The sequence below is a fragment of the Propithecus coquereli genome, unplaced genomic scaffold (assembly GCF_000956105.1).
Source record: "Propithecus coquereli isolate 6110/MARCELLA unplaced genomic scaffold, Pcoq_1.0 Scaffold2, whole genome shotgun sequence".
NCBI lineage: Eukaryota > Metazoa > Chordata > Mammalia > Primates > Indriidae > Propithecus > Propithecus coquereli.
In genome coordinates this window covers 5558513-5630120 of record NW_012144966.1, presented here as the reverse complement: position 1 = coordinate 5630120, position 71608 = coordinate 5558513, and the positions used below count along the sequence as shown (strand labels likewise).

The 71608-nt window shown below is 39.9% G+C and overlaps 3 protein-coding genes across 3 annotated transcripts; 2 read left to right on the top strand and 1 right to left on the bottom strand.

Moving 5' to 3' along the window:
• Positions 1–4017: 4017 nt before the first annotated feature.
• On the top strand, positions 4018–6603 carry ERICH5 (glutamate-rich 5). The gene is made up of 2 exons (XM_012643531.1): positions 4018–4969; positions 6491–6603. The coding sequence occupies exons 1-2, from the start codon at positions 4018–4020 to the stop codon at positions 6601–6603; spliced, it is 1065 nt and encodes a 354-aa protein (XP_012498985.1).
• A 9252-nt stretch (positions 6604–15855) lies between these two features.
• HRSP12 (heat-responsive protein 12) lies at positions 15856–28202 on the bottom strand. Its single transcript, XM_012643589.1, has 6 exons — positions 28046–28202; positions 20761–20866; positions 18978–19032; positions 18662–18730; positions 17444–17499; positions 15856–16436 (listed from the first exon to the last, which is right to left on the bottom strand). The coding sequence occupies exons 1-6, from the start codon at positions 28108–28110 to the stop codon at positions 16374–16376; spliced, it is 414 nt and encodes a 137-aa protein (XP_012499043.1). The 5' UTR covers positions 28111–28202; the 3' UTR covers positions 15856–16373.
• Positions 28203–28332: 130 nt separating this feature from the next.
• Positions 28333–62519, top strand: POP1 (processing of precursor 1, ribonuclease P/MRP subunit (S. cerevisiae)). Its single transcript, XM_012643566.1, has 16 exons — positions 28333–28395; positions 33142–33276; positions 35899–36066; positions 36312–36487; positions 37692–37940; positions 41038–41125; positions 41937–42124; positions 42937–43193; positions 43302–43395; positions 46397–46508; positions 47076–47195; positions 50385–50500; positions 52740–52931; positions 54067–54221; positions 58883–59242; positions 60316–62519. The coding sequence occupies exons 2-16, from the start codon at positions 33144–33146 to the stop codon at positions 60968–60970; spliced, it is 3063 nt and encodes a 1020-aa protein (XP_012499020.1). The 5' UTR covers positions 28333–28395; positions 33142–33143; the 3' UTR covers positions 60971–62519.
• The last annotated feature ends 9089 nt before the right edge of the window (positions 62520–71608 follow it).

Genomic DNA, 71608 nt, shown 5'->3' with positions numbered 1-71608 from the left:
AAAAAATACCCCTTTCTCAAGATACAAAACAAATGTGTTAATAAGATAGATAGCTCAACTCCAGCCTGTCACAAATATTTCCAGCCAAGATCCATATGTCCACCTGCCTCCTGGACTTTGCCACCAGGATGCACAATCTACAGCCATCTCCAACATGCCCCAACCCAAACAATTCATGTCTCTCTCTATCCCAAATCCGTTCATCCCATATTTTCTCCCTGTAGCATCCAAGCTATCAACCAGTGTTACCTGAGACCCTCCCTCTCCCTCTGCTCGTCCCCTGAATCGTCATTCTGTCCAGCCACTTTTACTTCGCAGAAGTCACTGGTTACATTGACTTCTGTGTGCCCACCTCTAATTTATTGTCCAGAGGGAGGTTTTAAAAATCTAAATCTGGTTGAATCACTCCCTTGCTGACAATCCTTTTTTTCCATTTTCTTTTATTTATTTTTATATGTAAAAATAATCAGTTTTTAGAGGTATAATTGGCATATAATAAACTGCACATATTTGTAATGTGCATGTTTTTAGTAAATTATGGTATATGTGTGCCCCCGCGGAAGCATCAGCACAATGAAGGTGGTGAAACATCTCGATTACCACCGAAGATTTCTTATGCTCCTTTGAAATCCCCCCCTCCTGTCCCACTCTGATTCCAGTCCCCAGACAACCACTGTTCTATTTTCTGTCACTTATATAAGTTAACATTTTCTAGAGTTTATATAAATGGAATCATATGGTATGTGATCTTTTGTCTTTCACTCAGCATAACTATTTTGAAAATCATCCATGTTGTTGCATTTATCAATTGTTCATTTCTTCTTTTATTGCTGAGTAGTATTTTATGGCATGGATGTACCACATTTCCTTAGTCATTCACCTATGGATAGAAATTTGGGTTATTTCCAGGTTTGGGCTATTGCAAATAGAGCTGCTGTGAACGTTTGTGTTCAAGTGTTTGTATGGACATATGCTTTCTTTTCTTTTGGGAAAATACCTAGGAGTGAAATGGCTGAGCTATATGGTGCACGTATATTTATTTAACTTTTTAAGAAAGCCCTGGCAGGGCACGGTGGCTCACACCTGTAATCCTAGTACTTTGGTAGGCAGAGGTGGGAGGATAGCTTGAGGCCAGGAATTCATGACCAGCCTGGGCAATGGTGAAACCCCGTCTCTACAAAAAATTTTTAAAAAGTTAGCTGGGTGTGGTGGTATGCACCTGTAGTCCCAGCTACTTGGGAGGCTGAGGCAAGAGGATTGCTTGAGCGCAGGAGTTTGAGGTTGCAGTGAGCTATGATAATGCCACTGCACTCTACCTGGGGTGGCAGAGTGAGATCCTGTATTAAAAAAGAAAGAAAGAAAGAAAAAAAAAGCAAAAAAAAAAAAAAAGCCCTGCTCACAATTCTTGCTCTTTATGCCTTCAGGATAACTTCTAACCCCTTTAGCGCCACCTACAGGAACCTCCGCCATGTGGCTCCTGTACCAGCCTGCAGCCACACTGTCCTTCCAAGTTTGGCTCCAGGCTCCCCGGTGCATTCTCCTTCTGGAACTCACAGAAATGATCCCGTAACACTCAACTCATGTGTGACCTCTTGCATTTGTCACAGAATTTATTGTATGGCATTGTTTTTGTTAGTTTACTGCTTCTGATGGCTTTGCATGACTCTGCAATACCAGAGAGCAGAGCCTGTGGTTTTCACCTTTATATGTAAACTGCTTTTATATACATCTTATGTATTCATCTGAAAATTTTTACTTTTTCCATTATAAATAATCATTAAAGCATTCTTGGATGTATTGATGACGGTGGCAGATTGAAGATGTGGATCTCATTTTGTGCCTTCCTGAAATGCACTAAAATGACAGTAAAGAGATTTTTAAAAACAGTTGAAATCCATAAGGATGGGAAGAATATCAGAAAAGACAATAATAGAACAATATGGGAATTCAGAAAGCACATAGACATGTGATAACTCACATAGCATACCAAGGAATCTCCACTGGATGTTAACAGGAGAGAAAACTGAGAACTACTCAGATACCACAAGATTCTTTTTTTTTTTTTTTAACTTTTTTTTTAAACAGTTGTGGCTCTGAGGCCACAGGATCCTTAAAAAGCTCAGGGGTTGGTGGCACCAGGTATCTCAGTAAGTCTTTCATTTTCTTCATAAAAATGAAATGGACAGGTATTTGTTATGAATAAATGTGTTAAAAGAGAATCAGCAGTGAGTTCAGTGAATGATAACATACACACTAAGGAAAGGAAAAACCATGACAGTTATTAACTTGGAGAAAAAGAAAAAATTGTTTACACAAAGTAATGGCTTAGTACATGGCTCAGTTCCTCATAGCAGACATGGTCATTCTGTGTACATATAACTGAATATTGATATGATCCAAATTGCATTTTAAATACTTAATATACAATTGCTGAATGGAAAGGAAATGTCAATGTGTAAAGGGAGAGAGTGGTAGGTGGTGGAGGTGGGTAGAAAAGGAGCTAAGGCTTTATCTTCCATCAGAGGCAACTGAAATACACCAAACAGAAAAATCCTGAAGTACAATTCATTTAGCAGTATAGAAAAAATATCCCTCCAAAAGAGCTAAAAGAATTGAAATATTTATCCCTAGAGAGGGGGAAATGGGAGAGGATACCCAAGTGTTACCTGTCTTTAACTTCTGTTAGATAAGTAGTAACTCTTTAAACTACATGCATATATAACTGGGGTAGATGGTAACTTAGGGAAAAGAGAAAAACAATCTTTGGGAAAAAAAGATACAAGAGGGAAAATATCACCTAGAGACTATTTTAAGATTTGGTTTATTTTCTTCTAGTCTTTTCCTGCCTCTATTTGTAATTTGTTTTTCTTCTCTTTCTCCCCCCCTCCCACCCTTTCTTTCAACATTGCTGCAATCATACTGTATATAAAATTGATAGCTATCTTATTGCACAGCAGACTTTGGGATAATAAACACTTTATATGCATTATTTCATTTGATCAACCCAACCATGAGTGATTTTTTTAACTTATTATATCATAATTATTTTCTTATTTTAGCATTTGGTCTTCATAATCATCTTTTTTCATGGTACAACTATATTCCATCCAGTGGAATATTTATCTGTTCCCCAACTTGACTCTTAAATTGTTTTCCAGGTTTTGCTATTATAAAGAATACTGAGATAACATATTTTCCCCCCAAAGCATTTCCCTGAGGTTTATGCTTTTAGAGTAAATTTCCAGAAGAAATGGGTCAAAGAGTATACATGTGTTGCCAAGATGCTTCTCTTAAACTGTCCAGAGCACTTTCGTATCCACTGTTTAATATAACAGGGTGTCTCATGCAACTCTGAGATAGGTGAGAGAGAGAGAGGTTCACTGCTGTTTTAGAGACAAGATCACTGGGGGCTAAGTTTCCAAGGTCACACAGTCGGAGGAAGAACCGGAAATAACATGGATGTTTCCCGACTCTCTCTTGATTTCTTTTCTCACTGTGTCCCTGACGTGAAACTCAGGATGAACTGTCCCTACCACTTCCCTTCCCAGATTTCTTAGCCTTCACCTGCTAGGGCTTCTCCACCATGGGGCTTTTCTCTTTACTGGGGGCCATTCTGCAGTAGGAGGAAAGAAGGACCTCTCTAGCAGCCCAAGGAACACAAATCGTGAAACCTTCCACTAAGTCTGAAGAGGAGAAACGTTGAGATAGGGAAGAGAACATGAGAAACAAAGTGGAATATGCTAAATTATTAATAGAATATGGGACAGGAACCATGAGAAGTTGCACAAGAAGACAGGAGAAAACTGTGGTTTTGGAGGACTCCAGAAATAGGATGAGGTGTCTGAACCACAGACAGTAAAGGGATTTGGCTTGGAGAGTGTTAGGGTCATGGTATGGCCTTTCTGTACTCAGATGTACCTGGGACTATCTTGAACTGTTAAATCTACTTCTTGATATCAGCTCACTTTCTTAAGATAAAACTAAACAATAATTTGTGTTTTCTCTTTTCTTTTTCAAATGTATGATCAAAAATTATCTTCAAATGAACATTTTTCAACCCCAGAAAAAAGTGAGTCCTGCTTTGCCCAACCAAAGCCATGTATGCTGGGAAGAGAATCTACTTTGTATGACAATGGACAAAGGGAAAGCCTTCCTCCATTAGAAAAACTCAAGGTTTCAGCAGTATCTACAGCTAATGGTGTTAAATCCATCTGTGAACAGCCCCTGGCAGAAGATGTAGCCCCTGGAAAGGATGCCGCAAAACACTCAGAATGCACGGAGAAGACTCAGCCTATAGAGGGACCAGGTGGCAAAGATGATACCACCCCGGGAGCAGAAGAAGAGAAGAAAGATGTGAAAGCAGTGACAGAAGCTCAGCCTTTAAAAGAAAATGCTGAGGCTGAACCTTTAGGAACACAAGCTGAGGGTCAGCCTTTGAGGACAGGAGGAGAGAGGGACTCCCCTGGCGTGGTGGAAGGTGCTGAGAATCCACCAACTGCCAGAGAGATGATGCTTCTAGGAACAGCTGAGAACATTCTGCCTCTGGAAACAGCTACAGAGCTGCGACCTCAAGAAGCGATGGAAAAGGATGAGCAGGTCCAACTTCTGGAAACAATACCCAGAGAGAATGAATCTCCAGAAATCTTGGAAGGCAGTCAGCCTGTGGAAATAGCTGAAGAGCAGCAACTTCAGGGAACACTGGGAACACAGGAGCAGTCTCAGCTTCTAGAAACAATTCCCAAAGACCATGTAACACCAGAAGTCTTGGACAGGAGTCAGCTTGTGGCAACACCTGTAATGAATGATCCACTCCGTAAAACTCCTGAAGGTCCAGGAAACTTGGAGCAGATTCGACTTGAAGGAATAGTTGGAAGCTTGGAGCATCCAGCAGAAGCTGCAGAGACAGGGGCTGGTGTGGAAATTCCGGTCAGAAAAATTCATACTAATGAAGAGGACCAACACATCGAAGGTAAAAGTTATGCTGTCAGACATTCAGGATGTTCAGATGTGCTCCATAGGAGACCAGCTCTGGGGGAGGGATGACTGACACAGTCGCTGACGTCTCTTTAAGCTGGTAAAGGTCATTTGACCTAACCAAAAAGGCTTCCATTCCTGAGAAACAGGCGTTCCATCAATGCTCAGTTCAGCTTGCCAGTAAAACTTTTCTAAAGTGCGAACTCTTAACATACAGTCTGATGGTTAAATAGTGTTAAACACTGAAGGCAACATGTTTAAAATTTCTGAATTTTTCCAAGTTCACTGTTCATCAGCCCTCATGTATGGTATGAGGATCCAAAGTAAAGGTGAATAGATAGTTAGTGGAGGAATTGACCTTCAAATAAAAGAATATGCAAATAATGGATCTTAGAATGAGAATGTTATTCCCGTTTTTGCCAATCTTAGCTTTAGAAAATGACTGTCAGTCTTCTCCTGTTCTTCTGTAGTCTTTTGATCTTTATGAGAAGACTTGAGAAAAATGTATTTTGTCTTGGCATATGGGTTTTAAAATTTTAGATGTGTTCTACCAGCATAAAACAAATTATACTCTTCTTTATTGGTGTTATAATAAAAAAATAAATATTTTCTTCTGGGGCATGATTTACATTTTGGTAAATTTTAGCTTCATAGTACAGTATAATTAAGTGAGACATTACTTATAATCACCCACCTGTTCTTTAATTTTTTCATTGATTAACTCAGCATTCTTTGTGTGCCTACCCAAACTCGAGGTGCTGAGAAGCAGACTAAGAGACAGTCCCTGTCCTCCAGGGGCTCACAGTCTAGTGGGGGAGGCAGAATGCAAACGCGTCCCCACAATCTGTTCGGGCAGATGCTTTAATAAAGGTGTGCAGAAGTGCTCTGGGAACAACATGGGAGAGGCAAGTGAAAGCAGATATGTTTTAGACCAGGGTGGGCAAACTCAAAAGCCTTTAGGATCAAGATGCTGCAAGTGAGTGAAGTGAGGGGAGCCCCGGGGACCCTGGTGAACAAGGTTCAGCAGCTCCAGCTACAGGAACGGGGGCCAGTGTTGCCAAAACCGACTTCTCAGGGAAGCAGATTTGTACATACAATGTCCAGACTTGTAAATGTTGGCAGTCTTTAAATGTTTAACAATTGTTTTCTTTAAACACTATAATGGTCAAACAAGAAAGGTTTGGGGCCATCTCTGGACCACCTTTTGATTTAGATACAAATGAAACTTTCTATTGTAATATGTTCTGCTGCCATTTCTTGTGTAATTTCACATCCTGATTTTATAGGGAAAATTTATTTTCTAAGAGTATGCCAAGACTCGGGCTGCTAAGTGACTTGACATTAGCCATTCAGAGACCCTGAGAGCATCAAGGTGATGGCCTTTCTGGATACCGTCAGAGAAACTTACTGCTCAGACCTAAACATCAAGAACTGCCCTGCCAGAAACAAACTGTGGGGTAATTTATTGTTAATGATAAATGAGTGTCTCTTAATACCTCCTTTGGTTATTTTCCAGGTGAGACAGGGGAAAAGATGGAAACAGAGATGGAGAATGAGAAAGTGAGTGAAGGGGCTGAAACGAAAGAAGAAGAAACAGGAGAAGCTGTGGACCTTTCAGCAGCCACATAGATAGGCCTGGTGAGAGAAGGGTGAATGGGCACAGTGTGTTGTAACAGAGAAGACAAAAATGTAGTGAAGCTTGTGGTTATGGATCTTACCTTTCTACATCGATACGTTTTACACAAGGACTGTGGTTTTTGGTAGACTGCTGGAACCAAGAGAATGTTGTTTTTATGTTCTTGATTACATTGTTCCATAAAACTGCTAAGCCATAAATAATTTTCTTAGCTACTTAGAATAGTTATACTTTTAAAACCACAATAGCCAGAGCCAATAAAAATTAGGGTATATGATCATTTAAGAGTGTGAGGGTGATTTTCTTCATTGTGGCAATGGGTCCATTCAATATAGAAAATGAGACCCTGAAAAGAAAGTATAAACCTTTAGGTACAGATGGCTGGAGAAAGGAGTTAGTAAATTTTAGAAAATTAATGATAATAAAGTCACACAGTTATAATTATAAGGAAATAAGAATGAACAACAACAAATCAACAGGACAAACTCTACCTGCTATTTCTGTGCTGTCACAGAATTTAGAGCTGATAGGGACCTTAGAGAGTATGTCATTTAATTACCTTCTCACCTTTAAGGCTGTCTAATACCACAGATCCTTATTTATCACGGTGTATGAAATATGTTAAGAAAAGGAATTGAAACTCTGGTGCTATTGCACAATTAGGCATTTTTCACAATGAAAGGCTATACCTTTTCCATGTGCCATTTTGATTCAGCTGTTGATTTTTACACTTAGGTGAGATTTTTTCAATTGGTGTTATCCTTTTGAATAACATTAAAGGTATTTCAAATTAATTAACTTTTAAATGTATTTCAGAGGCAATAAACAACAAGAATTAAAATGAGATTTGTTGCCTAGGTGGAGTCTATCCCCTGGGCCTTATTCTTTTTTAGATGGCTGTGACTTAATATTAGCCTTTAGATGTGGAAAGGAGCTAAGAAACCAAGATTTTAAAAGCATTTATAATATTTCAGTGTTACAATGAGGCACCATACAGTTTTTAGGAATTCTTCCAAAGTTGGCAAGGGATTTGGTAAATGATTGTATGTGAATAATAATAATAATAATAATAATAACAATAATAACTAACTTGCCCAGCACTGAGTACCTTTTGTTTGTGAATATTAGAATAGAATTCTGGAAACATTTGGTTTCTTTATCTTACTTGTAAATATGTATTTCTAAGGTAACTGCTCAGATGAATTAACTAGCTGCTACATTAAAGTGATACTAAGATGATCTATAATTAATGATAAGAATATAGGATACAGGGAAGAATATATCATCTTTATTCTGATTTTAATAATAGTTTATGCTTCTGACTTTAAAGTGTTAAGATAGATAACAAGAACAGTTCCTTGAGTAGATGATATCATCCTTTCTGCAAAGTAAAGATGCTGGATTGAGAGCGAGCACTGTGTTTTATGTATCTTTGAATTCAGGTGTTTAGCTCCTTTAACAGAACATGATAGATACTTGATAAATATTGTTGAATCATTAAATGAATAATAAATGCCAAGGGTTCCCATTTATATTTAACTCATTAAAAAATAATAGGTTTAAATCCTAGCACTCTGGAAGGCTGAGGTGGGCGGATTGTTTGAGCTCAGGAGTTCGAAATCAGCCTGAGCAAGAGCGAGACCCCGTCTCTACTAAAAATAGAAAGAAATTAACTGGACAACTAAAAATATATAGAAAAAATTAGCCGGGCATGGTGGCACATGCCTGTAGTCCCAGCTACTCGGGAGGCTGAGGCAGAAGGATTGCTTGAGCCCAGGAGTTTGAGGTTGCTGTGAGCTAGGATGATGCCACGGCACTCTAGCCCGGGCAACAGAGTGAGACTCCGTGTCAAAAAAAAAAAAAAAAATACATTTAAAATATGAATTTGTGTAATGCCACACCAGTCCTACCCGGGACATTGAAGAAAATCCATTTTAAAGTCAAGACTGTTCAAGCTCAATGAAAAGCTGTATGTTTGGTGTATTTCCAAAAACAGCAATATTTTTAGGTCAGAAAATTCTATAAATCAGGAACTGACATAACTTATCTTTCAAGCTACATTTTTTTATCCATAGGTTTTTTTCCTGCCCAGAAGACATTTTTATACAGATGTCTAGTAAGTAGAAAATGTTAGGGCTTAGTGTAAAATATGGATGTTCACCTTAATAAGTAGAATTGTCCTTTGTATCAAGCACTGAAATATAATGGAAGGAATAATTTAATCAAGAGGCATAAAGGTCCATTCTCTGTTGGGTGGATTGTCTTTTTAAAAAATCTCCAACATATGTAAAAGAGATCTATTCAGAAGTCATTCTTGAAAGAACTCTTTCTCAAAAAGCATTATATAGTTCCAACTAAAAGTGTTCCGTATTGTTTATTTTTTATTTTTAGAGATAGGGTTCCACTCGGTCACCAGGGTTAAATTCCTAGGCTCAAGGGATCCTCCTGCCTTAGCCTCCCAAGTAGCTGGGACTACAGGCATGCAGCACACCTGGCTAATTTTTCTATTTTTGTAGAGACCTAGTTGCACTATGTTGTTGCTCAGGCGGTTCTCAAACTCCTGGGGGCCTCAAGTGATCCTCTTGTCTCAGCTTCCCAAAGTGTTAGGATTATAGGTGTGGCCACCACACCCAGCCAGAAACTTTGTTTTTTATTCTTTTAGATAATATTGAGTGTTTAAATTAAAAACCTATAAAGAAAATTAAAATATTCCATAATATTTGAATATTCCAAATTTAAATATTCCACCTAAATAATCTGTTAATTAAAAAAAAAAGTAATAAATACCTGCAGTAAAAGTCAAATACAGAAGGGTATAAAATAGGCAGTGAAGTTTTCCCTCTCATATCCTGTAGTCCCTTCCATGAACAAATAATAAAGTTTCTAATGTATACTTCCAGAAAAAAGGTATATGTATATGCCTGGCTATATATATATGCTAAAATATAAGTGTATATTTACATATCTACATTTTAAAACACAAATGACAACTAGTTACATAGCCCTTGTACTGTGAAAAGTTCATGTGAAACCACTAATTTATCATTTCCTATGTTAGAATTTTTTTATTTTGCCTAAAACTGATACTTTTGTAAAATTTCAAAATATTAAGTGGGTACTAATGGTTTTTGTTACATGGATACATTGTATAATACTGAAGTCAGGGCTTTTAGAGTGCCCTTTACCAGAATAGTACTCATTGTACCCAATAGGTAAGTTTTTATCCCTTACCCCACTATCACCCTCCCCAGACTGACAGTCTTAACAGAGCAAAATGTATTCTGATACTAAGTCCCCAGACCTGAAAGAAGCTGTTCAGTTTTGCCCCCAGATATAAATGCACAGGCTTGAGCTGTCATAATGAATTAATAGAAAAACAGCCGTCAGGGCTGGATTTTTTTATCCCTGGGGTGCTATGCAGCCACTTTGTAGCCAGTTTATGTCCTGTTAATTATGATAATTTTATTATTTTCTGTACCTAACTGGGAGGGAAATGGTGAACCAGTTTCCCAACTAGCATCCCCAGTAGAGAGTGAACATTTGCATTTACCAGCAGGGGGTGCCAGTTGCAAATCTAAGTTATACCCGACCACACTCCACAACTCTTGGCCAGAAGTGCCAATCCTGTGGGGGAACCACAGGATAGAAATGAGTGGTCATCCTGTTGCCTTACTGCTTTTTTCATTTAGACTTTGGAGTAAGAGCTCTTATGTTTTGAGCAGTCAAAACACCTACATCACTCTTAACAAATGCTTTATTCCAAACTTGGCCTTGAATTAAAAATTGCTTTTAAAGGAAAATGTTTTTTCCACATTTAACTAATCAAAGAATATTGGATGGTCATGGTCAAATAACCCTAGTTATTTCCTTTTTTTGGCAAATATAATGGCTTGTTAAAGATTACAGGTATCCCATTTTCATAAAGATAGTTTGGTGATCCAATTCTGAATTCTGAACAAAGGCCAACAATGTGGACATTATAAAGCCATTCATTTGCCCACACACATTTGTAAGGTAAAAAGAGAATTATCCTCTCTTCTCTCCTCTCTCTCCTCACACCAGATAGCAAGGCATGGCTGTGTTTGAAACGTTGAAAGTGTTTGCTTACAAGATGTCCTTTAGTCTAAAACTGTCAGCTTCTCACCTCCTCAGAGTTTATAAAGTTGTGAGTGTTTCGTTGTAATCTCAAGGCTTTAATTGCCAAAGGAGAATCAGTGTAATCTCACAGAGCAGCTGACAGGTGTGGGATTTCTCTTTCCAGTTCCTGTTATTATAAACAAAAGTTGGGAACTCCCTGGCATTACTAATCCATACACAGTCAAATTGGAGGCCTTTTGCTTTACTTTAATACCACTCAGCAAATGTATTGGCAAGTATTTGAGACCTTAAAAGCTAACAACCATCTCATTATCCTGTGCCTAATGAAAGAAGTCAGACATCAGAGCCAGGCTTTAATAACTTGCAAAGGGGGAAGAAAGGCCAATCCACACTTTATTAAATTACCCTTTTAGTTTAATAATGTGCCACTGACATTAATAAACATGCCACTCCCATCCACTACTAGAGACAGATCTGCAGACCTCACCAGTTTCCAGAAAGAGTTCTGAGAAACCAGTTAGGGATACTAATTTTGTTTTGAGATCTGCCTCATTTTTTTTCTTGTAGAATATAGATATTTCTCAAATTTCTTCTTAATAAAAGTAACTGCAGCAAAAGGTCATTCATACTATCATATAAATTTATGAAAAAAACACGTTGTATTGAATTGATTTATAAGGCCCTGATTTCAAATACTTAAAAAAAAAAATATTCAGTGACATGAGGCATTCGTTGGCAGCTGTACTGGTGTAGAGTGGCTTTGGGTTGGGGAGGGACTTTGGGCCCCAGCATCTCATGAGGAAGTCCTGAGTCCCAAAGGTGACTTTTACAACCATCACCACACCCCTAGGAGCTCAGTGGGAGAAAAAAACTGATAGCTGATTTCAACTGGTAGTTATTTAGTGGATCAGTATGGATCAAGTTTTCTGGGTATCAGTTTGTAAAAAACTTTTTTTTTGGTGAAGTAACACTTTCTGTCTAGGTACTTAAATGTAACACACAATGATTAGGCAATAATTGCACAGAAGGATTCCTTTGTTATTAACTACTTTTTTCTTAGTATAAAATACATAAATCTTCATTGTAGAAACTTCAGAAAATACAAACTTTAAAAGATGAAATCTAAATACTACCCATAATTCCATGTCAGGAATGATCACTGTTAACATGCTGATGTATATGAGGGATTATTTTTTTAGTTAGAAAACTTGTTGCAATAACAAGTTAGCCAAAGCACAACTATCAAGTAGAACTTAAGTCTATTGAGTGAATGAGCACAGCACTTCTGCATTTTCCTTACTGGAATCCATTGGAGATAATAGGTTATAAAGAATGTTCCAGTAATACTTGCCATATTAGTAAATATCGATTAGTGCTGTAGAGAAAGCAACTGTGCCTAAGTATATTAGCACTTAGCTGATGATGATTTCTGATTTCTGATAGATAATTCACTGAAATGGAGTATTTTATTTGGGATTATTTTGAATTCTTTCCAATTGCTGACCAAATGGTAGAAGTGAGAATGATTGTAAGCTCATTTGAGGGCAGGGAAGGTAGCTCGTATTTCTCCATTTTCGCCATAGGGCCTGTATAAGTTTGTCATTCTGTAAATATTTGATGAAAAATACTCTTTATCCCTATGTGATCATGGTAGTTTCCTTATAACTAAATATAATTGGCTATTGGGGAAATTATGGCCAAAATTTTTATAAAATGGTTTTGTATTGCTAGTTCAACATTTATAATTTTGGTTGAATAAATATGCTATTAGAACCAATAAAGTGTTGGAAAGCCTCTCTTGGTGTAGTTTTTTTTATCTGAATTGTTTTATAGAAAGATGAAATTTCTTTTGATTATGTCCTGAAAAATAGCAGATGTTAAATTACATACTTTGTCAAGGTAAGGAATATGTCACAGCAAGGAAATATGGTGACTTTTTAGATATTTCATACTTCAAAGAGATTGCTATATCTTTAAGTATGTTTGAAAGGCCAACATGCAATGTGTTTTTTTCACACTTAACAAAATCTAGTGATTCTCCTTCAGTATGGAAAGAAGACTCTAAGTTCAGACCCAGTCACAAACAAATGTGTTAACTTGGGTACCAGCATCTTATTAATATTTCTAGCTCTTTCACTCTAGAGTTTTATTTATTTATTTATTTATTTTTTGAGACAGGGTCTCACTCTGTCACCTGGGCTAGAATGTAGTGGCATCATCATAGCTCACTGCAACCTCAAACTCCTGGGCTCAAGCGATTCTCCTGCCTCAGCCTCCCAAGTAGCTAGGACTACTGGCATGCACCACAAGTTAGAATTTTCCTACTTTTTGGCTAATTTTCCTATTTTTTGTAGGGATGGGGTCTTGTTCTTGCTCAGGCTGGTTTTTAACTCCTGGCCTCAAGTGATCATCCTGCCTTGGCCTCTCAAAGTGCTAAGATTATAGGCGTGAGCCACCACTCCCAGCCTAGGGTTTGATTTTGAAGTCATGATCTATATATACTATACCCCTTAGGCCCAACATGGCCAGAGTATCCAATTTCTTGGCTTTCGTTTAGGAATTGGCCCTTAACCTGAGCTGGACCAATCAGAGGCTTCCCTGAGATTCTCCTGCCAGAGATATCAGGAAATAATATCTTTTTTGCTGGGGTTAGTACATTGGTAGCCTGTATGTCTGGGCATGTAGTATCTTATCGCAAGAGACAGATGGAGCGGTGAGGTTTCTGGACCACGTGTGCCTATAGTCAGCCTGTACCTTGGACTTCTGTATGACCTGAGCCTATGAATTCCTTTTATCCCACTTAATACTAGTTTGAGTTTTGGTTTCTGTCATTTACCATTAATTAAGACGCTTAATATTAAAAATAGAAAGAGGTGTCTTATAAATGAGCTGGACGCCAGGTGCCATGGCTCACACCTATAATCCCAGTGAATTTGGAGGCTGAGGCAGGAGGATCACTTCAGGCCAGGAGTCTGAGACTAGCCTGAGCAACAAAGTGAGATCACTCTACCAAAAAAAAAAAAAAAATAGCCTTAGCCTGGCATCATGGCATGCACCTGTAGTCCCAGCTACTGAGGAGGCTCAGGCAAGAGGATGGCTTGAGTCCGGGAGTTTGAGGCTGCAGTGAGCTATGATCACACCACTGCATTCCAGCCTGGAACACAGCAAGACCCCATCTCTAAAAAAACAATAAAAAAAAAAGAGCTGGAGGAAATAATAAATATAAGAGCAGAAATTAATGATAAAGATATAATAGAAAGAATGAACAAAGTCAAAAAGCGGTTCTTCGAAAAGATTAATAAAATTGATAAACTTCTGGGACTGATAAAGAAAAAGAAGCCCAAATAAACCATATTAGAGATGAAAAGGGGGTACTTCAATACTGATACAGCAGAGATTAAAAAGATGCATACAAATGTGAAAACTTAGATGAAATATGCAAATTCTACAGTACTGTACATAACCAAAACTGACTGAAAACTAGAAAATCTCAATGTTTCTGTTACCATGAAATGATCAGTTTAAAATTTTCCCCCAAAGAAAATACCCAGCCTAGTTTTATAGGCTATGTTTTATATGTCTATCAAACATTCAAGGATGATATTTACAACCATAAACCCCTTTAAAAAAGCCAATTTCAGGCCGGGCGCGGTGGCTCATGTCTGTAATCCCAGCACTCTGGGAGGCCGTGGCGGGCGGATCGTTTGAGCTCAGGAGTTCAAGGCCAGCCTGAACAAGAGCGAGACCCTGTCTCTACTAAAAATAAAGAAAAAAAATTAGCCGGGCATGGTGGCGCATGCCTGTAGTCCCAGCTACCTGGGAGGCTGAGGCAGGAGGACTGCTTGAGCCCAGGAGTTTGAGGTTGCTGTGAGCTAGGATGACGCCACGGCACTCTAGCCCAGGCAAGAGAGGAGACTCTGTCTCAAAAAAAAAAAAAAAAAAAGTCAATTTCACAAATGTATACATAAATGTAAATATCTTAAACAAAATATCAATTTCAATATATAAATCATATACATTATAAAAACATCTGTGTATGTATATATAAATACACATATAGTTGACTTGTACAACATGGGTTTGAACTACATGGGTCCACTTTGATGAGGATTTTTTTCAATCAAGTGTGGATAAAAAATGCAGTGTTTGTGGGATGTGAAACCCATGTATATGAAGGTCTGACTTTTTGTATACGTGGGTTCCACAGGCCACTGTGGGACTTGAGTATGCCTGGATTTAGGTATGGGGCGGGGGGTTCTGGAACCAATCCCCTGCATATACCAAGGGATGCCTGTATGGGCCAGAATGAATTTACTCTAGGAATGCAAAGTTGGTTCTGCATTATAAAGTTAATTAGCTGTGTTTTACCATATTAGCAAATTAAATGAGAAAAATCATATGCTCTCATACAGAAAAATATTCAATAAATTTCAATAACCATTTTTAACTCCAATATCACTTCAGTGAGGCCTTCTCTTTTCACTGAGCTTAAAAGTTTAATCCCCCCAAATATTCTCCAACTCCCCTTGCTTTGCTTTTCCCTATGGCTCTTAATAATCTAATGTGTAATTTTTTTGTGGTATGTGTAATTTTTTTGTGGTATGTGTATGTGTGAAGAATGTTATGGAAGCCTTGCTATGACAATTTTGAAAACAACAAATTGTTTGGAGGAATGGTTAAATCACTTAAGGTATATATATCCACACAAAAGAATACTCTGCAGCAGTTTTAAAAAAGAGGTAGATCTGTATGTATTTATATGGAAAGATCTTCAACATAATGTATGCAGAAAAGTTCCATTGATGTAAACACACAAAACCAAACCAGGTAATCTAGTACGTAATAAAAAGAAAGCTACTTGTCAGTTACACACAAAACTCTGTAGTGGTGTATTCTCTTTGGGGAGGTAAGCGGAATGGAGAATGCGCGAAGGGAACTTTTTTAAATCTACGTAATTCTGTGTTGGAATGCATTCTACAAAAAAGGAGGTTTTCATGCAGTAGTTGTCTAAAAATGTTAAAAGACTTGTAAAAATGTACAAAGTCAGAAGTAAGCTTTGAGAAATGAAATAGTCAGAGATTTAACTTTACACCCTCTCTCCTTTATTAGGTAATATGTTTTAACGTATAAATTAAACGGTTAAAAAAATAACAAAATCACGCCAAGGAAAATATGCATGTTTATTTCCATTACAAAAACATTAATCTATATAAAATTTTGGTCCACTTCCTTCTCCTAGACCTCTATCATTCATATTTAAATACTTTAATTTTACTCAACTAAAAGAATCACAGATCTGACATGAGAATATTTCACATCATTAGTTTGATTAGTGTGCTTTTGATTATTTCTCAGAAATAATAACTCATCTTTCCTACCTGTTATTTCCCTTTACTTTTATTTATTTAAGTAACTATGTAATGAGTATCTCTTTCCTACATTCAGTCATATGGGTATATATAAGTGTAATTTACACACCAGCAAGTGGATACATTATCTAATCTTCATGTTCAACTACCCCTATTATATGATATTTCCATGATAACATCAGATTTTAGTCAAGCTTATGCTTTCATCAATTATAAAAATTAAGAGGTTAATTAAGATATTATATCAACTATAAAAATTAAGATGTTAAAAATTCCAGACTAAACACTAGGCCCACTTATAGTAATGGTCCTGTAAAAGGTCCCCGGACAGCTATTGCTTCAATTTCAATTCTGCCTCCCTGTGAGGAAAATAATGAAACAATGTTTCAATCATTTTGTACAAAGTAAGAGTTCCACAGTACTCACTAAAAACATATGCAACCAACAACAATACAGTATTTTTAACATTAAACTTCAAAGAAGAACAGGAGAAGGAAATATTCACTAAGAACGTACAATAGGCCAGGTTACCACACCACGCAATTTTATCTACTATATTAGCTCATATGGTTCTCACAGCAGCCCTGTTTACGTATTTACATAGATGTCTTCCCCTCAATTCATAAAATATGTTGAAGTTTAGAAAGGTAAATTATTAATAACTCAACCCAACTCACAAAGCTATTAATAGATAGCAGAGGTTCAAACCCTTATCTTGTGATTCTACATTCAGAGCTCTTTCTACTATACCCAATACCTTAATAAGTTTGATAATGATCATTCCAGGTAACAACTAATTAAAACAATAAAAATGCCTCTCTTAGGAGATAAAATTTTCTTTAGTAGAAAATTATAAGTGGAAGTCATTAAGAGCTGCTTTTTTTATAGGCAGCAATATTATGCTGCTATTAGTAAAAGGCACAGCTTCTAGTTAGAACATCAAAATCAGAATGGTGAGAAACATGTGCACCACCGGTATAGAGGTTACTTTTCTAGTGGACGGTCTAGATTTTTTTTTATATAATAGCCAAGTGAAATTTTTACTGCAGAACTCACAAACAAACCCGGCTAAAATTTATAGTCCCCTAAGTAACATTACTACAATATAGCTGCTATTTTACTTCTTCTCATGATTTAAGTACTCTGATTCTGTTCGGGTCACGTTAATGTGTTATTTTGTAAAGTTTCTTAATTTTTTTTCCATGCATGTAATACGGGATGTTTCCACTTAGACTTTAAGTTCCTGGAAAACAGGGAGTACCTCTTTTCTTTTTCAGCTTCCTTTCATAGTGCTTAGGTTGTTATTTTCAGAAAACAATGTGGAAATTTAAAATTGTGTACATTAGTTATTTTAAAGTGTACTTACTTTGGGCAAAGCAGTAACCTGGTAAGCAGCTCTTGCAGGAAAATTACTCTTGAAATCTGAATTTAAAAGAATTTCATTTTAGTTTTTAGCAATTGTATTATTATTCAACACTGTATAATCAAGAATCTGACAAGTGCCTCATAGACTAATCAGTTCTTAAATATAAGCAACATTTAAAAAAAGCTCACATTTGGATTTGTTTGATAAAATATTTTACCATATAATTCCTATATGTTCTAAATGTGTTAGTTTTCTGAAAAAAAAATGAAATATGTATTTTGATACTTTGATTTTGTTTGATGTGAATGAGGTTTTGTTTTTAAAGTGATATTTACAAACTAGTTATCTAAACAGAATTGCCCATCTCCAAAAATTTTGGCAAGTACTTTCTCTGCCAACTTTGGTCTTCTCTAGTCATTTCTTCAGGAGAGAATAAGTAATGATGGTTTTTCCATGTTACACCTTTGTTTCATCCCACTAGGTGGGAGGGATACCCATTTTCCCCAATATGACAACAACGTTAATAATAGCTAATGTTTACTCAGTGCTTACAACATGCTAACATCTGTTCTAAGTGCTTTACATGTGTATTGACTCATTTATTCATTTCAACCACCCTATAAGGTAGCAGTATATCATTTCCATTTTGCATATGAAGAAACCGAGGCAGAGAAATGTTAAGTAACTAACTAGCTAACAATTCTCAGAGAGCCAGAATAAAGATGGTGGCTGGACCACATAGTAATAGGAAATACAATCTATGTGTATAAAAAATGGGCTTAAAAAGCCTGAGAAGGGTGCAACAAAATTAAGGTTTAGGAAAATGGATATATAGGATCTATATATACTACATATCCAATGGATATATAGTATATTGTTTTAGGGAATGCAATAGAAATGTCTTTAATCTTTTTCATGGGGGTATACTGTATACTTCCAATTAGACTACTAATTCTTTTAGGATAGGATCTATGACCTTTTTTTCCCTTTTGAGATGGGGTCTCATTCTGTTGCCCAGGCTGGAGTGCAATGGCACAATCATAGCTCACGGCACCCTTGAACTCCTGGGCTCAAGCGATCCTCCCACCTCAGCCTCCTGAGTAGCTGGGACTACAGGCTATGACCATTTCTTAGCATTTCCTATTACTCTTAATTCATAGTGAAAATTCATTTAAGATATTAATTTCTCTTTAATAGAAATAAAGCCAAATTACTTACACTGTTTGTAGACGTCATTGACAGTATCGAAGTCATTTATGTCAGCCAGCAAAACAGTTGTTTTTACCACTAGAAGATATATACACTATCATTAGATTTAGCTCTTTGATCCAAAACATTAGTAAGCAAAACAGTGTATGATTCTGTGACTATCTTGATTAAAATAAGACTGAAGTGAACAGTGTTGTTTCCCAGACCATTAAAACAACTTTAAAAAGCAACAAAGATACGGCATGACGTATTACTGCATGCCATGTTTTTCAAACACACCAAAGAAATATCAAACAGAAATGTGAAGTAATATCAAGTTGCTCACCATTAGTGAAGTCACAGCCTGCAGCTTTCAGAATTTCACCTATATTTTTAAGAGCCTGCGAACCAAGCCAAGAAAGGGCTAAGACACTGATGTTATATTTAAAGTTTCAATTAAATTCAATTAATCATCTTTTACTAATACCCCCTTAAATAGCTTATGTTGCAGAAAAATTTTCCCTCCTCCACTTCTATACAAGTGAATTATTTCTTGGCTTTCCTTTAACAAAATGAGTCTTTCTAAAATACAATGAAAAGGTTGTCTCCTTTTGTGAGTAAAAAATTGGGTTGAAGTCCCTTCTTCAGTGCTAAAATGTGTCAAGTTTTCAGTAAATGTCCGTTAGGCTGAAACAAATAATTTCTGGGGTTGCTTACTCTGTTATCGCTTCAAGGATAAGTATGAGTTAGTAAGCATTAAAACACATTTTCTTTTAGAGCAGTATTTGATTTTAAAGTTTTCTTTTTCCTTTTTGTCAAAAAACAATATTAGTAAATTATGTAAATGACACTCCGGCCTCTGAAAAAACTTTTTACCCTATCCATTTTTTTCCAATTCATTCTTCCTCCCCATGTTACTGGTTACAATGCAACATTTAATTTTATTTTTATGTTTTTTAATAACAGTCTTCTAAATAGGTAATACATGGATATGGAAAAAAAAAATTCAAAAGCCACAAGAAAAGCTATACAGTGAAAAGATGTCTCCTACCCTTACTCTCTTTCCCTAGTTTCCCTCCTCAGAGGTAACCACTGTTTCTGGTTTCTTGTATACCCTTCTAGAGACACCAGCATAAATCTACTTTTTTTTTTTTTTTTTAAGAGATGGGGTCTTGCTCTGTCACCCAGGCTGGAATGCCATAGTGCGATCATAGCTCACTGTAACCTTGAACTCCTGGGCTCAAACAATCCTCCCACCTCAGCCTCCCTAATAGCTGGACCCCATCTCTAAAAAAAAAAAAACAGCTGGGCATGGTGGCTTGCGCTGTAGTTCCAGCTACTAGGTAGGCTGAGGTGGGAGGACTGCTTGAGCTTTTGTTGCCCAGGCTGGTCTTGAACTCCTGGCCTCAAGTGATCCTCCTGCCTTGGCCTCCCAAAGTGCTAGGATTATAGGTATGAGTCACCATGCCCAGCCAATAAAGATACATATTCTTAAATACACAGATATGCACACATGGGAGCGTACTGTGCATGCTGTTCTGCCTCTTGGTTTTATTTTATCATGTAACAATTTATCTCGGAGCTCTTTCCATATCAATTTAGTTGTATGGATCTAGCATGATTTATTCAACCAGTTCCTTATGGTTAGACATTTATAGATTGTTTTCTATCTTTGGGTATTACAAACAACTCGGTGAATGTGTTAAATTACAGTTTTAATTCTATTGGATTAGAATTATATTTCCCATTCTTATTTTTAACAACTTTTGCTTTTTAACTTCGTGGTGGTGTTTGTTTTTGTTGTTGTTTTTTAGGGGGCAGGACAGGTCAGTGGCCCTGAAAAGAAAAAAATTTCCCAATCCATGTAGAAGTGGTAACATGTTATCTGATGTTAACAATTCAGGTTTAAAGTCACTTTAGTGATAAGGAAGTGGAATCTTTTTAGTTGTTAAATGATTCATCAAATTTTCAACTCTTAAATCAAAAAACTGTCTTAAATCAAGAAGTAAATAGTTCAAAAAGCATTTATCTTTTAATTTCTATAAAATAAATCAGGCAAGTAGATTATTAATACTCTTCAACATTAAAAAGTAATAGAAAAGGAACTTCAAATGTGGCAAATGACTTACTTGTTTAGCTTCTTTTTCTACTCCTCCTGGCACAAGCTGTCCACTTGATGGGTCCAGGCCTATCTGTCCTGAAATGTAAACGGTCCTGTCGACCAATACAGCTTGACTGCAATAAACAGAAAGCCAGTGTATATATAAGTATAAAATATAAAATCCAATGCTAAGAGTTGTTCGATAGGACACAAAAAGCACAAACTGTAAAATTTTTTAAAAAGATAATTTGGACTTTATTAAAATGAAAAACTTGTTTATCAAAAAATATAAAGAACTCTTATAACTCAATAATACAAAGACAAACGACCCAATAAAAACTAGGCAAATGATTTACGCAGATATTTCACAAAAGAAAATATACAAAGATGGGCTGGGCACAGTGGCTCACTCCTGTAATCCTAGCACTTTGGGAGGCTGAGGCAGGAGAATTGCTTGAGGCCAGGAGTTCGAACCCAGCCTCAGCAACATAGCAAGATCCCCTCTCTATAAAATATAGAAAAATAACTGGGCATGGTGGTGCGCTCCCATAGTCCCAGCTACTGGGAAGACTGAGGCAGGAGGATTGCTTGAGCCCAGGCATTTGAGGTTGCAGTGAGCTATGATGACGCCACTGTACCCGATCCTGGGCAATAGAGTGAGACCCTGTCTCAAAAAAACCCAAACAAAAAACAAAGAGTTAAGGAGTACATGAAAGTTGTTCAACATTATTGGTCATTAGAGAAATGCAAAGCAAAACCACAAAATACCATTACACATAATCAGATATCATTGATAATAATACGCATTGGTGATGATGTAGAGCAACTGGAATGGTCATACATTTTTGGTAGGAATGCAAAATAGTACAAATGCTTTCTAAATAAAGATTATTTTATTTTTTTATTTTACTATTTTATTTATTTTAATTTAATTCAATTTAATTTTATTTTTTGAGATAGAGTCTTGCTCTGTCGCCTGGCCTACAGTGCCACGGCATCAGGCTAGCTTACACCAACCTCTGGGCTCAAGTGATCCTCCTGCCTCAGTCTCCCAAGTAACTGGGACTACAGTTGTGCACCACCACACCTGGCTAATTTTTCTATTTTTAGTAGAGATGGGGGTCTCACTCTTGCTCAGGCTGGTCTCGAACTCCTGACCTCAAGCGATCCTCCCACCTTGGCCTCCCAGAGTGCTAGGATTACAGGCGGGAGCCATTGCGCCCATCCAAAGAGGCACTTTTGAGGCTAGACTTCATTTCTGCGAAGTGCTTACTTTTGTAATTGACTTGTTCTGAATTAGGATAAAATCACAGGAAAAAGAATATGCTACATAGATACATGAAAAAATTCAAACAATTAAACTTCTTACAGGAAATGTATTACTTTTGGGATAAAGACAGCCTGTTTTTTAAGACGTTGAAGACAGAAACCCTAATATAATTTTAATTTAAAAGTGAAATTTGTTTTATCATTTGCATGCTTATTTAGAAATTTAAGATATTTTCATTTTAATCAGAATAGTTGCCTATTCTTCTGTATTCCAACATGGTCCAAACTTTCCTCTTTTATTTCACGGATGATGAAATAAAATTTCATGATGTTTTCTCTGTTCTTCTTGACCACATCTTTTCTTTATGATTTACCTTCTTTGAATAGCAGAGCATTAACATGGTTCAAAAATCCAGAAAATATACAAAGAATCATAATGAAAGGGCTCCCTTCCATCCTTGTTCCGCATTTGCTCAGTTCCCAGCTAAGAACCACTGTTCTTTATGTATTCTTCTGAAGTTTCTTCCTATACATATGAATAAATATATATATATATTTGCTCCCTCCTACACAAAATATGGTATATTAAACACTCTTATACACTTTGCTTTTTTCACCCAACAGTATATCATGAAGACCTTTCTGTAACTCTATGTAGAATGCTTCCTCATTCTTTTTAACTGCTACATAACATTTCACTACATGAACATACTTTTATTTAACCAGTCACCATTGCTTCCAATATTTTGTTATCATAAATAAAATTACACTAAAAACCATTACACACACATATTTTCCCTAAGTAACTAAGGCTTTTTCCCCCCTGGATCCCAGGGGTCCTCTGGTTGAGCCTTTCTTATTACCATGCACAGGATTCTGCCTCGTATTTTAACTAGTCCTATTATTATCCTGTCTTCCAGGGTATCTTTGATTCTAAACTCTTGAGGGTGGGGGTAGTGTCTTACCATGTCTCTGTAGCTATGTAGAGCCTAGGTGATTCCCTGTACACAGCAGGCACACTGTAACTACTTGTTGATGTTTTGCTCTTTAACCACTTAGTAGCATAAACAATTTTGGTTGTCAATGAATATCTTTTTAGCAGGACCTGGCTTACAAGGTGGGCTGTGGAGAGCTGAAGGTATGTTTCAACTCGGTAACAGGATTCAGAAAGTCTAGGAATTCTTCTCAACTATCTGGCTTTCACACTGGCCCACAAACAGGTAACTATGGAGCTTGTTAATCTGTAATCTTTTCTCAGGTTAAATAGTACCATAGCTATTAACTGTCCTGTGTAGAATTAGGCTGCCTGCCCTAGGCCCTTTACAAAGTACGTTCAACTCTCCCCATATTCAAAACATAATTTAAGCCCATATGCATTGTCATTTATCAAAAACTTTAACATAGTAAAAGATACACTTGTATTTTCAGAATATTAAAAGTAAGGGGAACTCTTGAGACCATCTGAGCTATGTGAGTTATCTCTTACAGATTTAAAGAAGTTTGTTCACAAAAATAATTGGATAGTTGACACTTTCTGAGCACAAGCACCCTATAGACAACTCATTAGGCTCCAGAAAATTTAGGTTTGTTGTTCTACTTCCAGGTCAAAAAGTAATCACAATTTCAAAAGTATTCAAATTATTCGCATATCATAACCTATGCCACATGGGCTATTGCTTCAAAATTTATGACTATTTGGATGGTGTGCCAGCGAAATAGAAAGCAATGCAAACCAATGTGATGTTGAAATCTTTCAAGGTTCTGTCCTGAAGTGTTCCCGAAATGTGCTGAGCTAACTGGCTAATTAGTGACAATACCCCATTCATTCCAATGCCAGGGACTGAAAGTTCAACACACTTGAATTCTTCCTGGAGAGGACCCAAATTTTCAAAAAATGTACTCACTATAAACACCATGCACAAAACCTCTTGTGCAATGAACTTTATCAGGATATAACCAGTTAGTTGTTATACTTTTTTCTTAAACATAAAATACTGAACATAATAAGCACCATTTCTAGTCACCTAGTACACAAGAGGAACAATGTCCTAGAAAATCTCCATACTATAAAGCTGGTTGATGGCTTTTCTCTTGTCATACTGGCACATTCATGATGATTCTCCTTTGTTTTGCTTGCAGCTTTATAGACAGGTGACACCCACCTCGTGCTTTCTTTTTTGAACAAAGTACACAGTATCAGTAAATAGGTCAAGAAGCTGTATGCTCTTTAGCAGGCTCCAGGACAAAGAGTCTCTTATAATCACTTTGATTTTTGTTAAGCGTCACTTTTGTTCTGAAGTGTTTTTCTAAATGCTACTACAGCATGATTGAGGAGAGGCATCAGAGTAGGAGGAGAAAGATTACTGATTTTTACTTATATTGTAATCCCTGTAACTATTCTGTCTTCTCCTCCAAATTTCTATCAGAATTCTCTTCTTAAAATAGATCTGATCATGTTCCTTCCTTCTCAAAAACATTTGATGGCTTCTCATTATATACAAAATAAAGTTCATACTCTTCAATTTAATATTGGAAATCATCACAACCTGGACCCTGCTAAAATCTAATTTTTATTGGTCTGTTTTACTTAATTTTCACAATAATCTTATGAAGAAGTATTATTGTTGTGCTCATTTAGAAGATAAAGAAACAAACTAAGAAAGGTTAAGTCACTCCGCAAGGTCATACAATTAAAAAGAGGCAAAACCAAAATTCAAATCCAGTCTAACTCTTAATCAGTATTTCCCAAAGGGGTCTGTCATACACAGTGATCACAGTAAGAAATAATTCCCTTTCAATTCTACAGGACAGAAAACTAAATGATTAAGATTGAGCTATGGAACCGATTGCCTAAATTCAAATTCTTTCATACCACTTCTCAGTGGTGTGACCTTGGCCAAACTATTTAATCTTGCATACAGTTTCTTCATCTGAAAAATGGAAACTATAATAGTAACCGTGTACGTAAAGCACTTTGAACAGTGCCTAGTGCTGAGTAAGCATCAATAAGTGTTAGTAATTAGGAATTTAACCCTTCTGTTTACATTAAGAAGAAAAAATTATCATTTTTAGAAAACAAGTTTAAAGAAACATCACTTTTAATAAAGAGAGAACAGGCCTCAGGTTTTGAGCCAACTGCAATATCTAGCTAGAATTTAATAATACTTTTATTTAAGAGTTTATTTCTCACTGTTACTTTCTATTGGATTGTTTTCTATTTAGCATACTATTGTAAAGTTTCCTTTTTAAACTAACTTGTTAAATAAAGTGAGCCATCTCAAAGAAATATGTTAAGTAAATTATAATACAGGTAGTACAGATTTGGCAAAAAAAAAAAAAAAAAAAAAAAAAAAAAAAGAAAAAGAAACAAAAAGAAAAGTGGCACTTGAATTACTAAAACTACCCCAAAAATCTTTATGGTATGCATTCTTCCACCTCTATGCCCTCACTCAAGCCCTTCCCTCTATCTGGAATACCCTTCATTCAATGACTTCCTGTTGAAATCCTTAACAGATTAATTTAAAAATCAAACTTTATACAACACCACTGTAAATGGCAAATGCAACATTCAAAACCCAAGGACTACCCCTCACAAGGAGCTTTACTAATACTCTTTTTCTTTCTCTACCCCAAATTAGAATTGATTTCTCTTTTTCTCCTTCACCCTCTCCCCAACTTGCCACCTTATGCCCACTGCATTTTATTTCCAAGCCTACTATAGTAATCATTTAATACTATTCTGCCACGTCTAAGTGCTATTTCTCATTGCAGTGTAGTATAGAGTAGGGAGCTTGGGCTTGAGTTCGAACCAAGCTGTCACTTATGGACTATCTGACCTTGGACAAGTTGACCCGGAGCTTCAGTTTTCTTTCTGTAAAACAGGGATGGGACTTAAGAGTAGAAGAAGGTGGTTGTCTTGGAGCTTGGCATATAGCATGCACAAAATGAAGATGTTTCGTTTTCTTTCCCCCATGTATGTGAAGAATATCCTTCACACTGGGTTGTTTTTCATATGTTTTTGCATTTCCGAATTACTTGGCATATAGTAGCCATTCAATACATGTCTGTCATGGTTCAAATGTTTCAGCTGTAGAAATTTTCCCATTTTGGATTTTTTAATAGTGAGTAGACACTATAAATTGTATTTTAAAAAGGAAAAATCGAAAAGGGGTTACAGGATATACTTTAGTGAAGAATTAAAAATAAATAACAATTCTAATTCAAGCAACGGAGGAAAAAAAACACAACAAAAATTATATTAGGAAAAAAAATCTCCAAGAATGAAAAGGATAAGATCCAACAGTTGTGGGCTTTTTTTTGTTTTGTTTTTTGAGACAGGGTCTCACTTTGTCACCCACCAGACTGGAATGTGCAGTGGGGCCAACACAGCTCATTGCAACCTCAAATGGCTGGGCTTAAGTGATCCTTTGGCTTTGGCCTCCCAAAGTGCTGGGATTACAGGTGTGAGCCACCACACCTGGCAGGATCCAACAGTTTTAAAGCTGAGACATTTTAAGAAAATGAAGTTTAAAGAAAGGAATTAACCTTTCTATTTAAAAGCACTTCTGAAAAGTGGAAACAAATACACACAGGGTAGACTCCCTGACAAGTATACAGATATTTAATATTTAGCTAGAATATGTTGGGCAATCTTAGAAAATAAGCTTTGCAGTGATTTGTATTTGATTTTATTTATCAGTGGGAAATAAGAATGCACAATGAATTTATAAACATCACAATGACATTTCTATAAGTGTTGTAAAAACCAGTGGCTTGGGTAGATGTGCAGGGATTTGCTAAGCATATCTGTGAAAGGAACTCAGCTTTCCCCAGAAGAGACAAACATCTGGAATGTTAATCTGCTAAGTGAAAGAAGCCAGGCACAGAGGAGAGCATACTTTATGATTCCATTTACAGGAAATGTCTACCACAAGCAAATCCATAGATATGGAAAGTAGATCAGTAGTCGTCAGGGGCTGGGGGAAGAGAATGGTGAGTGGATGCTAACGGGTATGGGATTTCTTTTTGGGGTGATGAAAATGTTCTAAGATTAGAAAGTGGTATAGCTGCACAATTTTGTGAGTATGGTAAAAACTGAATTGTACCTTGTGAACTAAAATAAAATCTTAAGGCTCCTCGTCCACCTGCTGACTGAATGGACCCCCTCCTGACCAACGGGATGTCCTAAAACTAAATTGTCTGCCACTGAGGAGGGAGGTCAGACATGCCTCATCATGCCCCCCTCCCTTTCTGGAGACATCCTTTGTAACTCAGTAACAGGCCTAAGGCCGTGCAAGACAAACCTGCAGGTCCTCAATTGACACAACAAATATATGTCGGGTGGCTGATCTCAACAGACCTCCTTATCTTAAAATATTCCAAGCCTTTAGACAAAGCTTCATATCTTTAACCAATTACAAGTAAAGGAATCTTTAAACCCACCTATAACCTGTAAGCCCCCCCAACCCCCGCTTCAAGATGGCCCATTTTTTTGGGCCAAACCAATGTATGCCTTTCGGGTATTGATTTATGACTTTACCTGTAACCCATGTCTCCCCGAAATGTATAAAACCGAACTTTAACCCAACCACAGCGAGTCCACATGCTCAAGGCTTCTTGGATGTGGCTCCGCGCCATGGTCCTCAATTTTCGCTCAGAATAAATCTCTTTAAAATTATTTTACAGAGTTTGGCTTCTTCTCCCTCGACAACATGTTAAAGGGGTGAATTTTATGGTATGTGAATTATATCTCAAGGAAGCTATTACAAAACCGCCCCAAAGAAAAAGCGGTCTTTCTCTTCTAACCAGAGAAAGAGTCCTGGCAGGCAGGGCTCGGCAGCGAGGGGCAGAGTTCCCTGGAGCGCAGGCTCCCGGTTCCACTGGGGTTCCCAACTCACTATGGTCTCCGGGTGCGCTGCCCCCTTTCCTGCTCAGTTTCTTCATGTGTTCCACGGTGCTGCTCAGGACGGCTTTGACCCGGAGGGGCCCCAACCCCGAACCCCCGACGCCACACGCCCCAGGTCTGTCAGTGTTCCCCTCGTTACCTGTAGGGGCCAATGGGCCCCGCGACTTTCGCGGTGCTGATCACGCTTCTGATCAAGGACGACATGGCCAATCCTTCACTCTTGCGGCCCCTCGGAGAGAACAAGCCCCGACTGCAGCCGGACTCGAGTCTCAGCTGACTGACCAACGTCACTAGCGAAGGAGCCCGCGGGCCCGTTTCGCACGGCATTCTGGGAGCTGTAGTCTCGGCGCCACTCCAGGCCACGTGGAGGAAGCGGCCGGGCTGGCGCATGCGCTGTCCAGTTCGCTCGCTGTCCTTGTCGCCTTGGTGGGGACTGTCGTCGCCGAGGCTTGTCATTCTGACCCAGGGAACCCTCAGAGCATCTGGCAGGTAGGTCATGAGAGGCTGGTGCCTTCCAGGGCCCGCGAGTTTGGGGGAGTGTGTGTGTCGGCCCCCGCCCGGCGGCCGCGCCCTCGGCCGTCTCACTTCGCATCTTTCCCTCAGACTCGGCGGACCTTCCCTGGCTGCCTGTGTCCGGGGCCCCTCTTGCCCGTGCCACATCTCCTTCGGCCCCTGCCTACTACGACTGTCATTTTCCTTCTTTGCCCCTCCGGGCGGAGGCCGTCCCGGGAATGGGCTTGCACCCGCTCTTCTGCCATGCTGAAGGAGTAAGATGGGTCATTCAGGGACCACGCTGAGATCTGGGCGTTGTCCACCTTCCCTCTCTTCCTATGTTTCCTTCTCTTGAGTGGTCCTCGGGCTTTACAGTGTCTCTTTCTATCTGAACAGAACTCTAGTGCCTGGGGATCTGATTTCAAAAAGATAGTGATCTACCTAATGGCCCAGATACCCTGTGAAAATCTGCTATGTCAGAAAGGCTGGTACTTGGCTAAATGTCTCTTATCCTGTTAATATATGCATCGTAGGCACGATTCACGTCTTCATTTATGCGTTCGTGCATTCATTCACAAATAGATATCGAGCCCCTATTTTTTGCAGGGCACTCTGCTTAGGTGGTGAGAATGCAGTAGTGAAGAAAGATATGATCTCTGCCCTTCCTGCTTCCAAAGCATAATATAAGAAAATCTGCTTTATTCCCTCTCATTTTGCCTTACATACTGCTAAGGTTTTTGGCCTTCCTACTTTCCGCTCAAGAACCTTCAGATCTTTTTCATCGGTTTGGGGCTTCAGCTTGGAATAAAAGACCTTTCAGTCTGGCCTTCCCTTGTCTATTTTTTTTCATTCTCCTCTACTTTCTCTTCCCACTTTAGTAGTCCAGAGTCCCATACAATAAATTGCTGAATACTCTTCTTCCCTATCTATCCAAATTCCAGCTAACTGAAATCCTGTTTTCTGATGGACTTTTCCTGCCGATTCACGCTTTTTCTTTCCCTTCTCCGGTTTCCTATTGTACTATACTACAGAATCTAATATTTTATTATAGGTACTTTTATTCTCTAATTACTGCGTGTTTTAAGAATAGTGAATAGAGTCCTGGTTTGAATCCCAGCACATTCACAAGCTTAGTGACCTTTGGCAGATTATATAACCTGTCTTGCTTTGATTTCTTTATTCATAAAGTGAGGATCATACTAGTACCTCCCTGATAAGAGTTGTGAGAATTAAATGAATAAGGCATGCAAAATAGTGCCTGACATATAAAGTTCTCAATTAATGTTAGCTACCTAAGATGACTAAATTCTTTTTTTTTTTTTTTTTTTGAGACAGAGTCTCACTGTGTTGCCCGGGCTAGAGTGCCGTGGCGTCATCCTAGCTCACAGCAACCTCAAACTCCTGGGCTCAAGCGATCCTCCTGCCTCAGCCTCCCGAGTAGCTGGGACTACAGGCGTGTGCCACCATGCCCGGCTAATTTTTTCTATATATTTTTAGTTGTCCAATTAACTTCTTTCTAATTTTAGTAGAGACAGGGTCTCACTCTTGCTCAGGCTGGTTTCGAACTCCTGAGCTCAAACAATCCGCCCGCCTCGGCCTCCCAGAGAGCTAGGACTACAGGCGTGAGCCACCGCGCCTGGCCAAGATGACTAAATTCTTTAAGGAAAAAGACCGTATCTTTACACTATTTTGGTATTACATACAGCCTGAAACTATTAGGCACGTAGTAGGTACCCCAAAATTTGTTAGTTCTTTCCATAGGGAGCTTTCTTGGAGCATTACAAATAATTCAACCTGTGTAAAATATTTCTTGTGAAACAAGATATCTTTATTTTTAAGACAGATTTTATATCAAATCTGAATCACCAAGTTTTTAGATCTGGAAGAAAACTGAAATCATCTAGTTAATTCCTAGGTTCTCAGACTGGAGTCCACTATACCAAGGGGTATGTCTGGTCAACCAGAGGATGCTAAGCTGTGTGAGAAAACATGATATTCATTTTATTTGAAGATTGGGGGAAACATTTTTATAAAGCCTGGCACATCTTTAGTGCCTATTAAAGTTTTGACCAAAGGAATGAATATGAAAACAAACACAAACTGTGAATATTAGGAATGGATGTAAAATTGACTCGAATGGTAAAGAAAGAGTTAAGATTCCTTCTAAAAGCTGTTTTGAGCTGAATCCTCGTACTTCAATAAGGATGCATTCTCTTCTGCTGTTAGAACTGTTTGAGGAGCACTGCTAGTTCCGAAGCAAAGCTCAGAGATATTCCCAAGCTTACCCTAATCCTCCAGCACCAGCCTGCTCTTGGCCCATTCTCATCCTGAATAGAGCTAGGGTTCCCATGGTGGTGCTGTGTCATGCTGGGTAAGTGCTGACAAGCAGGTAACAGTAGATGGACTAAACTGTTTTGTAAAATGTTTGAATTCAGACTGATCTGAATCATGTGCTTTACTAGCCAACCGTTCTACAGTTTCCTTCCTATATGTTGTTTAATTTGAAAAATGTTTTTGGGTGTAGATATAGTTATCTTTCATTTAGGTGAAAGCAGAGTGGAGTGAGACAGTGAAATGACATAAATCCATGTTTACTTCATTTATTATTTAAGAATAATATAATAGTTGCCATGAACTGAGCATTTAGTTTGTGTAAAGCCCCATGCTAAGTGAGTTGCGTATATGTGTTTTATAAAGCCAAAACCTTATACAGTATGTGTACGTGTGTGTGTGCGTGTATACATATATATATATATGTATATAAAATGTTTATTTAATTCTCATGGCAACCTCGTAGAGGAAGAGACTGAAGCTCAAAGAGGGAAAGTAATTTTCCTAAGATTATGTAACTAAAAATGTAAGGAAGGAATTTTAATCCAGGTCTTTCTAACTCCAGAGTGAAGGCGTTTAAACACTACAACACACGGGCTCTTAATTTTATATGAGGTCTTGCATTGAAAAAGAAGCTAAGTGAATGAGTGGTTGTTAATTTAGTGGCTCTCAGTGGGAGTGGGTAAATCCTGATGTGGCATTTTGGAAGTTTGTGTAGGTGCTGTGGTTGGCATAGTGATTGGGGTAACACTGCTGGCATTTGTTGGGCAGGGTCCAGGGATGTTAGATAACCTACCATGTGCAAGAAGGTCCCACAGTAGCCCAGTACTTAACTGTTTTACATAAAAGTATTGGTTGTGGGGTGGGCACAGTGGCTCATGCCTGTATCCCAGCACCTTGGGAGGCTGAGGGGGGAGGATCACTTGAGGCCAGGAGTTCAAGACCAGCCTGAGCAATATAGTGAGACTCCCTCTCTACAAAAAATTTAAAAAAATTACCCAGATGTAGTGGCACGTGCCTAATAGTCCTAGCTACTTGGGAGACTGAGGTGGGAGGATTGCTTGAGCACAGGAGTTTGAGGCTGCAGTAAGCTATGATCATGCCACTGCATTCTAGCTTGGGCAACAGAGCGTGTGACCTTATCTCTTAAAAAAAAAGTGTTGGTTGCAGTTTTAATATACACTGAATTTTCCAGGAATGCAATAAATCAAAGCAAGTTTGTACTTTTTTTAGGGGGCATGTACTTTATCAAGGAGTGTTCACCAGTTTGGAAAATTATGTCACTAGTAGTATTGTTATCTTTTCTTTGAGGCACTAGTACAACACACCTGTATTGTTTTGCCTTTTTAGCTATTGCATTCATGGTTATTCTATGTATAGGTAGAAGTAAAGACTAGTATTAAAATTGAAATGCTTTGAGGACAGCTTGGTAAATACCTGTTACTCTGAGCTTCCCTACCCCATGTATCTCCATGTAGGACCCTCAGACTTCCCTATAGTCAGCAATGAAAGAGTTAATGACTGTTGCACAGGGCAGGGGTGGGAGGCCTTCTAGGACCCTTCTTCAGCTTTATGGATTGTGCCAATGCATGTGTTGGTGCCAGTGTCGATGTGATTATCTCCTGGGTTCAAAATCTCTATTTCGTGTCATCTAGTGTAGTTGTGGTGAAATGGTTACATACAGAAATACATATTATTTTATTAAAATAACTTTTTAGTTCTCTTTTATGTTACAAATAGGACATATATTGTAGGGTATGTACTGGTAAAAGTTATATGTCTAGTAGGTTATGATATTAATTTCATTTCAAAATAGAAAACAGGAGTTTCAAACTGAATCAATCAAAAAAGGGAGTATTGCATTTGAGTGTTGGTAACTACTGAGTAAATCAACCAGGCTCCACTAGGATTTTGTTCTTTGTCATTCTTCAAATGGAAATCATTGCCTTGCTATTATAAATTAAAGGTACAGATCATTGAACTCTGCCTATGTAAAAACAAAAGCAAGATATAACTGCCCTCATCTTAGGAGTAGAAATGAAAACATCATTAATTTATGCTCAGTTTTTTTTAGAGGTTATCCTTTTGAATAGGGTGTTCTATATTTCATTAATCGAGATGGCTCTTATTTCACCTAAGAATCAAGATAAAATGTAAATTTTATTTCATTTTTTTTAATTAAAATTTTTTTTACCTCCTGTCTTATCTCATTTTTCATTCTTCAACAGACTTTATGTAGTGTCAACATTTGAATTGATTTAATTATTTGCCAGTGCAAACTAGAGTATGCTAATAGTGTCTCTTCCATAATAAGTTTATTTTGAGTCACATGAATACTTATTCATTAAATTTATTTTTATTTTTGAATGAAATTTTCCATTCTCTGTGTTAAATTTATGACTTCCTTTCCAGAAATGTCTAATGCAAAAGAAAGAAAACATGCTAAAAAAATGAGAAACCAGCCCACCAACGTGACTTTATCCTCTGGCTTTGTGGCGGATAGAGGCGGAAAGCACCATAATGGGGGTGGGAAACCTCAGAAACAAGGTAAGATGTTCACGATGCTCTCTCCACTCCCATTTGGATTAAATTGCATTTGTCAACTTCTTTTGACAGTCGTTATCTAGTAGTAAATGAGCTGACTTAAAAACAGATACAGTAGACACTCATTATTCTTGAATTTCCTATTCACAAATTTGCCCACTTACTAAAGTTTATTTGTAACCCCAAAATCAGTACCCATGGAGATTCGGCCGTTATTTGTGAACATGCACAGAGCAAGAAGAATTCGAGTTGCCCTGTGTAGACGTTCCTAGCTGAGGTTGCCTTCCTGTTCTAGCCCTCCCACGGAGGTGGCCAGAGGGCCGAGGCAGTGGAGGAGCAGTACAGTGCAGTGCAGGAAGCTCCAGCCCTCCTGGGGTTTGAATCTCAACTGTAGGGTGGTCTTGGTCTCATGCAGGTCCTCAACACTTCTGAACTTCATTTTCTCTTTTGTAAAATAAAGGAAATAGAATCTACCAGGATGAGTTGTTTTAGGATTAAAGATCATAATCTGTGTGATATATGTATCTCCTAGGAGGAGTGGGTTCAGTGTTCACTAATTCATTGCTCACTATGATTTTATATAACATAACTACTACGAATAATGAAAATTGACTATAGATATTTTAGAGCCAATATATTTTATTTCTACCTTAACATCAATTATTATTAAATTACACTTCTGCATTTCCTAAGAGAAATACAGTATAGTCATCATATCACATTTAACTTGTGGGCTGATTTTAGCAGTTTATGAGGTGATGAGAGGTGACAGTTGTTCACTGGGGCAGCAGTAGAAAACTCCAGTTTGGGCAGACTGCAAAAGCAGGTGGCCAAGAACTTTTTTGGAATGCTTTAAAAACTGTGTGCATTGAGTCTGATTAAGTACATTTAGGGTCAAATTTAAAAGCTCTAGATTTAGATCCAACAATTGATGCCTATACCATGTGATAACCTTTCACATATGTTATCTCTTTTAAGCCTCACAATGACAAACTTTGTAACATGTTCCAAGGTTATAGTGGCTTAATAATTAGCACCACAATGGAAATTAGCAGGAACACTATAGAATTCTCTGCTGATTTCTTCCTTTGTTCACAGTCAGATATTTGATGTTGTCTTAAAGTCAGAATGGTTTGAATGCCCAGACACTTGTATAGAGACTGCTTTTACTTCCTTTAGTTTAGCATAGTGGCTCTCGACTTGAATATGTCAGAGAATTAGACTGAATTGGAATTAGAATTAGACTGAATATACAAAATCATGTGGATTGTAGTATTTAAGGGAGTGTCATTTGGGCTGCTATAACAAAATACAGGTTGGGCATCCATCCCTAATCCAAAAATCCAAAATCTGAAACTTTTTGAGTGTCAACCTGATGCTGTTTAAGTGGAAAATTCCACACTTGACTTCATGTGATAGGTCACAGTCAAAACAAAGGTGCACAACACATAGTTTATTCAGCATTGCCAAGGGAAAAAAGGCTCTCCCAGGCCCTTTAAGCTGTGATATATCTTGTAAGCATGCCCACGAAGGGTGATAAAATGGCATGTGTGCAGGCTGGAGGCCTCAACGGTGAGTATTTTTTACTAAGTACTTATCTGTGAATAAGTGTAAGAAAATGATTGCTGATCGGTAGCATATAAATTCAGAGTCAGGAATGTTGGCGATGCCAAACAACCACAGATTGTCCACATAGGTGACTGAGATAGTGATATCTTTGCTTTCTAGTGGTTCAATGTACACAAACTTTGTTTTCATGCACAAAATTATTTAAAAAATTGTATAAAATTACCTTCAGGCTATGCGTATATGGTATATACGAAACACAGTTGAATTTCTTGTTTAGATTTGGGTCCCATCTCTAAGATATGTCGTTGGGTATATGCAAATATTCCAAAATTCAGAAAAAATCTAGAATCTGACACACTTCTGGTCCCAAGCATTTCGGATACGGTGTACTCAACCTGTACCATAAACTGGGTAGCTTATAAATAACAGAAATTTATTTCTCACAGTTCTGGAGTCTGAAAAGTCCGAGATCAAGGAGCCAGCAGGTTTGGTGTCTCATGAGGGCCTGCCTTCTGGTTCATAGACAGCACCCTGCTGTGCCTTCACATGGTGGAAGGAGCAAGGGTCTCTCTGGGGCCTCTTTCATAAGGACACTAATCCCATTCATGAGGGCTCTGTCTTCATGACTTAATCATCTCCCAAAGGCCCACCTCCTAATACCATCACCTCCGGGGGTTAAGATTTAAATACAGGAATTGGGGTGCCAGGGGCACAAACATTCAGACCATAGCAGGGAGCTTAGATTTAAAATTCATGTTACAATATTTATATTGAGAAAATTTCCCCTGTATCTGTTATAGTCAAGGTTTTTTATGTCTTGCTGAAATGATTACTTAGCATGCTACCTACTAGCTTTATGACCTTGAGCAAGTTAATTTACCTCCCTATCCGAGATCCCTCTTTAAAAAGAGATCATGATAGTTACCTTATACGGTGGTTGTAGTACTAAAAACGTGATCAATGTTGCCATCCAACAAATGTTTGTTTTCCACTATAATTTTTATCTCTGATAAGAGTGACATATTTCTTTTTGTTTTCCTTTTGAAAATATACTAGAGCCTCATTCTGGAACTTCGCGACAGCGGCAAACCAAAATCACTGCCCATTCACTGCCTGAACCTCATGTGAATGAGCAGTCTTCCTCCAGAGTCACGTTTAAAAAAAAAGGAGGATGGAAAACAGGTCCCGAGGGCACTTCTCAGGAGATTCCCAAGTATATAACTGGTAGGTATTGGTAAAGAAGTGAAGTTGGATTGTATTGTGAGCCCTTTGTTTCTAGTACAGCCAGATATGCCAACAAATTGCTCTTTTTTTTTTTTTATATCAGTATTCATCTAAAAGGGGGTTAGGGTGGTGGATGAATTGTAAGCTCATGTACTTCATGTCTGTCTGCCTTTTGAATCCACCAGAAAAACGAATCTTGTTGATTTAAGACTTATTTTTAATGACATTGTCATTTCCTTCAACAGCTTCTACTTTTGCTCAAGCACGAGCTGCAGAAATCAGTGCTATGTTAAAAGCTGTAACCCAGAAGTCTTCTAATTCACTGGTTTTCCAGACTCTGCCACGGCACATGCGACGGAGAGCCATGAGCCACAATGTCAAACGCCTTCCTAGACGGTTACAAGAGATCGCCCAGAAAGAGGTAGTAGTTTCATGTAGTGTAAATGTTTAGGTTAATATTTGCTAGAAGAAATTAAGGGATATTGACCTAATAGAATTTATTAAAATGAAATCAGAAAACAACATACTTATTGTGGCATGCTTTTTTTTTTTGCTTTAATATTTTTGTTTTAATCATTATCCAACCCTCCATAGCCCCCAGCCAAATCAGCAGACAGTTGGATATTACAGCTGCTTTGAAAAATAGCATTTGGAACCCCTGACTTTTAAGGGTATTGAATAGTTGATATTCTCCTCCCACATTTAAAAAAAATTCTGACCCTCTTACCAGATAAATAGTTTTGGATCTGTGTTTTGGGGGTGTGGCCTGCTTGGATAAACATCAATGCTTACCATTTGGCTTTTGACTTTTTCAAAATTGAAAACTTGGACTTGGTTTTAATTTTAGTACAAGTCTAACTGTGTTTTGGCTTCACCAAAATTCTGGACTTGAACATTCTAGGGTTGTTTAAGCCACCTGTGTCTTTACTAATCCATCCAAAATCTACTGAGCAGCCTTCTGTGTACCGGTAATGCTGGTGGTCGGGTTAGAGTTCAGCAAGGTAAAGTCTTTATCTTTAAGGACCTCACAGACTAACAGAGAGCAATTTTCTTCGCAAAAGTTTAGCTTGATTATGGAAGAGATTAAGAGTGAAAACTAGCCAGGAATTTAATACTTTCTAGATTTAATGTAAGATCTGTTTCCCAGTGACAGCATTTAGTGTTTATACCCTACCTGAAATAAAAGTGTAGGTTTTCCCCACTTTTGTGTTTTTGGTGTTAAGTTTTTTGTTTAATTACAATCTTACAGGTTAAAACATCAACAAGAAACTAGTATTTGATTTATCTTCTCTTGCTCTCTAATATTAATAGCCACATTAAGCTTGTGTTACTGTGTTGGGCATTTTATAAGTATTTTAATCTTCATAGTCTACGAAACTTGTCCATTTGGTGAGTGATAGAACTGTGCTTCCTTCCTAGGTTTGTCTATCTCTAAAACTTCAACTCTTTCCATTGTCTCCCTTCTCTACTTACATTGGAGCAACCACCAAGTTGAATAATTAAGCAAACTAATAGGATTGATAAAGTTCTCCTCTAAATTTTAAAGTTATTTGTTTGCATTCCTAAGTTAACTTTGTTTTGTGATTCTTACAAACTGGGATCTGCCTCTCTTCTTGAAACTTTAGGCGGAGAAAGCCGTACATCAAAAAAAAGAACATTCAAAAAATAAATGCCATAAAGCTAGAAGATGTCACATAAACCGGATGCTAGAATTTAACCGTAGACAAAAGAAGAACAAATGGTTAGAAACTCACATCTGGCATGCAAAGCGGTTTCACATGGTCAAGAAGTGGGGCTACTGCCTTGGGGAGAGGCCGACAGTGAAGAGCCACAGAGCCTGCTATCGAGCCATGACGAACCGTTGCCTCCTTCAGGTGAGCTTTTCCAGTGGGCTTTCTTTTTATTTTTGTTTAGACCCTTTTTGGTATGGACTTTGAGAATAGTTCCTGGTATGCCAAAGACCTGTTTATGAGGTTATTCATTCTAGAAATGATTCTTAGGCACGAGGCCCTTTGCTAGATGCTGGAGATGAAGCAGCCTAAAGTTCATGAGGGAGACTGACATGAATCAAATAATTAGCCAAATATAACTGTAAGGGAAAGCATACAGTATGACGAGCCTTTCTAACAGAGGAATTGGAAGGCTCCCTCTGGAAGTGATGTTTGAGCTGAGCTCTCAGGGATAAAATGGGAGAGTAGGGGAGGCAGAAGGAAGCCAGAGGAGAGTGAAGAACTGAAATAAATTGTGTGTGACACCTATGAAGAAAATGAGAGCAAGGCTAACATCAGGGTGAGGTTAGGCTGGAGAAATAAGTAGGAAGCAGATCATGTGGGTCTTGTTGGTAATGTTCAAGATTTCTTTGGTTTAATCTGGTAGTCATTTATCATCAATAGATATTTGAGAACCTACTGTGTACCCTGAGCAGTGTTCAAAATGCTGGTCTGGGTGGTTAGGATTCAGTGGGATGTGAGAAGAATGTTTTAAATTTTAAATTCTTTGAGAGGATGGTTTGTTTTAAAGCACCTTAATAGTATTTATCTGATTGCCACCTCTCCCCAGTAGCCAATTCAGTTGCTTTCTCTTTCTTCCAGTGCATTTTTAGGAATTTGCTCTTTGAAGCAATGGCAGGATGGCCTTGGCCAAGTTTTGAAAGCCATTGGTATTGGTGTCCTCTGTTACCCCTTGAGAGCAATATAGCAGAATAATCAACACAAGAACCTTTTTTAAAAAATTGTGATAAAATATACATAATATAAAATTTACCATTTAAGTATTTTTAAGTGTACGGTTCTGTGGTATTAGGTACATTCATGTTGTGCAACCATCACCACCATCCATCTCCAGAACTTTTTCATCTTCTCAAACTGAAACTATAAACATTTCATGCCCCAGTCCTTCCTCTCCCCAGCCCTAGCAACCACCATCCTACTTTCTGTCTTTTAACTTGACTCCTTTAGGTACCTCATATGCATGGACCCATGCAGTATTTGTTCTTTTGTGGCTGGCTTATTTCATTTAGTATAATGTCTTCAAAGTTCATCCATGTTGTAGCATGTGTCAGAATTTCCAAATAATACTTCATTGTAGGTATATACCACATCTTATTTATCCATACATCTGTTGATGGACACTTGGGTTACCCCTACCTTTTGGCTGTTGCGAATAATGTTGCTGTGAACATGGGTATACAAATATCATTAGAGTCTCTGATTTTAGTTCTTTTGAATATATGTTCAGAAGTAGAATTGCTGGATTATATGGTAATTCTGTGTTTAATTTTTTGAAATACCACCTTACCATTTTCTGTAGCAGCTGCACCATTTTACATTCCCATCAGCAGTCTGCAAGGGTTTTAATTTCTCTACGTGCTTGTCAATACTTGTTATTTTCTGATTTTTTTTTATAATAGCCATTCTAATGCATGTGAAGTGAATATAAGAACCTTTTAAGAGCCTTTGATTTGAGAACTCAGCAGACATCATAGATTATAGTTAAATTCCTCATTTACATTGAGGAAGCTGTATTCTAGGGAGAAAAAGTGACTTGCCCAGGGTCACACAGTTTTTTGGTGACCTAGATAGCACTGGGGCAGCTGATTCCCTGGCCTTTTCCCACTATACTCTCCCAATGAATGACTTCTCATTTTGGGCAGAATTTTTGCTGAAGTTATCAGATATTTTCTTAACATCTGATCAGCCCTAAGTAATAAAAATAATAGCTAAATGCTTTACATGTGTTTACTCATTTAATCTTTACAACAACAGTACGAGGTAGGTAGTTACTGTTATTTCCATTTTACAGATGAGGAAACTGAGGTACAGAAGGGTTAGGTAGTTTACCTATGACCGTACAGCCAGTGACTGGTGAAGTTGACATTTGAGCCTAGGTTGTCTGACTCCAGAGTTCCATGCTCTTAATGATTATTCTTTGCTGTCACCTGGTTGTACGAATTCAGGTGAGGTTCATCTGGCCACTGACAGCTGACCGTGAGTCACTGTTGATGGGAAGATTTCTGTGTGTGAGTGATCACACTGATTAATGTGAGTTGTCAGAATCATAGCTATAACTTGCCTTTTAGTTCTAGTTGCTGCACTGAAATAGCTTAAAGGTACTATGGCAGAGGGGTTGGTTTGGGGAGTCAGTCAGCCTGATTTGAATGCTGGCTTCTCCACTTAGTGACTATGTGGCTATGTTCAAATAACAATCTCTGTGTCCCAGTGTCCTCATCTGTCAAATAAGATAACCATACTTGGTACATCAGGTTATTGGGAGGACTAAATGACGATCCATGTAAGGGAATTAACCCAGTGTCTGGCACTTAACTAAATTTGTAAGTTACTCCTCTTATTTTTCCTTGTACATTGCTTAGTCGTAGTTGCACATCATGGTCAAGACTGAGCATGGGAGGAATATGGGATAAATTAATTGCAACATTGTATCTCTAGGCTCAGTGTTAAGTAATCTTGGGGTCCTGAATTAGCTAACCAGAGTGAGCAACTTTAGCATAATTTTGCAGAATTTATTACTGGCTTCCTTATTCTACTCTGGTTTCTTACCTTGTATAGATTTTGGAGATGAATGGTCCTTTACTTAGAAGCAGCAGTTATGTACCCAGTGTAGAACTTGCCTACTAGAATATGGGATAAAACACAGATTTTCTTTGTAAAAAGTAGGACACTGTAACTTACATTTTAAATGGAGATTCGTTTTGATTTTGATTCAGATTGGTTTAAGAATATTCGCTAATGAAATAGGAATGGACAGGTTTAGACTCCCCCCCACCCCATTGTTTTTTTAGATTTTAATGTATGAAAACAACGTTAGCAATTTTTTCTTCATCTTAGACCTCTACAGGTTTTTTGATATGGCTTTTGTCTTCTTAACAGCTTTCTTAAGAAGCTTCTTAACAGCTTCTTAACAGCTTAACATGTCAATTCCTAAGTATTTAATTGTATCTCCCCCTTTGTGCAGGATTTATCCTACTACTGTTGTTTGGAGTTGAAGGGCAAAGAGGAAGAAATACTAAAGGCACTCTCTCCAATGTGTAGCATAGACACAGGTAAACTTGTTTCAAAGCTGAGTCCTATTTTAGTCTTTGTAGATTTATTCATTTCATGAGCAAGTGTCTACTGTAAGCATTTTGGAATTTAAACATATGTAAAAATGTGTGGGATACTTCCTGTTCCCAATGAATATATTAATTTAAGAAAAGCTGGGGCAAGTTTTAAATTTGTAACATTGCTAAGTGTAAAGTGAGAGAGCAGTTTTTTTTTTTTTTTTTTTTTTGAGACAGAGTCTCGCTTTGTTGCCCAGCCTAGAGTGAGTGCTGTGGCGTCAGCCTAGCTCACAGCAACCTCAAACTCCTGGGCTCCAGCATTCCTTCTGCCTCAGCCTCCCGAGTAGCTGGGACTACAGACATGTGCCATCATGCCCGGCTAATTTTTTCTATATATGTATATTTTTAGTTGTCCAGATCATTTCTTCCTATTTTTAGTAGAGACGGGGTCTCGCTCTTGCTCAGGCTGGTCTCGAACTCCTGACCTTGAGCAATCCACCCGTCTTGGCCTCCCAGAGTGCTAGGATTACAGGCGTGAGCCACCTCGCCTGGCCGAGAGAGCAGTTTTTCTGATGGAGTAAACTTAGGCAGAAAGAACTTGAAACTCTCATTAAATCATTCATTTAATAAATATTTATTGAGAACTTATTGTGTGCCAGGTTTTGATCTAAGCAACGCTCAAAACCAAAACTTCACCTGGATTATTTATTAATAATTTGATATTTATTGATACTAAATAACAGTATGGCTGTCAGGAAATAGGATTGCAGTCTCAACACTTGGAATCGTGGAATTTTGCTTTTGTTTATGTCAGGATTGACGTTTGCAGCAGTTCACTGCTTATCTGGAAAGCGCCAAGGAAGCCTGGTGCTTTACCAGGCAAATAAATATCCCAGAGAAATGCTTGGGCCTGTTACATTTATCTGGAAGCCTAAGAGGACCTCTAGTGATACTTCTGAGGGCAGACAGTTGTGGATCTGGCTGCATCCAACTCTTAAACAGGTACAATCCTTCATGTTATTTTTCCATCATTCTATTACTACATTCTTAATTACCATTGGTCATCAATACTTTAGAAATTTAAATAGTATGAAAGTTTGCCTGATAGTTAGATATTTGGATGGGAAGGGAATTGTGTAAATATTGAATGAAGCAAATTAAAAATTTTTTTAATTTTAATTTTTCATTTTAAAACATTTAATTAATAAAATTTGAATATATCAGAGATATACAATGTGATGATATGATATACATAAACATTGTGTAATGGTTACCACAGTCAAATTAATTAACACGTCCATCACCACCCATGCTGTACATAAGATCCCCAGAACTTGTTCATCTTCTAGAATGAAGCAAATCTTGACCTCTCATTTTTTAGTAAGTCATAAGCAGAAGTGGAGATGAAAACCAACCTTAAGCTAATGATTTGAAGTGTTGAATTTGGACTAGTGCTTTCATTATTCCCGAATTGGTTCTCTCATAACTAGGTGCTTGGTAGAGCCTTTTTAATAATAAGAAACTGTTTTGAATAATTCCGATTATTTTTCACACTGTATTTAGCTTAGCTTCCCTTCTTTAGCATACTCAGTGCTTTCTTTTTTTACATTTGGCCAGATTATGTTGTTTCAAGTACCATGCACTACTTAGAAAAACCAAAAAAGGCTTTTGATGATGATAAATTTAATTTGTGAAGGAATAACAAATGTGAATTTTTAAAGGGATAAAAAAATAATATAAACTAAACCAACTAAATTTGTAAGAATATGTTTAAATTTCAAAATTTAAAAGTAAATGTTTAAATATATCCTTAGGATATCTTAGAGGAAATAAAAGCAGCGTGTCATTGTGTGGAACCCATCAAATTAGCCGTGTGCATCCCTGATCCACTCCTGACACCATCCCAAGAAAAAAGCCAGACTGAACTGCTTGATGAGAAAATCGGCAAGAAAAGAAAAAGGAAAGATGATGGAGAAAATTCTAAACCAATTAAAAAAATTGTCGGTGATGGAACTAGAGATCCATGTCAACCATATTCTTGGATCTCTCCAACCACAGGCATTATAATCAGGTACGGGTTGAATTTGCTGAACATTTTCAGTGAAGATTCATTTTTGCCAGTGGCATAGACATTGTATGTGATGGCAGTTTCCATTTTAAGACTTTTTCTCTTTTTTAGTGATTTGACGATGGAGATGAACAGATTCCGGCTGATTGGTCCACTTTCCCACTCCATCCTAACTGAGGCGCTGAAAACTGCTTCTGTCCACATGGTAAGAGTAAACATGACTGTAATGTTTTATTCTAGTCTTCTTTTTCTTGGCAAATTTGTGAAACCTAATATGTAATTTGGTAACGTTTTGGGCTATGGCTTTTGTTTTTATTTTAAGAGCTGGGATCTTGCTCTGTCTGTCGCCCAGGCTGGAATGCGATGGTACGTTCATAGCTCACTCCTCGGCTTAAGTGATCCTCCTGCCTCAGCCCCCCAAGTAGCTGGGACTGCAGGTGTAGGCACCCACACCTGGCTAGTTTTTTTATTTTTTGTAGAGACAAGGTCTCGCTATGTTGCCCAGGCTAATTTTGAGCTTCTGGCCTCAAGCTATCCTCCTGCCTTGGCCGCGTGAGCCCCTACACCCATCCTGGGCTATGGCTTTTAAATGCTTATTTCCCTACTTATGCTTATTATCAAAGATTTTATGTGCTACTTCTCCTAGAAGAACACATCTGAGTGGATACGATAAATAAATTGACTGTGCTTATTTAAATACAGACTGCTCTTGTAGCCGTGAGTCTTGTAGAAGGGTCTTAACTTCTGTTTCATAGGTGGGGAGTCCCTAAAATTTCTGAAATTGTGTGCCAGTATTTGTGTGTTTGTACTTGTGGGTTGCATGTTTTCTGAGGCTAGTTTTATGATTCCTAGAAAGGATAAGAGCATTATGTGTAGCTCAGCACTTCCAACAGAACTTTCTATGAGGATGCTGTTCCTTTGTCCTATCCTGTATGATAGCCACTAGCCACATGTAGCAATTGAGCATTTGAAATATGGCTACAGTGACAAACAAATTATACCTTTATTTAATTTTAATTGGCTAAAAATTCAATTTGAATAGCTTGTTGTGGCTAGTGGCTACTATGTTGGACAGCTTAGGCCTAGAGCGCAGAGACTAGATTAGGAATCGACACTCTGGATTCAGAGCCTGTTTGTTTTCCTGTCTTAATATAATTAACTTTTCAGTTCCTATGCCTCTCACAGATTTGATGTGGTCAAATATGAAGATAGAGCTGAACAAATTTTGAGCTTTTAGAAGAAAGATGTTTTAAAAAGCTACTTCTCTTCATCTTTTTGTTTTAGAGACAGGCTCTCACTCTGTTGCCTGCGCTAGAGTGCAGTGATATCATCATAGTTCACTGCAACCTCAAACTCCTAGGCTCAGGCGATCCTCCTGCCTCAGCCTTCCAAGTAGCTGGGACTATAGGCACGTGCCACCACGTCTGGCTAATTTTTTTATTTTTTGTAGGGATGGGGTCTCACTATGTTGCTCAGGCTGCTCTCCATCATTGTCTCCACTCTAGTCTCAGCCACTGTTGTCTCTTGCCTGGAACACTGGAGCAGCTTCTTAACTTTCTTCCATCATTCCCCCCTTTTCAGACTATTCTCCATGCAGGAGGCAGAGTGATCTTTTAATAATTTATTCATATCTTGTTGCTTTCTGATGAAAGGTTTTTGAATAGCTTCTCATTGTATTTAAGATAAAAGTCATAGCCTTCACTGTGAACTGTGTAACCTGTCCTTTCTTGCTTCTGAGGCCTCATCTCTCCACACCTTCCACACTGTAGCCATGCTGGTCTTTCAGGTTCTAGAATGTGTCAGTTCTTGTCTCCCTTAGAGCCTTTGCACCTGTTTTTTTCCCACCTTCTGAACATTCTGCCTCCACCACTCTTTGGTTGAACCTTCCTCATTCTTCAAGTTTCAATCTGTATTGTTTCCCTCTAGAATCGTTTCCTGATCCCCCAAATTAAATTATATCCCTCCTATTGTTTTCAGAGCATCTTGCACATTTCCTTTTATATGTATAGATTTGCTTGCATATTTATGTAATGTCCATGTCTCGGACTGTGAACTTCATGAAAGCAAAGACAGGGTTGGTCCTATTCTTTCTCTGTCCCCAGTGCTTAGCACAGTGCCTGGCATAGAGAAGGTGCTCCAAGGTAGCTAATAAGTTGTGGAGCAAAGATTTGAACCTAGGTAGTTTAATTCCAAAGCCTGTACGCTAAACCACTAAATTTTGCGTCCTGAGTTTCTGTGAGTAAACAGCACGTATGTTACAAGTTGCTTCTTTAGAATCTGAAGGTGCACATCCTACTTCAGTGAACTTCAGTATGAATCATGGCTGTAGGTTCCCTTATTGGCATGCACATGATACTTGAAATGCTTTTTGAAACCTTGCTCAAGGCAAGGCGTGGTGGCTTAATGCCTGTTATCCTAGCACTCTGGGAGGCTGAGGCGGGAGGATTGCTTCAGCTCAGGAGTTCAAGACCAGCCTGAGCAAGAGCGAGACCCTGTCTCTACTAAAAATAGAAAAATTAGCTATTGCGTGCCTATAGTCCCAGCTACTCAGGAGGCTGAGGCAAGAGGATTGCTTGAGCCTAGGAGTTTGAGGTTGCAGTGAGCTACTCTGACGGCACTGCACTCTATCCAGGGTGACAGAGTGAGACTCTGTGTCGGAAAAAAAAGAAAGAAAAAGAAACTTTGCTCAATTTCTGGTTCTCTCAAAAAATATAAGTGTTTTTATATCTTATTAGACATTTTCAGGAATACTATAGTAGTAATATATCCTTCATCTGAAGATTTCTTCTAAAGATACTGGTTTGATTTTTCTTTGGTGAAGAATGGGGGAATGTTTTATTGCTTAAATTGGAGATGATGAAGTTGGTGGTAGTGGGAGAGGAATAGGCCTCTCTTGTTGGTTCTGTGCTCAGGAGAGACTGAGTGTGAAGTATCTTAGGTAGGTAGTCCCTCTGAAAATCATGGATGACTTTCCTGGTGTGGGAAATCTTGAGAGAAGTGTAATACAGTATCCTTGTCTCTAATTGGAAGAATAATTAGTCTGGCATTAATTAGTATGTTAAGTATAGTGGCAGCTTCCCTGGTTCCCCTATAACACGTTCATTCCCACACACAGAAAAAAAAGGTGGGGGCTGTATCACAATCATAATGAAATTATTAATTCTGATTAATTATTTGTCTAATGAATAGGAATTGTTATTTTTCAGGAGGGAGGGGACACAGAGAAGACCCCTCACCATTGGTGGATTGAAACCTGTAAGAATCCTGATAGCATTTCCCTTCATCGCAGACAAGAAGCCATTTTTGAATTGTTGGGAGGTATACATAGGGAATACTGGGTGGTACTGGGGAGGGAAGGAAGGGTGGAAAGGGGGTTAAAAGAGCCTTCTGCTGTTGGGCCTCTGACATGTAGTGTTGCCTTTTAACTTGCTGCCGTTTGTTATGATGTAGCCAGAGAAGCAAGTAAGAGAACTCAGTGAGTAGACACTATGTTCATGTTTGGTTATGAACAGCAAACAAGTGAGATGCTCAAATCCTAAATAGCTAGTGTTCTGATATTATAGATAAACGCATATGCCAGGTATTGACCTAAAATCTCTGCTTACCTGCATATGACTGCATCTGTGCTCACAGTATATGTGTTCATGTTGTAAAATAACCCTTTTTATGTTTAATGTTTTTTGCCAAGAACTTCACTCTTTATGAATGTTAATTTATTCTCTAAGAGTATCGATGTGAACAAAGGGAACACATGTTTTTAAATCATTTGCCCAAGAAGAAAGTTTCATTAGAAAATCTGAAAGATTTGAAAATATAAGCAAATATGTATGTATTATGAATGACTTTCTGTATGCTTTTTTTTTGATCTTTTTGTTGTTGTTAAAGGAATAACATCACCAGCAGAAATTCCAGCAGGTACTATTCTGGGACTGACAGTTGGAGATCCTCGAATAAATTTGCCTCAAAAGAAGTCCAAAGCTTTGTCTGATCCAGAAAAATGCCAAGGTAAAGTCTTGAAACACCCCTGGTTTTCCTTATTTTGAGCAATCCAGTTCTATTAGAAGAGTTAGGTCTCTGACACATCAGTGATGACTTCATCTGTGAAAAATTAGAGTGGTCTTTACCTGCCTACCTTATAAGGTGGTTATGATCATTAGCGGAAATGATATATGTGGAAGTGTCTTTTAGCTGTAAAACATGTGGCCTGATCCTTATGTTTGTTTTGTTTTCTGAGTTCTCTATTTTTAGTTTCTAGCAAAACCTGTCTTTCTGCAAACTGGGTTCTCTGAAAATGTCTGGTGTTTCAGAATTTTAATTGTGAGGAAGGGATCTGCACCCGAAGCTGGTCTTGTGCTCAGTGGAAGCCTCTGTCTGACCATACAGATGATCCAGGTTCGAATCCTGGCAAGGCCATCCCAGGTGCTGGAGTGTAAGACGTCTTGATTTAGACTGAGTAGAGTGGCCTGAGAAAGTTTTTTGGCTGGAGTGGTGTAGGATGGTGGGTAGGGGGCTGGCTAAAATTTCAGTGTGATCTGGAATTTCCAGCAATTGTAATAGTATCTCATTGTGTTTACTGTCATTTAAACATGATTAATTAGAAGAATAATTAAAATTAGTTTGTGAATTTTTGGAGAAAAAATACAGGTTTGTGTCATAACAACTTCAGAGGTTTTTTTTTTTACCTCTTCACATTTAGTGAGCTTATTAAAGGGGCAATAAATTACGGTCAGAACCTCACATAAAAGGTAGATTGGATGAGAGAAGAGTTGGAAGATATATAGGTAAGTTAGTTAATTATGGAGCCTAAGACTTTAATCAATGAGTCATTGCCTCTTTCTTTTGTTTCCTTTTCTTTTTTAATGCCAAAAGGGTCTGGTGTAACATAAAAGTTGCAGCATTTACTACGCCATTAGACGTTGACTATTACAATCACCTTAAAGCTATAGTTGAAATCTACTTAGTTTCTCTTGCTACATCAAATCCTTTTTTGGAATGAGGAAGTTATGTGTTAAAGCCTACCTTGAAAAATATGATTTAATTTCTACTATAAAAGGTTACCATCTTGTTAGTTATTGTTGTAGTATTTCATTAAAACTTGTTTTAAGTAATTTCTTTGAAGAAGTATTTTTATCTGGTATGTCAGCTATAGAGAGAAGTAAACTTTTTAAGGAATAAGTATTATACTAATATTATTAACAAATACGACATCTCATCTAGGAAAACAATTTAAAACTAAAGTTAGAAATATACTTCGATGGGCTCAGTCAAATAATAAAAGATTAATCCATAGAAGAATCTCAACAACACGACGCTCTGAAACGTATTTCTCTGACATATTACCAGTTTGTCTTTCTATATCTGAAGTCATCCTCTGCCTATTTTGACTTTGACAAAAAAGACCAGTTCTAGTACTGCTTTAACCATAAAGAAGGGTTTGCCTGATTCAGATAACAAACACTTTATCTTCTTGTGCGTACTGGGAATTAGAGAGTTTTTCAAAGGGAAAGTACATGAAGAACCTGAAGTGGTGATGCAAATTCTCAGAGATGAACCTACATCGACACATTATCATCACCCAAAGTCCATAGTTTGCATTAGGGTTCACTCCTGGTGTTAAACAGTCTATGGGTTTTAACAAATGTATAATGACATGCATTCACCATAATAGTATCATATACAGTGGTTTCACTGCCCTAAAAATCCTCTGTACCCTGTCTATTCATCCCTCTCTCCCCCAACCCCTAGCAACTGATCTCTGAGTGACAGATCTCCCAATTCTGTCACTCAAAACTGTGGCAGCACTCCACAAGCGCTCTGGGCAGACCACCCCTGGTGGAAAGGGAGCTTGTCTGTGCCTAGCCAGGCCATGTGAACTTGCGCAGCACACAGCACTGTTACTTGACAGTTTGTTGATTATTATCTCCATGAGGAAGAGCAGTGTACTGAAGCACTGTGGCTTTTAATTAAGCAGCTTTCATTTCAGATCTTTTCATCAGTTTAATTTTCTCTGATGTTTCTCCCCTGAAATCTGTCACACTATGGCCCAGTCACTTCTAACTTACTTTTTTTCCAGTCATCAGACCCACACAGGTATGTGCCTTTGAATGATGTTTCTGTGTTGGCATTTTCGAACCATAACCCAAACTCGTAAATTGTCTAACTTTTTTCCTTATTCTTCAGTCCAACAAAATAAGATTTGGAAGATTTTTTTCCCCCCTAATGATTAAATTACCACATGTAAGAAGTCTCTTCCATCAAGAAAAAGTTCCTTCTGCTTTTTATTAGAGTACTTTCTAGTATGGTGTGGCTTATTTAAAAGGGCGAAATACCATGTTTTATAGAAAATCTGCTTATTTTAAAGGAATAAAAAAATTACATTTTACAGAAAGGAATAGGTAGTTCAATAAAAATGAGTAATCAGAGACTTGAAATATGGGCCAGAAGAGGATGATACCTGTTGGCTCACCACCATTGGTTTAGGAATGATACAAAGTCCTGGAGCCAGTGGCTAAAATATGCCTTGTGCTTATAATATGGCATATTATTAAGGAATTGTTCGCCTCTGCAGTGGCTCCTAGAATTTGATTATCTTAAATGTGAAATTAGTCATTTCTATAGAGCTGCAGTCCCCAACCCCTGGGCTGCAGACCAGTACTGGTCCATGGCCTTTTAGGAACCAGGCCACACTGCTGCTTGAGCTCCGCCCTCACCGCCCCCTATGCCCCTGGAAAAGTGAAACTTAGGAATGGGGCTGCACAGCAGGAGGTGAGTGGCGGGGGCAGGGGGGGGTGAGCGGGGGAAGCTTTGAAGCTTCATCTGTATTTATAGCCGCTCCCCATTGCTCTCATCACTGCCTGAGCTCCGCCCCCCATCCTTGGAAAAATTGTCTCCCATGAAACCAGTCCCTGGTGCCAAAAAGACTAAAGACTGCTAAATAGAGGCAATTTAATATTATAATATTTGCATCTTATACATAAAAAATAAATATCAAAGAAGTTTAGGAGCCTTTGCTATTTCATGAATTATGAAACCAACTATAAGAATAACTTAATTTCTTATCAAGTAAATTCTTCTAAAGAAGTTAAGTAAATACCTGTAAAATATTGTCTTGTGACAAAAGTTCTGCCAACTTTTAGAGTTTGACTTCATTAATCTAAAGGATGTGGTTTGAAGGCTATTTCTTTTCCTTCTTAGATAATGAGAAAGTTAGACAGCTGCTTCTGGAGGGTGTGCCTGTGGAATGTACACATAGCTTTATCTGGAACCAAGATATCTGTAAGAGTGTCACAGAGAATAAAATCTCGGATCAGGTAACTAATAGTGTAAGGATTATTGGTAGAGTCTTGAATGACAGGTTAAATTTGTCATTCTATAGACCATAAAAAGTTCATACTTTGTAGAATCCCATAGACTTGCTTTTATTTTCAAACAATTTGTTGATACCTTACTCATGATACATACTGTAATTTTTTTTCCTGTTCTTAGGGATAATCTACAAATAAGGATAAGAATCTAAGAATAAGATGAGGATCTTATATATTACCTAAGAATAAAAATCTAAGAATAAGGATATATACTGTGACTTTTTTTCCTGTTCTTAGGGACAAAATAAGAATAATCTTTAGAAAAAGTGAATACAAAACTTTTGTTTGAAATGATGATCTCGTGGTTTAAATATGTTTTTCTTTTATTGTTTTTTTTTCCTCTTAAATGTTCTCTGTCTTTAATTTCACTGTGATTGAACTCCCACCAGGGCCAGGCATTGTATTAAGTGCTGAGATAAATCACTGGGATCTGATCGAAGAAGTACAGCGTACTGAGGAAGCCTATAGAAGGGGTACTGAGCCACACTGGGGAAATTGAGGCTGGCTTCCTGGATGGAGGAGCTGGTATTTGAGCTGAGTCTCAGGCGGGAGATAGAATTAACCAGACTTCTCCGGGGCAGGGTCAAGGCTGCAGTGGAAAAAAAATTGCAGGAAATGAGAACAGTGTGTGCAGGGGCCCAGCCTGAAAAAGGGTGATGTGTTCGTGAATCTCCCAGTAGATTAGGAGCATGGAGTTGAGGTGGGGGGCAAGAAATGAAACTGAAGAGAGAAATGAGAGCCAGAGCATAAAAGACCCTGAGGCATCTGAAGGATTTGGAATGGAGATGTAGGGCACCCTTGGAGGTTTTAAGGCAGGTCACAACATGATGAGATTTCATTCTGGCAGCAGTGTGGAGGAGGGACTAGGCTAGGGGTAAGGATGGGGCCAGGAGAGCTGGAGAGAGCATCATGGGGTTGGATGGCCTTAAAAGAGACCCTTGAAATAATCCAGGTATGACATGATGGGGGACTGACTTGTGGCAGTGTGGCAGAAGTGGAGGGGTTGGGGTTTAATACATATTCCCGGAAGGTAAAATTGACCAGACATGGTGGTTAGATAGAAGATGGGCAGTAAGAAGGGAGGACACATGTAGATTAGTTTTTAATACTAACATTCTAGCTTGGTTTAGAATCTCAGCTTAAAGAGAGCCAGAGCCACATCTGACTTGCTCACTGCTATATTACCTCGTTCTAGAAAAGTGCCTGGCACATAAGAGGTGCTCAGTAAATATTCGAATGGATGAATGAGTGAAGTGTGTGCACTGTGGCATCCTTCAGCTCAGTGGGGAACACAGGAGGAAGGCAGGTACAGTGGGAGAGATGACGAGTTCAGTCTTGAGTAAACTGAGTTTAGAGGCTATGGGACTCCCCAGGAGCAGAGGCCTAGGAGACAGGTTTCTATCCCAGGAGGAAAAGTCAGGGCTAAAGAGATATATATTTTGGAATTACCAACATAGAGATGGTATAGAAACTCAAGTGAAGGTAAAAAAAAAAAAAAAAAAAAAAGAATTAGGACTCGGACCTGGCTTGAAGACCATTCATGAGGTAGCAATTAGACCTCATAGCATGAAGGCAGTCTTTTGTACAGTTTTTCTAAATTGAGTGATAGCCCTCTTACCTAACTATTAATCTCTTTTTACAGCTCCAAGAAAAGTCTGAAAGGATGTTGTTATCTACTCCCTACATTCTCCTTAACAGTAATTTATAGCACCTTCTATTTTAAATCTTTAAGACCTGGTGAGAAATTTTACCAAGAGCCAGGGTATTTTTCCAGTTGCGCATCCTTGAGAAGTTTTCACTTGTTTGTACCTTTTTTACTTCATGCCAAAAAATCTTAAAATAAATGTAGAGACACAGTATCAAAACATAAGATTAATCTTGATATAAGAGATTAGCAGAATGAAAGTATATTATTTTTTAACTTTGAATCATGTAGTATATTCTAGCACAAATTTAACATATTTAAGATAATTTGGCCTTTTCTACCAAAGCACTTGTATAGAGGAAAATCTTTATCTGTAGGAAGACTACCTTATATTTGAAATGGCTTGCATTTATTTATTGAGAACTTTTTTCTTGCTTTTTCAAAGAGCATTTACCTTTCTAAAGCTGCTATTAGGGGGACCCAGTAGAATCTCCTAGAAGACTAGGGTTGTTTGTCTTGAATTATTTTCTTCCACTTTAGGATTTAAACCGGATGAGAAGTGAATTGCTGGTGCCTGGGTCACAGCTTGTTTTAGGTCCCTGTGAATCCAAGATACCTATACTTTTGATTCAGCAGCCAGGAAAAGTGACTGGTGAAGACCGACTAGGCTGGGGAAGTGGCTGGGATGTCCTGCTCCCAAAGGGATGGGGCATGGCTTTCTGGATTCCATTTGTAAGTTACTTTTTGATTTTGACTAATAGTTGCAACATTTAAAATACATTTCTAATCAATACTAAGTGTTGATAATGTTCCAGGCTTTATTATACAACTTAGAACTTGAATGGTATGTCTCTACCCTTAGAGCTATAACCCTGGATACAAGATACTTCATACATACAGTCCCCGGAGCCAGGTTCCCATGATAAGACCTGTGCTGACATATTGTGAATTGTTGAGGTTTTTAAAGTAGCCTTATTTTTGAATAGTAGTGGTAAAAGAGTGTAGAGGTCTTTAACTTGAAGAAATTTGTTATAGTTTAGAAGCAAAAGACTTAACTTTTACAGATGTATAGAATACATTTTTTGTTTTTAAAAAATGTTAACTAAAACCATATGCTCCTATTTATCAGCTGTAGCTAAAAATTTTATTAAAATTTAATGCTTTTTTCTTCCTGGTTATTTTAAATATGACTTTGATGCTAGAGAGTGTAAAAGACATGTAAGACTGTTAGATTCATGCTGGGACTTAATTTTTAGCATGCCTCATGCAAGGGACGTTTAATGAATCATTTAGGAGTGGAAATATTTTTAAATCATTCTACTTAGTTTTTTTATTATGAAATATTTAAAGCATACAAAAAAGAATATATAGTGATATAATAAATACCTATGTACCCTTCACCCACCATCCAGCTTAAGAAATAGAACATTATAGATTCATTGGAAGTACCCTGTGTACCTATCTCCAATCTCATGTCCCTTTTTCCTTCTAAAACAATCGCTATTCTGATTTTGATGTTTGTCACTACTATAAATATTTTTATAGCTTTATTCAGTATGTATATATCCAACAATAAAATAACTCTATTTGACATGTTTTAAAAGTATAATATACTTCACTGTATATATGCTTTTGCAACTTGCCATATTCATTTGGCATCAAGATATTTCCATGTTCATCAATGAAGTTCGATTTCATTCATTTTTATTATTGTATGGTAATCCATTGTAGGATTATCCCACAATGTATTTATCTATTCTCCTTTTGATGGGCATTTAGACTGTTTCCCATTTTTCTTATATAAACAATTAAGCAATTCCACTTTAAGTTGGTAAATTGACAATAACTTTTTTGACATTTCCTTTAGATCTATCGAGGTGCAAGAGTTGGAGGATTGAAAGAGGCTGTAGTACATTCTCAGTATAAAAGGTCACCTAACATTCCAGGTGATTTCCCAGACTGCCCTGCTGGGATTCTGTTTGCTGAAGAGCAAGCTAAGAATCTTCTTGAAAAGTATAAAAGGTAAGAAACTAGCTTCTCTAGTTTGATAATGTCTTACGGTGAAGAGAAGAAGTGCCTACGCAAATTAGCCAGCAGTGTTTGGGATGGCTTTGGTAACTCCTGTTCTATAATGTGGAGTTTTTGTAGACTTTTCCTTGAGTTCAGCATTCCTGAGAAGTAATTAAGAAGATATTAAGTCAGGAGATTGTCTTATGTCTGTCAGGCTTTTGTAGGCCCATCTGGGTTATTGTACAAACCCTTCTCCTGGTTATTTGCCTACATCGATCCTGGAGTACACCTAAACTGGATGTGAGCTTCAGACACTTGTTAATAGAGTCCTACTAATAGATCCCCACCCCATGGAAATTGTGTTTTTTAAAAAACTGATTATAGAAATAATACATATTTATATACTTTTAATGAAACTATAGAAATATATAACAATACTTTATAAACTGGTATAGTCCTGCCATCCAGAAACCTAAGCACTGTTTTTATATTTTAGTATCTATACATCTAGACTTTTCTTTTTTCATTGGAAGTGTGGCCAATGAAGGATTTTATTTTCTTTCTTTCCTTCTTCCTTCCTTCCTTCTCTTCTCTTCTCTTCTCTTCTCTTTCTTTTATTTAATTTTTTGAGACAGAGTCTTGCTCTGTCACGCTGGCTAGAGTGTAGTAGTGTCATCATAGTTCACTGCAACCTCGAACTCCTGGCTCCAGCGATCCCCCCACCTCGGCCTCCCATGGTGCTAGGATTATAGGTGTGAGCCACAGCCTGGCCTTTATTTCCTTTATATTGTGAACTATGTTCTGACATCAGAAACCTGTGTTTCTCACTGAATTGTAGGCTCCTTGACGCACAGAGACTCTCTCTCATGGCATCTGCAGTGTCTAGCCAGTGCCTTTTGCACAGTAGGGCTTGACAGCTTTTATTTGTTGTCTGAAGAATAACTGAGTAATTGAATGTTCTAGTTCCTCAACTGTGAGCTCCATCAGGGCAGAATTGTGTTTTCCTGTTCACTGCTGCAACCATAGAGACAGAGTGCCTGGCTTCCAAACCATTTGTAGAGTGATGGATGAATAAATGAATGAATGAATGAGTAAGTGAATAAATGATAATACATGACTGGATTGCTAGCTTACCACGTATTTGAGGGCAGTGATCATGTGTTGTATACCCTTGTGCCATGTGTATAATATGTACTTGAGGGTCTTCTGTGTGTTTGTTAAATAATAATTGACAATAATGCTTATTTCTCACTCTTTTAAAGTTTCTTTATTCATGTAAATTTTCCATAGGTACAAATTTTTTTAAAAAGAATGGTGCTGTATATACCATTTTGAAACCTGCCTTTTTCATTTAACAATGTATTATGGATAGTTTTTCTGTATCAAAAAATATGACTGTAAACCAAGTATTGGCAAACGTTTTTGGTGGAGGGCCAGATGATAAATATTTTTGGCTTTGTGGACCCTGCAGTCTCTGTGGCAACTATCCAGCTCCGCCTTTGTGGCACAAAAGCAGCCACAGATCACATATAAACGAATGAATATGGCTGTGTTCCAATCACATTTTATTTATGGACACTCAAATTTGAATTTCATATAATTTTCATGTGTCATAAAATATTATTATTTTGGTTTTTTTTCCAACCATTTAAAAATGTAAAAACCATCCTAAGCCCATGGATTGTACAAAAACAGACAGCAGGCCAGATTTGGTCTGTGAGTCATAGCCTGCCAGCTCTTGCTCAGAATATAACTTTGAATGGTCACATAGGAGTACAGTGTGGATGTACAATAATTTATCAGTGGCCCTTTAGGTTATTTCCAGTTTTTTGCTATGTGCTTCTGTAAACATCTTCCTGTGTACATCTTTACATATTTGTCTGATTTATTCATTCATTTAGCACATATTTATTTAGAGCTTATGTGTGTCAAACACCATTCTAGGCACTGGGGCTCCAGCAGGGGCAGGGCAGACAAGTCTTTCCCTGCCTTCATGGAGCTTATATTCTTGATGGAAGCAATGTTTCTAGGCTGGTGGGTGGGGGGACCCAGAAAAGGGGAGGGAGGATAAAATGCAACAGCAAAGCCCTTGAAGAGGGAAGAGGGGATGGCATCTGGTAGGATCAGGTTCTGTTCTTCCACTACACTAGGCAGTTAGGCTGCCTCTGCAATCTCAACACAGATTTAGGTAGGTTAGATTCTGTGGTGGGAGATTAGATAGCACTCTCCTGATTGTGACTGTCTTCATGGAAAAGAGGGGAGATTATCAGCCAGCAGTAAGAGGAGGAGAGAAGAATTGATGTAAACAGTTTTTGGGAGAGTGGAAGATCGAATTGACTGGAGAAATATAACAGATAAGTAAGAAATGTATGAGAGCATCCAGCTGAGATTTGTGTTTATAAATTAAGACTATTCAGGACCATTGCGTGGTCTTCCTCAGCTGTGTTTTGCCACTTAGGTGCTGGCGTGGGGTCACTGGAGAGTCGGCTGCAACCGGGCCACCCAGATTTCAGTGGTTTAACACAATAAGAGTTTTATTTTTCACTTGCGGAACAGTTGAGTGTGATGTTCTTGACCAGGGGCTGGGGTTTCAGAGATCTGGGCACCTTCTGTCCTGTGGTTTCACTGTTTCCCTGGGGCCAAGGGGTCTTTTGCATGCAGCTGGGTGAGGGAGGAAGAGCATGGAGGAATATGGGTGGGCCTAGGAGTAGTGAGCATGTCACTTCCACTCAGATTTTCCTGGCCACAAGGAAAGTGAGGACGTGTAACCTAGCAGTGTGCTCAGGAAGAAGAGAAAGTGAATTCAGTGAAAACCCTAGCTTGTCTCTGTGCAAGGATGAAATAAGTCAAAATTTATAGAGCACTTGGAACAGCAGTGGCATGTGCTCAAGAAGTATCAGCTATTGTCATTATTATTCCAGTCTTGCCTGAACTTATATTAGTAGAAAAAAATGAAACTGTTCTACAAAACAGTAAGCCATTTCTGACCCCAGACCCCCACCCCTGACCTCCTGCTGTGTGTATTCTCACACTTCACCTAATACTGCTGTATGCTGAGAGCAGAGGGAACGTGGCAAGTACCTCCCTCTACCTCGTGACCTAATATCTCTTTGATTTATATGTGACATTTTGGGAGAATTTGTTTAAATCGTATTTACCTTTCTTCTGGGATGAAGGAGATACTTTTTCTTTAAAAGCCTAACCAAAATTCAAGATTGTATCTGTCACCTTAGTATCCTGTTCTTATTGTTTTTCTCAGCTTGAACTAGGAATTTTCTCTACTTCTCTAGATTATCTTTAAGCTTTAGAAATTATAATTTCAAATCCCACTTTTTTTTACTTGTTATTCCACATAGATCTATAAAGCTGAAAGTGGTTTGTGAGAATACTGTGTTCTCCTGCACTGCATTGCAGCACTACATAGGCTGTGAATAACACGAGTTTTCTATTCAAGGGGTTGAAATGGGTCTACATGGTTATCTCTTTGGACTTTGAAAGGTTTCTGGGTGAGGCAAGTACCTGGGAGTGTTTGATCAACTGCCTCTCCTAGGAGGCCAGTACACCTCCAGAGAGGTTCAAACTTGAGAGTATAGGCTCAGGCTAAGAGTAAACCCCCTTGATCAAGCCTACAGGTTCATTTCCATTTGTGGTCCTAGGACACAACACATGTTAAGAAGTAAATGAGGGAAGGAATGTATGGTCTGTTCCAGAGTAGACCATCACCTGAGGATGTAGTCTTGGACTGCTGAGAGTACTCTGGGCCAGAATGGCCAACAGCCAGCCAATACCTACTTCTTGGGGTCAGGCCCTGGTTTTCATTAGCTTATAGTATTTCTCAAAGGTTCTACTTCATTTATACATTGCTGGAAGGGTCAGTTGGTATCACCCTTGGGGAGGATGATTATCTGTCAAAATCGAAAAGCCAACACTCCTTGCCTTAGCAGTTCCACTCCCAGGAACTTATCCTACGGATATACCTGTGCAAACATGTTCAAGGTCATTCAGTGCAGCATTGTTTGTGGAAACAAAAGCTTGAAAGTAACCAAAATGTCCTTCAGTAGAGGACAGTCTAAATAAATTAGGGCATATTCAGGTGATGGAATAAAATAACAGAACCTTTTACAAAAGAATGAGAGAGCTTTCTGTATTGATATAAAGTGATCTCCAAGATATTTTGTTAAATGAAAAAAGTGAAATTAAACAAAAAGTACTGTATCTAGTATGCCACCGTTTGTGTAAAAATAAGTAAAAAGAAAGAAATATGTATATTGCTTGTATATACATAAAATGTCTCTGGAAGGATACATAAGGAACTGATAATGATATTGTCTTTGAGGAGGGCAGCTGGGTCGCTAGAAGTCAAGAGAGAGATAACTTCACTATAATCTTGAACTTAGAACCTTGTAAATAGATAGGCAGGTCATTGCACCCCTGTAGGAGCACCAGTTACTAGGAGCTTTTCAGTAGCCACATGGGGCTTCATTGTAGATGCGTTATCGATTAAAGACCAAAGAAAACATAAAAGCTTGGCCAGTAGAATTGATTATTTATTATTCTTTATCATGTATTTCTTGGAAAGTTTTTTGTTGTTTGCTTATAGAGATGGCCATAATTATTTTAATTGTCCAATACTAAATCGTTCAACATTGGTTCTCCTCTTTGTTTTTCATTAGACGCCCTCCTGCCAAACGGCCCAACTATGTTAAGCTTGGCACTCTGGCCCCTTTCTGCTGTCCCTGGGAGCAGTTAACGCAAGACTGGGAGTTGAGAGTCCATTCCCACAAAGAATCTTCTGTAGTTTCATCTCCACCCTGTGAGGAGAGTGACCTAAGAAGATATGAAGTGTCTTGTACTCCCATGCCTGAAAAAACTCAGCTATCTGATGAAGTGGGCACATCCCTAAACCACTCCACGGAGCCAGAAGAAGTGATGGACACAGAGTGTCGAGACCAGGCAGGGGCCGAGAGGGTAATAGACCAGGATGTCAGTGAGAACCGTGTTGCTGCCACTGGTAGTCAACTCTGCGTTCTTAGGTAAGTGTAGGTGACTTCTGGACACATTTTGGGTTGCTTATTTTAATATTGAACAGGCTACAGGATATAAAAGTTCTCACTGTTCCTTTATGCAAAACCCAACTGAATTTATGGACTTTCTGGAAGGGAAAGTCAGTCTTTTGATATTTCATAGAGGGAAATAGCTTAATAACATTTGATGTAGGGCATGGTAGTAATTGATGAAATGATTTAAAATACTGTCATCAGTAGATCTAAACCAAGGCATTTTTTTTCTGACTTATTTAGTCTGATCAAGCAGACTCTTTGCTTTAAATCACTGAATTAGATTTCTTCTAGTTCCTTTTGAAGTATATGTATTTCATGGTAGATTAGCAACACATTTAATGTAATATTGTCCTAGCCTTAGAGGCTACCATGTACAATGTGTCCTCACAGTACTGCTGCAGGCTAAGTTCTGCTTATCAGCTACCTTATATTCTGTGCTCTGATTTTTAAAAAGTGCTCTTCCCTCTAGCCTCATACTTATTTTTCTGTATAGTAACCTCATAATGTCTTATCTTTTTTTTTTACTTTATATATAATTGTCCCTTAAAGTTTCTTTACTCATGAAAATATTAGCTTCTCTTTATTCTCATCTTCTCACTGGGATTACCATCCTAAATTTTGGCTGGGCATGGTGGCTCATGCCTGTAATCCTAGCACTTTGGGAGGCTGAGGCAGGAGGATTGCTTGAGCTTAGGAGTTTGAGTTGCTGTGAGCTAGGCTGACATCACAGCACTCTAGCCTGGGTGACAGAGTGAGACTCTGTCTCAAAAAAAAAAGACAATCCTAAATTTTATCTAAGTGTCTTATTTTTCTCTGTTTTTAACTTCTTAAATGTTTAGTCCTTCAGTTTCAGAATGGCAGACACATAGAAAATTATCATTACTAAAATGTATTAAAGTGTATTTTTAATTTTTAAAAAATTATTGTTTTGATACTTTCTTATAGTATTAAAAAATCAAATTAACTCTAGCAATGTCTAATATTCTAATTGTATATTTTTTCCTTGAATGAAATATCCTCAAATGTGTGTCTTCATCTTCATGTAGGAGTAGAAAATTACTGAAGCAACTGTCAGCCTGGTGCGGGCCCAGTCCTGGGGACAGTCGGGCAGCCCGGCGAGCTCCCAGCAGAGGCCAGCAAGGATTGACCGAAGAGGCCTGCCTGTCTATCGTGGACCACTTCCCCCGGGCCCTGGTGTGGGTCAGCCTGTCCCTGCTCAGGAAGGGCAGCCCTGAGCCGCACACCATGATCTGTGTTCCAGCCAAGGACGACTTCCTCCAGCTCAGTCAGGATAGGCATTACTGTGGGCCCCAGGAATCCAAACACAGTGACCCATTCAAGAGCAAGATCCTGAAACAGAACGAAAAGAAGAAAATGGAGAGAAGGCAAAAGCGGGGACATGCCATTTCTGAGGGCCTGGCACTGGGAGATCCTGCACCCGGGCAGGAAGCTCTGACTCTGGGGCTGTGGTCAGGCCCTCTCCCGAGTGTGACTTCGCACTGCTCCAGAGCTCTCCTAGGCTTTGTCACTCAGGGAGATTTTTCCATGGCTGTTGGCTGTGGAGAAGCCCTGGGGTTTGTTAGTTTGACAGGCTTGCTGGATATGCTGTCTAGCCAGCCAGCAGCCGAGAGGGGCTTGGTGATACTGAGGCCTCCCGCCTCTCTGCAGTATCGATTTGCGAGAATTGCTATTGAGGTATGAATGTGGTTTATATCCCACAGTTGGACGGTCCTGTTTTCCCTGTCTTTTGTTTCAAAATATGTGAAATTCCCTGGGAACAAGATTAAAAAATGATATATTATGCAAATGATGAAATGTTTACGTCATTCCAGTAATCTCATTTATTTTCATCTTTCCCTGTCCTTGCTGTAATACTTATAAATTACTTGGCATGTATAGCCAAAAGCTTTGTATTATGATCTCTCGGTGTGTGTAATTCTTGCTGAAAATAATTAGAAGCTGTACATGTTATCATCTCCTTTTATTTTGTTAGGAACAAAGGTCTGTCAGGTCTGTTTGAAAAGCCTCTAGTCATGTGATAGGCAACGATTGATGTTTAATGATTTGATTGTTACAGAAGAGGAAAGACTGTAAACACTTGGCCTTTGTACCAAGGAAACACAGGCCCCTGGTGGGCCACGTGCAACTCTGTACTATGATCAGTGTGCCCAACACCTTGTGCCACAAAGAAAGAAAGAAACAGACAATTGATTTCCGCTTGTTTTCAGGCAGGTTCAGGTTCTGGCAAAAGTGCTGGGCTGGAATTAGAAATGGAGTCCGTGCCTTTATAACCCTTCAACTGACCTCTTTGTTGTTGGCCAACACCTGATCCTAGGAGTTAAGTAATTTTTTTAAGTAAAAAAAATTAATTTTTTTTTGTTTCTGTAAACAATTTTCCAAAGCCATAGAGGAACATTTCTCTCACTATGTTCTATGAAATATGTTACCAAAAAAAAAAAAAAAAAGATTCCAAGGTCGTGTTGATTTGGGAAACTCTGGGATTCACAAAGTTAAGCATTTCTTCCTTAAAGGACTTCTGGTAATTTCTGTGCAATAATGTGCATTGTGAAGCTCCAGGAAGTACATAATAGTGTACAGTATTTTCTAAATGGTTTTGATCCCCAAATTCCTTTTATAAAGAGTGCTTTGTAGGCTCAGTGTTCTTAGGAACATGCTTGGGCAATGTAGCTCTACAGCACGGTAGCTGCCTCTGCAAGGTGACAACTAAAATGCCAAGCTGCTTGTCCACACTGAAGCTGTCACATTGTCCACCTGAGGTTTTGAGCAGGGTGTAAAAGAAAGCACTTATTCTGTCCCATAGGAAGAGTGGGCTCATCATTGCTTTTTTCCACCTGCAGAGAAACTCAGTGGCTCATCAACTTTTAGTGGCCATGTATGTCTCACTCGTACCCTCAGTCCTTACTTTCTTGCCATAAATTTCTAGCAGAGCCTTAGTGTTTTTTTTTTTTTAATTTTAATGTTCAGTTGGCATTATTTCTTGTAAACGCACTGGGTTTTTGCAGTAGCATTTGGCAGTAAATGTCTCTGTGGGTGATGAATTTGGGGAAAGATGCAGCGAATGTTAAGTAGTCAGAAAGTACCTTGAGCCAATGAGATACCTGATGTTTTTGCTTCCACCATGCCTCTGAATACCTTTGGGTTCAACCCAAACAAGACTGAAAAAAAAAAAACCCAGTGTAACTAAGTGGCATCTGTAAACAGAATAAATTAAAATGTCGCCTGATGTTCAGTTGTGAATATTTATTGGACCATTTCTTATTTGTTTTCTAGGCTCAAAGTCACTTCATCTGCAGCTTAGCTCACTTGATGGCAGAAGTCTGATCGTGCCATGTAGTCACCTAACCTCATTCTGTACTGCACCCTGCTGGGGCCCACTGCACTGGCCCCTTTACAGGGTACAGGACACATTTGCAATCACTCTGCTTTGTGGGTGACAGGTCAGAAAGCTGTGCACTGAAAAAATAGACTAGCATTCCTAAAATGTATTCCTGGGAGTACCAGTTCCTGCACCTGTTCCTGGAAAAAAGTGTCTCATGACTAAATAAATTTGGGAAAAGCTACACACAGTATTCTATTGCAGACTCACAATGAATATTAGCGTAGTCAAGTCTCTGCAAATTTCTATAGGAAAGAAATCTTTTGGACTCCACCCCACACACCTTTTTGTGTTTTTGTTTTTGCATACCTCTTGTCCAGAGAACATTAGTTTTACAGAATAGACTCTGAAGAACTGTGACAATCTGCACATATGCATTAAAAAAGACTGATAAAGGAATGGCTTTACTTTCTATGGCAATTGGATTGATTGCTGTGTTTGTTTTGATCCTACCAGGCACCCCATGATACAGGACAAGAGCCACATAGCTACCAAAAAAGTCCGATGTGGCCCCTGACCTCTTGTTGAGTGGGCAGCAGTTTCAGGGTTCACAAAGTCAGAAAGTATCCTAAAAGGCAGAGTTGTGAGCTGAACACTCAGAGACCAGCTACACACTTTAGTTGTGTAAGAAACAGAATTGATTCTTTTTGTGTGATAGTATGCTGTTTTTTTTTTTTTTAAAGGCAGGGTCTCACTATGTTGCTCAGGCTGGTGTGCAGTGGCAGGATCATAGCTCACTGTGGCCTTGAACTCCTGGGCTCAAGAGAGCCTTCCACTCTAGCCTCCCTAGGAGCTAGGACTATAGGCACGTGCCACCATGCCCAGCTCGTTTTTAACACATTTTTTGTAGAAATGGGGTCTCTGTGTTGCCCAGGGTGGTCTGGAACTCCTGATCTCAAGTGATCCTCCTGCCTCAGCCTCCCAGTGCTGGGATTACAGGTGTGAGCCACTGTGCCTGGCCTATACTTTTTTTGTATTACGTTAGTAATGCTATTATATTAATCATACTTATTCATCATAGAAAAATTAGAAAATTAAGATAAGCAAGAGTAACAAAATGTAAATCACCTGGATTTTTACCACCCACATGTAACCACTTACCTTCTGGTACATCTCCTTTAGGCACTAAGATGCATGTGGACTCCCTCGACATCTTACCTGGTCTCCTCATAGCCAACCCAACCTAGGGAGCACAGAGCTAGGTCCAGGACTGGGCTGCTTAGCGGATAAGACAAAACCTGAAGCAATTGCAGGTCACTCCGACACCAGTTACACAGCGATTCTGGTCACTGCAGGTCTCCCTAGAACATGGAGGAACACAGGTGCTGTTTTTTCTGTGGCAACAGTGGCTTTCAAGCTTGGTTGTACATTAGAATCACCTGATAGCCCAGCTGCAGCCTAGAAACCAATCTCAGCTTGCGCCCAAGCATCAGCATTTCTTAAAAGCTCCCCAGGCCAGTGTGATTTGCAGCTTGGGTTGAGAACTGTGGTGGGGGTGTCACTCTTTGGACCTTCCACACCTTGGGGAAGTGTGAGTGAATAAGGAGGCCATGGAAACCTTAGAACTCCCGTGCCTGTAGCAGGCCTGCTTGCCAGTATGAAAAAATACATTTCTGCAACATCAGCTCACGATCTGTTGACAGCATTTGTGAAGCATCCAGGTGGGAACTTAGGAGAGCAAGTGTCGAGGGTTGGGTAGCTCCCACTGGGAAGAGGCCTGGTCTTGTGAAGGAAAACAGCCTGGCTCATTACTTGCACAACCTTCACTACTTGAGAATATCAAATGAGGTCTTTTTTTGTTTTCTCTGGGCCAGTATCCTTCCAGATTAGCTGTTCTCAGCCTTGGCTGCACATTGGAGTCACCTGGGGAGCTTTCAAAGCACCAGTGCGTGGGGCCTCCCCCCACTTCCCCACTGGAAATGCAGGTTTTACTTGTTAAGGGTGTGGCCTGGACACTGGGATTCTTAATTGCTCCCAGGTGGCATGCAGCCAAGGTTGAGAACCACTGTTCCAGACTTTAAGAAGGGGTTCCAATGTAATTAGCCAAAGAAACAGCTTCTCGGTGATGGGGGACCATACAGGGTGGTGGGGAGCAGATGCAGGCTATCTTGACGGGGCACACGGCTGTTATTGATGGCCCTCGTTGGGGTCCTGCTGGAGCTGAGTAAATGGCCAAGTTCGTGTCAAGACATTTCTCCTTTCCTCTTTTTTTGAAAATTTAAATTTAACCAGGTACTGTTCTGGAAGAACCTGCCCTAACCATCTGTGTGCTTTCACTTAAGGAAACATTTCCAAACATGGAACTCCCCGTGTTTGTCTGTCTCCAATCTCATCGCACCCCTCTGGGCCTCACTCACTGTGCTCTGAACACACTGGTCTTTCAGCTCCCTGAGCAGCCAAGCTCTTGGTCCCTCCATGATTGTGCATATGCTGTGTGCTGCCTTCACGGAATGTTCTCCCATCCTTATCCCATCCTTCCGAGCTCGATTTTTGCTTCTCAGAGACGCCTTCCCTACCTACCCTATTTAAAATAGCCTCCTCCTGCTAACATTATTCTTTCTCCCATGAGAGGTTTATTTCCTGACAACATCGCGATGCATTAATTCTTTTGTTGTTTACTTGTTTGTTGTCTAGTCCATTAGACTGTGAGCCTCATAAAGGTGAGACCATGTCCTATTTGATTACGGTTGCACCCCCGGTTCTATCCCAGTGCTTAACCCATAATCTGTGTTGAATACATTGTTGTTGAGTTGATGCATTAATCAAAGAGGGTGTTTGTATTAAACTGTGTGCAGTTAATACTCTCGTAGGAGAGATACATGTTTTGTAAGGAACAAATGAGCCACTAGGTGGTGCCAAAACCTCATGAGTAAACAACCTGCTGTTGGGGGGGGAACATCAGAGCTACAATACATTAATAATTCAGTTGTTTATGTCATGGGACTGGGGGAGTCTATGAGGTCATAGGCCAATCAACATTTTCCTTTTTGGGGGCAGACCCATACAACCAAAATACTAGTTTGAAAAGGCTCCATGCTGTTTAAAAAGGTGCCTAGAAAGGAAACAACTTTAAAAGCTTCATCTAAAGAACGAAGACCATCCACATTATCCCCAGTAAGTCTCCATCACAAGCCTAAATGCCTCCCATGATGGAGAGCTCATTACTTCACCACGAGGTGCCAATTCCACCTTGGCAGGATTCTGATGGGCGAAGTGGCCCTCAGCTCCGACTTAATCCTATCTCCCTCCATCCTCACATCGGCTCACATTGAGAACCACTTTATTTCTGTGAGGTCAGTTATTAACCTTGCTTTCTTTTCTCCAGGCTAAACAAGCCTCATTTCTTTAGCTTTCCTTCTCTTGTTTCCAACATCTCACACAGGACCTTACGTTGTTTTTTGGACAAGACATAATTTGTTCTCAGAAAACTCTGCACGGCTGTGTGGGCCTCGGGCAGGGGCTGTGGCTTTAGGCAGAGCCTCGAATATTCTGGGTCGCTGTGGACCAGCCCTCTGTGAAGCCTCCAGCTTCCTCCTTCCCCGCTCTGTAGGATTTAGCCACTGCTGCTTGAAGGCTCGTGTTAGCCTGGTTTTCCTTAAAAGTAGAGCCAGGGATGGGACAGCTTTCATGCAGGTAGTTTATTTTAGGGAGTGACGAAAGGGAACAGGAGTGTGGAGGCCGGGAAAAGTGAACCAGGAGTGAAAGCCAATCCACGCATGCATTATGAGCTGGTCACCCTCAGGGCCAACTGGGGCTCCAGGCACATGAGGCCCAGAAGAGGGAAATCTTTATTTCCCGGCTCCCATTCCTGTTGGCTAAGGGTTGCCCCAGGGAGTGTTCGTTTCCTGGCACCGCCAGGTTTGCAAGGGGCCAGAATGGCTGGGCCTGCTCCAGGAGCATCCCCTGCAAGGCCAGCTGAGGAGCCCCAACGCCAGAAACCTAGGGGCAGCGAAGGCAAGGTGCCGTTGGCCTACACCTGCTGAGCAAAAAGGGTTCGAGAGAATGTGAGCCGGGATAAAAGGTGTCCAGCACAGGGCCCGCAGGAGACAGGGCGATTATTTCCTGTTGCAAGGTTCGCGCAGCCGCGCTGCTGTGTGTGCGTGCACACTTGTATGCAGGGGCGAGAAGGGTAGGTGTCAGGGCTGCCCGAGGAACATCTGGATCACGTGCCAGAGGCTGGCATGCGGACTGTAAAGGCGATCTTGCCAGAGTGTGGGGAGTTACGGTCCAGCTGCCCAGCAAACTCTCGGGCCTGGGGACCCATGCAGGGTTCTATTTCCCACTGTACGCCCCAACAATCATTAGGAAACAAACCCCAGGACTGTTGTCTCATAAGAAAATGACCAGGTGGAGAGGCTTGGTGGCTTTGCAACTGGCTTTACCATCATTCCTGCCCAACTAGCCTCCCACTTGCCTTCCGCTCGGCTCCCACCCTCCTCTGCTTTTTTTCTCTTCCAGCCCAGCAGGTCCCCTCTCGGCTTCCCCCATATCTGCCACTCGGTTTATCTCAGTTTCTCAGTAAAATGGAGGAGGTTGGACAACAGTCCAGGTACTTCAAGTGTGGGCGGAGGATCAGCACAGGAACGCGGAAGGCCCCGCCCAGACCTGGAATGGAATCTGCATTTGAGCAAGATCTCCAGGGGGCTGTCTGCACCGGGAAGGGTCAGGAGCAGCGGACCATGCCAGTGGCTTCCAAACCTGGGTGTCATCCAAGCACCTGGAGAGCTTGCTAAAGACGCACATTTCTTAGCATCAGCCCCCAGAGATTCCAACTCTGTGTGTGGCCTTGAAATCCCTAATTCTTGTTGAGCTCCCTGTGTGATTTCCTGGGATCCTGTTTGAGAATCCCCAGGAAGGGTAATCTTTTGGGGTTTGTTCACTTCTAAGATTCTGATATTTCTGCCTTTGACTTTTCACAAATTTCAATGTCACTCTTTTTGGGTGATGTGAATTAGGACATAAAGGTTTTTTGTGTGTTTTTTTTTTAAACAGTGAGATCTGGGTCACTGTAAACCGTTTTTTGTTTTTCTTCTTTTCTTTCTTTCACAGTGAGGCCTCGTTTCTGGTTGCTGAATATTGAATATTCTGGTCAGGAACTAGTCTTCCTTCCAGCATCTCGCAGCTGTCCCTTTATGTAACTCCTGGGTTCTTTACCACGTCCTGTAAGCTCCACGGCTTCACACGTCAGGGGCTAACATAAGCTCCCGTGGAGCCTGGGATGGCGTTTTGCCTGCGCCCCTCAGCTGGGGCGCCGGGGGGGGGATGCGTCTGAGATGCCAGGCCCCGACTCTGGTGTTGCTGTTGAGATGGGGCCTGAGGCGGCAACGGAGGGCAGTCAGAGTGTCTGTTTGCATCTGGTCTCATCAAGCATCTTGGGGTCATTCCTGTCCAGCAGCGTCACCCCACACAAGCCTCAGTGGCCTCTGAGTATTCGGCGTCAATCCCTTGCCCTGGGAGCCCGGGCTGGGGCGAATGTGGGGCGCCCACCCTCGTGTGGGGAGAAAAGCCCGGCAGGCTTGGCACTGACTGGCCGTGGGAGTGCAGAGCACTTCCGGGTGACAGGAGGGAAGATGAAGACCTCAGGGCCAACCCCGCCACACTGAGAGGTTAAAAAGTGTCAGGAGGCTCCAAAGCAAACAAGGCTTTCTGTAGAAGGTCTTCCTGGCACGTGGGCTCTCACCTAAAGCCTAAATATCTCATCCGATGAAGTTCCTATCTGAGTCATCGTTTCCTCCTGTGAGTGGCCTGCAGAGCTCTCTTTTGGGAGCAGGGAAGAGGAGGGAAGGTAGAAATTTCTTCTTAGCAAGGGCAGAGCTTGGCTCCCCCAAAAGCTTGTCACTAGTTCAGGTGTGGCCCTCACAGAAGCGGCAGCCGAGGGAAGCGGCCTTCAGCGTGGGGCCAGTGGGGGCTTTGAGTTTTATTTTCCGGAGTCAGTGCCATCCACCCACAGAGCTGCCTGGCTGTGCCCTTGCCCGCCCCACCCAGAGGCCGGGGTGAGGGCAGCTGCAGTGGGCCCCGCCACGCTCCCGAGCACAGTCTGTGGACGCTTCCCCACCACTGAGGGGGAGTGGGCAGAGCGTCCGCCCCTAGCATGGTGACCTAGCATGGCAGAGCCAAGCTGGAACAGGGACAGTTAGGAGGGTGCCCCCAACCCCAGCACGAGACCTCTTTCACCACAGTCACCAGTGGTTCCTCAGCCTCTACCTCCCTGAATGCAAAAAAAAAAAAAAAAAAAAAAAATTCATGATTTCTACCAGTTTGGCATGTGGAATGGATTTAAAAGTTTCCAACCACTTTATCTAGTCATTAGTGTATCGAGTAGGGGACACTGACAGAGCACTCGCTTAAGCAGTTCAGAGTCAGCAACTCCCTGCTTCCCTCCATACGTGAGGAGCGTCGAGGGTTTTGGCTCTGGGTCCGGCACAGGAATCTGGTCTGTCTCATCGTGATGTTTTCTTCCAAAAGATGGCCCTGGGGTCCCGATAGATTTATTTCGTTTGCTTTTCTCTCTCTTTAATTTTGCCCTGATACGCTGCTGTTACTGTCGACTGGGGCACCACCCGAACCATGCATCTTGCCCTAGTTAGGCGTCTATGAAAGGCCCGTGGGGACGTCTCCCGCTGGCCCACTCACGTCTGAAACATCGGCCACAGCAAAACAATAAAAACAAACACGGTTGTCCCCCACTCCGCCCCCTCCCAGGAAGGAGTGGGCACATGGCACAGCCTTCTCTTTACAAACAGAGAGGTCGTCCCAAAGCAGTTGCCTCTCCTGCCGCTCTGCCCAGTGTCAGCCTTCGAAGCCTCGGCTCCCTGGATTGCTTTAATCCCACCTGAGCTGGGCCTGGCTCACGGCCCGGCCCGCGGCCTCTGCAGGCCTTTTGGGCCCAGTTATTCAGTCCCCACTGGGGATTGATGTCAATCTGTTCATGTGATGGAGTCAAGAGCTATTCTTTCCAGCCGTCATCCCCCAGGGCAGAGTTCTGAGTCCTTTCTTCCTCCCGCAAGGAGGTCTCTAAGGGCAAATGGTGACACCCCCTGCCCAGGGACATCTGCAGGGTGGCCGCTGGGCAGCTTCCCACAGGGCATTGGAAAGCACTGACTGTGGAGTGACATGTGGGGCTGAAAGGGCCCTGAGCAGGCGTCTTGACTGACCCTCTCCCTCATTTTGCTAAGGAGGAAACTGAGTCCCAAAGAGGGGATGTCACTTGTCCAAAGTCACCCAGTCACACAGCTGCTTCATAGCAGAGCAGGGGCCAGCGCCCAGGTCCTTGTCAGTGCCAGGTGTTTCTCAGGATCAACTTTTTGACTAAAGGATTCTTTCAGAAAGAGGGTCCAGCATCCGCCATGAAAGCGAGAAGTTCACCGCTCTGGATTTGACTCCTGCATCTCCTCTTTCTGCCCTCTTTTGGTCTTCCCAGATTTTCTTCAGCAATTCTGTCCTCCTTGTCTCCTTCTTCAAGGGACTGCCTGGAATGCTGGCAAGGACAAGAGGCTTAACTTCAAGTCCTGTCACCCTGGACAAGTCCCTTAAGCTCTCTGACCTTCCGTGTTCTTGTCCATAAAATGGAAATAATATTAATGCCCACCTCGCTATCTTGAAGTCAGACTCAAATAGAGCACAAGAACCTTGTATTTATGTTTGTTGAGCACTTGCTATGTGCTAATCACGGAGCCTTAGCTTATTTTACATGAATGAGTCCTCGAGCAATTCTATGAGTTGTATCGCCCCCATTTTATAGAGAGGGAAACTGAGGCTCCGTGAGGGGAGGTCACTGGCCAGGCTCATACAGCTAGGAAGCGGTTGAACCGGGATCAAACCCCTCTCGGTCAGCGTTCCTAACCAACACGCTCTTGAGGAAAGGCGACCGCATCCTGTCTTTGTCCCTTTGTCTCTGACATGTGCCTTCTGCATTCTCAGTCACCTCCCATCAATACTCCTGGACAAACCGGGACTTCAGGTGTGAGAGGCCATATAACCGCGGCTCGGCAGTGCCTGTCCACTCTGAGAGACTTCATGAAGGAAGGAGGTGGGCTCAGGACGCCCCGCTGGCGAGCCCGTGTGCCGCAAGCCCGCGGGGCCGCTGGGCCATCGCGGCAGCAGAGCGGGGCTTCTCGGCGCGGTCCTGGCAGGTGCAGTTCCCAGGTGTGGCCGCGGGGTGGCGCCCTGGACCGGCGGTCCCGGGAGGGAAACCTCAGCGCCGCCCGGGGCCCCACGGGGACGCCGCCCCCGGAGGGTATTCGGTTTTGTTTGTTCCGAGCCACAGCCCAGGGGGAGGCTTAAGTTCTTTCCTTTCAACAGGCGTTTGTGGGTCTCCAGCCGCAGACCAGGCCCTAGGCTCAGGGACCGCAGGGGATACCTGCCCGGGTCTGTCCCTGCCTCGGGAGCTCACATTCCGCCTCGGCGCGGGGATGGGGGGACCGCGACACGAATGAATACGAAGCAGGACATTTTGCGATAGCCTTAAAAAAACACGAAAACTTGTATTTTCTTTACCGAGAGTAAACGAGACCTTCGTGCTCTCCCGACCCTCACCCCACCGCCGGCTGCGCGCTGGGAGCGACGCGTCCTCAGCAGAAAGCGGGTCTGAGTGCCCTCCGGACCCCTACGACGCCCTTCTGAGCGCTTCCCGTTCACACCGCTCCCCGTCTCGCCTGGCCAGACCCCTGGCTCCTGTAACCTGGCAAGCCCCGTGCTGCTCATCCCACCCTTTTATAGTGTCACTTCTCCTGAGCCCTCCGGAATTAACCGCTCCCTCCTCTGTATTGTGTACCTTCCTGTCATTGCGCAGCTACCACGTTATGCAGTAATATGTCAGTTTACCCATCTGCCCTGCTAGACCAAAGTGGCCCTGAGGACAAGGTCCTTGGCCTTGTATTCCTAGCCTCTGGCGCAGTGCCGTAGACGTCTTAGGCTCCTTAGGCAATTGTTTACTGGGCTAC

Excerpts from the sequence above, each read along its gene's own strand:
- ERICH5 (XM_012643531.1), top strand. The coding sequence starts at position 4,018 with ATGTATGATCAAAAATTATCTTCAAATGAACATTTTTCAACCCCAGAA. Across the intron at positions 4,970-6,490 it reads AGAGGACCAACACATCGAAG|GTGAGACAGGGGAAAAGATG; the intron begins GTAAAAGTTATG and ends GTTATTTTCCAG.
- HRSP12 (XM_012643589.1), bottom strand. The coding sequence starts at position 28,110 with ATGTCGTCCTTGATCAGAAGCGTGATCAGCACCGCGAAAGTCGCGGGG. Across the intron at positions 19,033-20,760 it reads TAGAAAAAGAAGCTAAACAA|GCTCTTAAAAATATAGGTGA; the intron begins GTAAGTCATTTG and ends CTTGGTTCGCAG. Across the intron at positions 16,437-17,443 it reads AGGTTACTGCTTTGCCCAAA|GGAGGCAGAATTGAAATTGA; the intron begins GTAAGTACACTT and ends TTTTCCTCACAG.
- POP1 (XM_012643566.1), top strand. The coding sequence starts at position 33,144 with ATGTCTAATGCAAAAGAAAGAAAACATGCTAAAAAAATGAGAAACCAG. Across the intron at positions 54,222-58,882 it reads CTTCTTGAAAAGTATAAAAG|ACGCCCTCCTGCCAAACGGC; the intron begins GTAAGAAACTAG and ends GTTTTTCATTAG. Across the intron at positions 59,243-60,315 it reads AGTCAACTCTGCGTTCTTAG|GAGTAGAAAATTACTGAAGC; the intron begins GTAAGTGTAGGT and ends ATCTTCATGTAG.